The following is a 72089-nucleotide window of genomic DNA, read 5'->3' as shown; positions in this document are numbered from 1 at the left end:
AATAATAATAATAATAATGCAACAGTTATACTTGATCACGGGTTTTGTCATCTTTAAAATATGTCATTTCTTAAATTCTTGTAAATCCACTCTTACACTGCATCAGGACTTAATCGGTGTAAACATTTTAGCATTATTCAGGGTAGGGAGGAAATGTTTATTAAAAGGAGTACACATTTCAGGGAATGTCCCAATAGAAATTCCTAATATGCAAAATTAGCAATAAAGATGATAAATGCCACAAGATACAGAAGTCTGACTGACTTTGTTTTAAATCTGTTGAAAACATCATTTCTAAACAGATGCCACTCATTTTGCCTATTTTAGAACACACTGACAAAATCCAATATGTTAACCTGAATGTTATCTGAAGCAACCTGACAGTTTACCTGAAGTCACAAGAGGAAGCACTGAATAAAGAAAAATGAAATTCCCCTTGACAGCTATTTGCCAGGAAACAGCTGACTATCAATTGGTAAAGATCACAGCGAGTCTCTCCCTATCAAGAATTCCCCATGCAAGTAATGTGGTAGTAAAAGTAATCTGGTGGCTAAAAAGCAATACTTGATTCCTGCCTTTATTATGCCGGACAATATTTCTTTAACCCAGGCTTCCTCAAACTCGGCCCTCCAGATGTTTTTGGCCTGCAACTCCCATGATCCCTAGCTAGCAGGACCAGTGGTCAGGGAGGATGGGAATTGTAGTCTCAAAACATCTGGAGGGCCGAGGTTGAGGAAGCCTGCTTTAACCAGTGAAGAACTATAGTGGGGAGTTCTCCAAATTGGTCCGTCTAATAGGAACAAAGGTGCAGCCAAAGCTGAACTAATAAGCAGGCCTCTCCACTCACCTGATTCTCACATCATGGAAACCTTAGTTGCACAATTTTCAGAAAAGAGGTTTTCAAAAGCTGGTAAGTCTCACTTGTGGGGTTTTTGTGTGTGTGTAAATCAAAGCAATTGAGTAGAGGCGGCTAGATCAGTGGTCCTCAACCTTGGGCCTCCAGATGTTTTTGGCCTACAACTCCCATGATCCCTAGCTAGCAGGACCAGTGGTCAGGGATGATGGGAATTGTAGTCTCAAAACATCTGGAGGCCCAAGGTTGAGGACCACTGGGCTAGATGACCAAGGTTTTTAATCGGCGCTCTCGCAATGCTATCCAAAAAGCATATGCATCCTATACAGTGGTAAACATACACAAATAACCTAGTTACGAACACAATTGTCAATTATATAAACAGGTGTAACCGGCTGATGTAACAAGTCATTCAAGAATTTATAAAGACAATGTGAAATAACATAAATAGCACAACCATGTCCTATACAGTGGTACCTTGGTTTAAGAACAGCTCAGTTTATGAACAACTTGGATTAAGAACGCCGCAAACCCAAAAATAAGTGTTTTGGTTTGGTTTGTGAACTTTGCCTTGGAAGCTGAACATGTTCCGCTTCCTGTTGAGTGTGTTCCATTTGTAAATTGAGTCCCCCGCTGCTATGGGAAAGCACGCCTTGGTTTAAGAACGCTTTGGTTTAAGAATGGACAGTTTAAGTTCGTAAACCAAGGTACCACTGTACTTTGTTGTAAGTTGCCACTGTTCGATCTTCCAACTCTACTTTTCCATGAGTCTCAAACCAGCATTCTGTGCAAGAATATTCAAAAATATTGCTAACTTGGCTTTCTTGGCCAGCTGGTGAGCGACTAGGGATTTAACAAATATAATTTCAGGTGGAATCCTATGCAGACCTGAAGTTTTCTGGAAAAAAGCCCCACCAGACACAGTAGGGCAAACATCCAAAATAAACCTGCATAGGATTGCACTTGGACAATATTTTCATGAGAGCAAGGAATCTCTTCCCAGCCTTTGGAAGGTGAGAGCCTCCAGCAAGACCCATTTTTCACTTTGAATTTAGAGAATGAGAGACAGTTGGGCGCTTTAAAGCTGGAATTTATCCGAACTGGAATGTCTTGCATTGCCACTGATGCTCCAAATAGTTACGTTGAGGTTGGAGGCAAAACCAGCAATTTGCTGTCTTTTAGTTGCCCATTTTCTCCCAATTGGCTACCAATGGACTCTGCAAAAGGCCTTTAAAAATAATATTTATAAATTAGTAAATGTTTGTATTTGCTGTTACAAAGATACCTTTGAGTCTTCAGTGCTCTGACATCCAACATCCAAAGAAAACAAAACTCAAGGAAGCAAGGAGTGTGTCACAATATAATTGAAACCAACTTACATTTTCTTTCCTACATTTTCAGTTCCCCTTTGAAGCAGAGAGTGAAGATAATAAGTTTTCTAGCGTACTAAGCTTAAAGACTGAAGTTGCAAGGTCCAAACATTTTCCTTGGGAAGTTTGCTCTTTTTTGAAAGTAATTAAAGAACAAGTAACTTGCTTCATCGTAAGGCGAAGGAGCAAACTACCTTCCTGGTAAATTGCTGCTTGTATCCTCTCCCGCTTTCCCCTTCCTCTGGACCCCTTGGGAATCTCAACAAACCTGCTGCACCTGGAACTAGGTAGGGAAAGTACAACTGAATAGGACCCAGCTGTGGTCAGCCTGAGGAAGCACCATCCACCTTGGGCCTGGACAGAAAAAGCAAGTCTAGAGTGAGAGACAAGGGTGATGTTCACTGTTCCCAGGAACTCTTCTCATTGTGAAACTTTTGCGGGTGAGCTGAATTTGGACCCTGGGTGAGAGGAAGGGTGTGTCAGAAGGAAAATGAACTGATGTATATATCATACATATCATATCACACACACACACACACACACACACACACACGAGTAACTTTGTATTAATGGTACATTTTTATATGTAATTGTCCAATTTTGTAATCTTTTGTTTGTTGACTTTTGCTGTTTTGGTTTTTTGTACCCTACTTTGAAATATTTTTAATATATTAAGCGGTATAGAAATCAAACCAATCAATTGCTTTGAAGCTCTAAAGTACTGAAGCTAATTTTCTAATTAATGAAGATAGAATGTGGCAGCTAGACTGGTGACTGGGAGTGGCCACTGAGACCATATAACACCGGTCCTGAAAGGCCTACATTGGCTCCCAGTACGTTTCTGAACACAATTCAGTGTTGGTGCTGACCTTGAAAGTCCTAAACAGCCTCGGCCTAGTATACCTGAAGGAGCGACTTCACCCCCATCGTCCAGCCGGACACTGAGGTCCAGCTCCGAGGGCCTTCTGGCGGTTCCCTCACTGCGAGAAGTGAGGTTACAGGGAACCAGGCAGAGGGCCTTCTCGGTAGTGGCATCCGCCCTGTGGAATGCCCTCCCCTCAGATGTCAAGGAAAGAAACAACTATCTGACTTTTAGAAGACATCTGAAGGCAGCCCTGTTTAGGGAAGTTTTTAATGTTTGATGTTTTATCGCTATTATTATTATTACGCTAGGAGTTGCCCAGAGTGGCTGGGGAAACCAAGCCAGATGGGTGGGGTATACATAATAAATTTTTATTATTATTAGTCATCTTGCAGCAATATTCTAATAGATAACTTGTCCCCTATTTACCAGAAATTTATATTAATCTGGTGGATGAGGATGACACACACAATTACATATGGATTTTCCAAGTGGAATGCTGATTCAGTTGTTTTATAGAGAGTATTGTCAAACTAACACACCCAATTTCTGATTCTGTTTGTGCATATAACTAAAGCCAGACATATGCTAAAAATTGTGGGGCTTATTCTCTACATGGACACTCTGGCCCATAATGGAAATAGTCTTAAATAATAATAATAATTTAATAAAAATAAATAAAGCTTGGTCATAATGGCAGCATGTAAACACACTGAGGTGCAATTCTAAGCATGTTTACTTAAGGAGTAAGTCCCACTGCAGACAACAAGCACAGGATTACAGCAGCCAAAATACTACATGTTATATTAAAGCTGATCCACTGCAGGTTCAAGACATATAGGATCATAGTTCTTCAGAGCTCTCTCAAGCTCTACAAGTTCTAAGCAAAAGAATATGTCTTACCAACATATCCAGCATCCTACATCTGCAGAAGCATTGTTTCCAAATATATGCAAAATCAAAAATGGACCTGGTAGAACTAAAACATTCACACTGATAATTAAATTCTTCTGAATACACACAACATTCCAAATCATGTGGCTCCTCCCACCTGCTGAGATTCAATTAGTTACTTTGTGGTTCAGCAAACCAGAGTTTGCCATTGCAGCCCAACTGGCAAACTGTGGTTTGCACAATCAGGACTGGCAACCAAGGTTTGAAGCCACTTGCTTTCAGGGACTGGGCAAACATTCCAGGGAGGAGGAAGAGGAAGTCATATGCTTATGAAAAGTCACATTTTGAGGTTGGTTTTTTTAAAAGGATTTCCATTTATTTCAGAAAATATTTCAGGTTGTATTCATTTCTGCTCACACAGAATTTCACTCATGCAATCTCCTTCCTCTCCTTTTCCTGTGTGCCCTCAGAATACACAGGGCAGAGGAGAAAGTTCTATGTCACAATCCATATTATACATATTATACATATGATATGTAGTAAAATCATCCTTCCGGCTTCACAACTCAACTGCAAGAAATATCATCACACTGAAACCTACCACTTGCAGTGGTTATATGATGTTCAAAAAATATTTCTTTTAATTGATTAGCACAATTACTTAACAGTTATTACAGTTCTATGGGTGGCAGTGAGGCATCAACAAAATTGGCCCATTACTCTTCCGGAGAAACTTACCAAGCATGTATGGCCTTTAAATAGACAACTAGAACGTAATGATTTTATTGATATTTGGTGTGCACTGATCGTTTATGAGAATAAGAATAAGCCTAGTTTACAACCGCTGGCAATCTCTGGCAAAATGTTATGCATTAACCTTTGCATTTTAGATTAGGGAGTGGGATGTTTGTACTGTTCTTAACCTTGGGTTAAGAACTTAATTTGTTCTGGAGGTCCGTTCTTACCCTGAAACTGTTCTTAACCTGAGGTACCACTTTAGCTAATGGGGCCTCCCACTGCTGCCGCGCTGCCGGAGCATGATTTCTGTTCTCATCCTGAAGCAAAGTTCTTAACCTGAAGTACTATTTCTGGGTTAGCGGAGTCTGTAACCTGAAGCGCCTGTAACCTGAAGCATCTGTAACCTGAAGCGTCTGTAATCCGAGGTACCACTGTACAGTCATACCTCGGTTTACGTATGCTTCAGTTTGAGTACTTTCAGTTTAAGTACTCTGTGGACCTGGAAGTGTTTACTTTTGGGTTCCACCGCGCGTGCATGCGCAGAAGCGATCTGCATGCTTTGCGCATGCGCAGAAGCGCTCTATTGGCTCTTCATGCACGTACGTTATCGCCACTCAGATTAAGTACTTTTCGGGGTGCAAATGGCACCCCAGAACCAATTAAGTACTTAACCCGAGGTACCACTGTACAGTACATTGATTATTGCCTTCATTTTATGGATCAATGGTCTCGTTAGACAGTAAAATTCGTGTTAAATTGCTGTTTTAGGGGGTGTTTCTCATCGTCTGGAACGGATTAATCCACTTTCCATTACTTTCAATGGGAAAGTTCGCTTCAGGTTAAGTACACTTCAGGTTAAGTACAGACTTCCGGAACCAATTGGGTACTTAACCTGAAGTACCACTGTACTTTTGTTTTTCAATGATTGGTATTGATTGGCTTGTTTTTTTGTTTGCTTTTTTACAGTCTGATTTCATTGCCTTTTTGCTGCCAAGGACTAATGTTTATTGCTGAGCACGATTCGCCCCTCCCCATCCTATACGGACTCATTTCCCACTGAACATAGTAAGGAAGTGTGGAGGGAACCTAATCAATGGTGCTTTGTTGTACTTTTTGTTTTTAGTGTTCTGAATACAAGATGACAATTATGTAGTTTTTTTCAAAGTTACCGTCAAGTAATACAGAAAGGCCTTTTCTCTAGCCCAGCAAAAGTTCAGCATTCTAACGATCTTCCTCCGCCAACACAGCAGCACAGGCCATCATAACACGGAGAGGAAATGCCAGACCAACCTACTTACTGAAATGTAATTTCTGTAAATATATTGGATATGGAAATTAATGTATTATTTCTAGTAGGATTTGCAAGTAGCCTTGACCACGGAGCTCATACAAAACCCCCCGACATGGTCAACTGTCTTGTCAAATAACAACCATGCATTAAAAATATTTATTTAGTTGAACATAACAAAGGCAGAAATTTACGCTAATTAAAAATCCTCCCAACTGTCATAAAACAATAAAATAATGACCACCTCAGGTCTTTGACAAAACCAGTTGTCAGTCATGCCAACATCAATAAGACTTTGATCTTGGCGAAGAAGAATGCCCAAGGGCAAGATGTTTGGAGGGTGGTTGTATTACAGTTACTAAATTAGGCTGCCATAAAAACCCAGAATACTGTACAGGTTTTTTTTTTGGAGAGCAAGCCTGTGTTCTTTAGTTCCAATAGGAGGTATTTCAGAGGATTTAGGGAAAGCTGAATAAAGGAAAGAGGAAGTTATTCATAATGCGGAAAAGATGGGGAAAAGATGTTACAAGTTTTATGTTCAGATTAAAAAACACAATCAAACTCAGAACATGACTTCCCAAGACACACACACACACACACACACACACACACACACACACACAAACATTTGAATAAAAGTTCTGTATCTAAAGGAAATATTTACTTGTGATGCAAGTTTCATTGTTCAAGACTCAATGATAATAATAAGAATGGTAAATGAATTGTAGGGTACATTTCTCACCAACTTTTATCCTGGATTTTTTTTTTTAAATGTACCGTTTTGTTGTGAGCATAAAACCAAAACAAGCAGTCCTCTTAAATATCTTTTAAATACACCCTTAAAACATTACTTTAAAATTATTTCTGATTCTATGTTTCCCACCAGCCTGGCTATGAGTGGGTGAGGAATTATGAAAAGTAGAGGGCGACTATTAAGGTTGGAAACAAAAAGCTGATTATGTCAGGTGCTTTGGCTGAAGTCAGGGGCAGACTTTGGTAATATGGTGCACTGTCGAGCTAGCAACTTGGAACTTGGCATAAACTACCTGATGAGGTCCACGACTTGTGTCAAATTTCAAGCTGAGCCAAATCCAACTGCAGCAAGTGAAAAAAGTGATGGGAATTGATGCTGACATTTTTTTAACAGGCATAGCATAGATTTCTTTCCAAGTTTGGTGAAAACTACTGATTTCCTTTACTTGGGCTTGTCAAGGAAGGCTATTTATTCTCCAGTGCTCTGCTGACGTTCTGAGCAGTGGTTTCGAAACTTACTGAGGTTTTCCTGCCCTGTGGCAGCAGCTACTGGCATAATAAGGCAGTGTGACTTTTGACTGGTGCTCATTAAGACTGATGGGGCCTGGCAGGAGGTGCTGCCAGAGTCAATGAGAGGCAAAGCCACCCCCTAACTGGTTGTTAAGTACGAAGGCAGACTCAGGTTGGTGGGGCAGTGCGGCATTCTCCCGAACGGAACAGCAGTCACAACTTCAGAAGGGAACGTTTTGCCATTCCTGGTGTGGGGAGGGGGATAGACTGATCCTGAAAGCGTTTGGAGGCCGGTGATCCTGTGAGGGTTGGTGTATATGTGTATGTGAACACACATATGTTTGGGTGTTGCTTCTAGGAGAGGAAGGGTGTATATATGTGGTGCTTCTGCAGAAGAGAAATGGGGGGGATGAGTGTATTGAAACTTAAGTCAACTGGAATTGATTGGGGGAAACTGAATGAGGGGGGGTAAAGTAAAGGACCCCTGGTCGATTAACATAGCTGCCAAGTTATCCCTTTTTTTAAGGGATTTTCTTTTATGCTGAATAGGCTTCCTCGCGAGAAAAGGGAAAACTTGGCAGCTATGTTGATTAAGTCCTGTCAAATTCGACTAGGGGGTACGGCATTCATCTCTGCTTTCAGGCCGAGGGAGCCAGCATTTGTCCAGAGACAGCTTTTCTGGGTCATGTGGCCAGCATGGCTAAACCGCTTCTGGTGCAACAGGGCACTGTGACGAGTGCCAGAGCGAATGGAAACGGTGTTCACCTTCCCGCCGCAGCAGTACCTATTTATCTACTTGCACTGGTATGCTTTCAAACTGCTAAGTTGGCAGGAGCTGGGACAGAGCAACGGGAGTTCACCCCGTCGCAGGGATTCGAACTGCCGACCTTCCGATTGGCAAGCTCAAGAGGCTCAGTCATTTAGACCACAGCACCACCTGCGCTTCCAGGGAAGGTAGGGAACATGGCACATGCCCACAATCCCTGCTTCAAACTGTAGGTGGGTAGGGGCACCAAGCACATGACAATGTGGGCAATGAGCTGTAACGGCTGCATGACTTGAGCTACATTAAAGAATGTCCCTGGTTCTAATCTCAGCACTACCATGAATGCAGTACTTTTCTCAGGGCCTCACTTCACATCTGTAATATGGGATAAATAATCTCAGGAAGAGATAAGTATGTGGAGCACTTTCAGGGGTGGTGTGAACACTTGGCATCTTTGAGCAGCTGTTGATGCTTCATCATCTTGCTAGTGACCACCTGGTGCAAATGTCTGGGAGCTGCGTCACTTTCAGTTGCCCACAACCTAGTATTGTTCTGGGTTATTGCAGGAAATTTGAAAGGCAAGCGGCTCACAGCTGCCACACATATTGCAGAATAAGAATGGCAGCAATCCCTGCAGGGCTGTCTTAAGCATATGCGGCACCAGGGTGCAAAGATCTGCCTGGCATCCCCTTCCTCAAGTTGCCCAGTCCCAGGCGCGCAGGAGGGTGGAGCCCATACCTGCCAAGTCCTGGACAGAAAAATCTGGGCTTGGCAGCCCGCGACACCGGAAGTTGCATAGACGCAACTTCCGGTGGCGCTTTGCCCTTCTATGGGCACCAGAAAATGGCGACGCCAGTGCCGGAAGTCGCTTCTACGCATGACCTGAAATGCGTAAAAGCGGCTTCCGGCGCCAGCGCTGCCATTTTCTGGTGCCCATAGAAGGGCAACGCGGCAGCAGAAAAATGGCCGCTGGCAGAAGCAGATTTAAGGGAGAATAACAAGATAATAACCTATACGGGAGACCGCCGGGAAACGGTAGGAAAAAAGGGGGTTTCCCAGCAAAAGCGGGATACTTGGCAGCTATGGTGGAGCCACCTGGCTCCCTTGGTGTCATGCTGGCTCGGTCGCCCCTGAACTTGCGGCGCAGAGCCGTCCAGAGCAGAAGAGCCCACTGTGGCGCTCCAACCACCAGATGGGCTCTTCCCCAGACTCAACTCTCGGGCCCTGGAAGGCCCTCGAGCCTATGGGTAAGATGGCCCTGAATCCCTGGATTGTCCAGGTAGGAAAGGCAAAGACTCCTGCCTTAAACCCTTGAGAGCCACACTTGAGTGAATATCAGAATATCAGAAGAGGTTTTTACTTGGTCACAAAAGTGTATTAATGATGGTGCCTGCTGGACCTCACTAGGGAGCAGGGCTTGGCCTCCACCAATGGTGCAGGCCTAGGAGGGTGCAAAATTTTCCCCTCTCCGCTCTGGCTTGAAGTGGCTAGGAGCCCGTCCACCTGTCTGTGCACCCCCTAGGCTCCTCCTCCGCTGCTCTGGACGCATGGGCAAGGCTTGCAGGCTCCCTTTGGGTGCCTCAGCAGAGGAATCTGGTTGCAGGCATGGGCAATCACAGCAGTCCTGTGGGGTCACCTCCCCAGTCGGATGGTGGTGCGAGAGTTGCAAGAGGAGAAAGAAGGGGAGGAGGAGGCAGAAGGGGAAGCAGCAATTGGAGGGAAGAAAGCAGGTGGATGGGCGGTAGCAGAAAGGTGGAGCAGAGCAAAGGAAGCAGAATGCAAAGGGCAATGAAAACCAAACTTTTTGAGTTTCTGCTCCATGGGGAGCCACAACTGAAAAGGCCCTCTTCTTTGTCACCACCCTCCAAAACTCCTTTGGGGTGGATGGGTAGGACCAAGCCAAGGGCTGCAGGTGAAGATCTAAAGGTCTAGGTGGATTCCCGATTGCAGCTGCATTCCTAAAGATATGAGGGTTCTTTTTAGATCAAAACCAGCCAATGGAAAGGAACTCAGAGATCCACGGGCATGGGGAGCCAGTGCAGCTGTGTCAAGACATGAAGCAATATTCTGACTTGAGGCATGTTCCTATCACTAAGCAAAGATTGGTATGGGAAGCCAAGGTTATCAGTGTGCTACAGGAAGTGCACTTTCAGTCTCAAAAAACCCCGAAGCATTTCAACTATTTCTTTTCCAGCGACTTTTGTATTATTCATTTCTCAAAAAGCTTGCTTGTTAAGCTATGGAATACAGTATGTTGAACAGGGTGGTGACTTTTTCATTTTCCTCCCTCAAAAATTATTTCCTGTAGCACAAATGGATGAACTTTTGCCTATTAATGACTAAAATGAGGTATATTCTATTGAAATATTTAAAAAGGTCACACACAAACCGTTTTTAATTTTTTAGTATGCCGTTTTACCATTTCATAAAATTGTATTAACAATTCTATATATATTTCGTATCAAATCTGGACACAACACCACATTCCACAATGGGGAGTGTTCTTAGCAACAGAGGGTATACAAATGTCACACCTGCGCAAGGTAAAAGCCCCTTTTGGGGACCTCAAAACTCAGCCAGCAGACCCTGCTGGGCATGCTGGGAAAAGAACCTTCAGGAGAGGTAGCAAAACATAGTCCTCTAGCGGCGTCTATACTGTTAATGCAGCTAAAAAAAGCTTCCTTGTGTGTTTGATGACCCTATATAATGTTGTATATATGTGACTCTAAAGCTTGGGTTCAATTTTATATCTGCTTACAGTGACTTCAAAAATGGTCAAAAAACCTGATAAATAAAATTTTTAAAAATCATTTTGTGCGTGAGAATTTTTTTTAGCAAATCTCTTTGAAAGTAAGATTTTATCTAATCTTTAATGGAAGCTCATCAAATTGTGATACAGGGAAATGAGGTTGTAAAAAAGTCATCACCCTATGACACACACACAGGCAACATTTCCTGGTGTGATGAATATTGGGCAGACACCTGTGCCTGGTGCTTTCAGGTTATATGCACAGTTCTCTACGATATCCCTGGGTACTCCACATCAAATGTAAACCTTAATCTCCCTGAGGTCCTCCTTTCCAACAGGTTGCCTTTCCTTTAATGAAATGCAAATACCTGTCAGCCAGCAAACCTTCCCACTCCCTGTACTTATGAATTGTTCTTTATTTTCTCTTGTACAAAGGCTTTCCCCTCTACTCCTTTTACTGAAGCTTTAGTATTAGAGCTGCTGATGGGGTGAATTGCATAAGGCTTCCATTGTTTTCATGTTTGCAGGAGCACAATGCCCCTTCTTTAGATAAAAAAATCTTGCCTTTCTCCTCATCAAAGCAACATTTATCTCCCCCTCCACCCGGTCACTTCCCCCCTCCTTTCCTTTGCAATCAATATAGCCATCAGTCAGAATATACTATGCACACATGTTTACTTCTGAATATCATGTCTTTTTTATTTTTTGAAAAAGCCTAGGATCTAGTGACAGAGCTACTGTGCTAAGCATGTATGTATTTTCTTTAAAAAAAACAACCACCTTATATTCATGGCTTCTAAGGGTTCTAAAAATAGTTTACATTGCTTATGTGCGTGAATATATTAGGACAGAATAATAGAGCAGGACAGTGGGGGAAAGGCTATGGTTTGAATTAAATTAGACGCGTTTTGAGAGAGTAAATTGCCATGGATTTTGCAGTGTCATGCATTCCTCAGTAAAGGAAATCAGCCCTAAAACATTTAAGCTAGAGATTCTCTTCAAACATTTACATGGCATCTAAGGGTAATGTACAAACGTCGAACATTGACTGAAAAATCTGAATGGGAATGGATTTCATTATAATAGGTAGGCAGGAAGGAAATAGAGTATGTCGGCATATACCAGGCATCCCCAAACTGCGGCCCTCCAGATGTTTTGGCCTACAACTCCCATAATCCCTAGCTAACAGGACCAGTGGTCAGGGAAGATGGGAATTGTAGTCCAAAACATCTGGAGGGCCGAAGTTTGGGGATGCCTGGCATATACCATGCACTCCAGTAGCAATGCTAGAGATTGGGTTTGGCCCAAAAGCAGTGCTTTACTTTTCATCATACAAATGAATGGCAACCGTTCACCTGCTACATCATGACATGCCCAGGGATAGTATTGAGTGGAGAAGAACTTGATCCCTACCAGCTACTGAGTCCAGCCAAAATCAAGGCTGCTCTTATCTACAGCTGAAACTCGGAAAATTAGAATATCATCGAAAAGTGCATTTATTTCAGCAATGCAACTTAAAAGGTGAAACCAATATATGAGATAGATGCATGACATGCAAAGCAAGATATGTCAAGCCTTTATTTGTTGCAATTGTAATTATTTGTCGTTAGGCGGGTCAATTATAAATGGAATGTAATTAATGAAATGTAATAGCGGGTGTTTATTTTTGTATTATTGTAACTATTTGTTTCATTACTGTGGAATTTCCAAAAGAAAGCATTTGTAAAAATTAAAAGAAAAAGAAAAAATAGTAAGTTGCATTACTGAAATAAATGCACTTTTCGATGATATTCTAATTTTCCGAGTTTCACCTGTATGTTTTTGGTTCTGCTGCTGCAATAGAATGTCACAGAGATTATCCCGATATAGTTGGGGCTGGGGCTTAATTGGAGCGTGCACTTCATAAGCACACCAGTGACTAATGGGTTAAGTTAGCAGAAATGAGGGTGAACTATATTAATGTGTCTATAAAGTTTAGTATGACTGACAAGTTTGGTTATCATGTTTCATGCTAGGCATAGGTTTGAGGAGAAGGGGAGCTTTGCCAAAAGTTTATTACAAAGGGGCACATGCTATATTCAATTCTGGGTACCACAATTTAGGAAGGATGTTGACAAGCTGGAACGTGTGTAGAGGAGGGCAACCCAGATGATCAAGGGTCTGGAAACCAAGTCATATGAGGAGCAGTTGAAGGAGCTGGGTGTGCTTAGCCTGAAGAAGAGGAGACTGAGAAGAGATATGATGGCCATCTTCCAATATCTCAAGGGCTGTCCCATGGATGGAACAAGCTTGCTTTCTCCTGCTCTGGAGGGTAGGACTCGAACCAGTGGCTTCAAATCACAAGACAGGAGATTCTGACCCAACACCAGGAATAATTTTCTGACAGCAAGAGGTGTTTGACAGTGGAACGGTCTCCCTCGGGCGGTTGTGGACTCTTCTTCCTTGGACATTTTAAAGCAGAGGTTGGATGGCCATCTGCCATGGATGCTTTAGCTGAGATTCCTGCATTGCAGGGGGTTGGACTAGATGACTCTTGGGGGTCCTTTCCAACTCTACAATTCTATGATTCCATGATATCCCAAAAGCCAATAGAATGTGTGTGAGGGTATTGAATGGTGTTAAAAAAACAGAGGGTGTGCATATGTGTGAAAGAGAGATGGAAGGCCTGTGGGCACATGTGTGTGTGGTCCTCAATTTATTACCCCACCACACACGTCCTCGGAGCAAGAAAAGTTACCCACCCTGCAAACTCACAGATCGATAATCCAAGTAGAGTGAAGAATGCCAGAATGATCAGTAGTGTTGCGCTATGCAGTGGCTCCCTTTAAAGGGAGTTGGCCTGATGAAATTTGCTGGAGGTTGTTGGGGGTCTTGGAAATTACAGAATATTTTTGCCTTGGATCTATAACTGTGTCATGCATCACACAGTCCTTGTTATGCCACCTCAGACCATACACAGGGAAGGGCAAAAATATGAATCCTCCCTCTTCCTTTCTTTTAAAAGAAAAATGTGAACATAGAAAACTAGCAGACCCCTATTTTCTTTGCATTTAAACTTTGGGAAAGGAAAGCTGAAGTGATAATATCTGGCAAGAGCTACAACAATGCTATGTAGCTTCTCTGTGATATTATAACATTTTGTCGTCTTCTTCTTCTTCTTCCTTTAAAAAAGCCAGCTGTTCCATAACTTATGAGGCAAGTCCTGGACAGCAATAAATGGTTGAATATTCTACAGGGGTGACATTCTGTTCACCCTAGCACATCACTGTTAGTATCAAAACAACTATCCCACATCAAGGGGCAAGTTGTTTATTTCTTTTTCTTGGAGAGCTCGTTTTCCTGCAGCAGCTGCACATTTACCGGTATATTTCAACTTCATACCCTCCTCATGCCAAAACATAGTATACGGTATGTTCTGGTCAAATCACTGAAGCTACACAAACCACCATTGTTCTCCATGCTCAGGGAACTGCACATACAGTTCGGTAAAGACAGTGTTTCTTTAACTTTAAAGGGGGGGGGGTTGTGATATTGTGAAGTAGGAAGGTACATGTCAGGTTCACAATGGGAACTAGTACCAGGGTCACAAAATGCTGCACAATTGCTGGCCACTGGGGTACAAATGTATACAAGGAGATCTGCATTTGTGACTTTGGGGTTGAGACCATGACTGATCACAAACCAAAGCTTTAGCAAAGGGGATGCTTTGAGGGGGGAAAACGGCTAAACAAAGATGAGTTTTCAGAGAACTCACTGTCTTTTATATGTTGAAGTCTTTCCGTTTAAAAATTTGCTTAGCTGTGTTTTATTCCAAACGAACACATCCTCCATCCGTCCTCAAGTCTGTTTACTCAGCTGGATGTCCAGAGGGTCCAATTTTCCTTCCAATTGCCCTTGCACGCTAATATAATTGCTGCTCATATGGGTAATTGGTCAGCCTTACAGCAGCGGTAGCGTGCATTTGTTCATCTGTATTACCTGGCAGCTTCTCAAAATGAATTCCCAACCTCCACATACTGTTGGAATACATGAAAAAAAAAAGAGCACACTCACAAACGATGGTCATCGAAGCCATGTAGTAGACAGACAAGTGGGAATAGGGAACATATTCCTAGCAAAGTATACTTTGGATTCCAAAATACCAAAAGGAAATATGTGCACTCTATAGTCCAGCTCTATAGCTTGTTCACATGAAAGAGGTTTCCTAAACAGAATCCCCATAACTTCTGTACATAATCACATATTTCACTTATGCCATGGGAACTGCTGTGTACATTGTCATTGTGATGACAGAGTACATTGGAATAAAAAGGTAAAGGTAAAGGGACCCCTGACCATTAGGTCCAGTCGTGACCGACTCTGGGGTTGCGCACTCATCTCGCATTATTGGCTGAGGGAGCCGGCGTACAGCTTCCAGGTCATGTGGCCAGCATGACAAAGCTGCTTTTGGCGAACCAGAGCAGCACACGGAAACACAGTTTACCTTCCCGCTGTAGTGGTCCCTATTTATCTACTTGCACTTTGACGTGCTTTCGAATTGCTAGGTTGGCAGGAGCTGGGACCAAGCAATGGGAGCTCACCCCGTCGCAGGGATTCGAACCGCCGACCTTCTGATCAGCAAGCCCTAGGCTCAGTGGTTTAACCCACAGCAATATAGGGACATAAAAAGTGCCTTGCTAAAGCGACCTAATCTAGTCTTTAGTCCCCAGCAGTAGCCAGCCCTATGTGCTTTGGAAACAATTTTTAAGTACAACACCCCTCTTTTACTCTGGTTCTGACAAAGAAACACCTGAGTGACAAAAAAAACATACTACATTGTGTTTATTTCACCATTATATTTTGCAAATGAAACCACAAATATGTTATTTTGTGTACATAAGAATTAAACAAAATTATAGCAAATAATTAGCAATGTGTGCATTGTAGATGTGACTCTTCAAGGAATCTGGGATGCTTGCTTAACTGGTATTTCTTCAAGAGATTCATAAATCTGAACATATCAAAGTATTGCAAAATCAGCTCAACAGTGTCGTTTTTCCACAAGCAGCATACCGATTTTAAAACAGAAATTTTAACATACCGTTGTTTAGATTTATTTAAAAAATAAGATTTTCCAAAATACAGTACATAAGACCTCTTAATAAAAGTAAATAATAATAATTGCTAACATAGTCTGTAAGGAAAAACAAGGACGTTGCATGAAGGAAAACAAATACAAAAATGTTGTTTATAAAGAAGACACATATATTACTTTGAGATATCACTATACAGTAATAGCACAATATGATTCTCCAGTAATCTTTTATTAGTCAAATTCAAGTACTAGACATCTCCACAAGGCCAAATGTAAAGAATTTTAGAGCATTGTTTTGTAGCAGTCTTGGTACAACAGATAGAACAACAACCAAGATGACACTCGGATAAGCTCTAAATTCTAAAATGCTGAATTCCTTGTTACAAAACATTATATGCGCCATGATAGAATATACTTTATTATGGCACTTTGGTTGAAAGTTGGTCAGAAGAGATATACCATATGACTTTTAGTATAACAGAGAATGAAAATCTGCTTCAAGTATATTCAGAAAGTACTAAGTTTGTGTTCCCCTTTTACCCCCCCCCCCCCAAAAAAAAACCAAGCAAGCAGCTATCACAATAGGTTATCTGATTTACTATAGCAAAACATCCCATTTTGCATTAGAATTGTAGCATATATTTTTGTATATTATAGAATAAACATATTGTTCCTGGTTTGTACTAAACCATTTGATTAGCTTTGGGGCGTGTTAGGAATTTGCACTGTCAATACCATTATCAATGGGACCATCAAATGCAGTTTGCATTATTTTGGGCATGCCTTTTCCACAATCAAGTCTTCGCCGCCATTTCAACTTATCTTGCCATTAACCTGTTTGCTGAGATACTGTGTGATGATTAAGCAAAAAATGGACACAGCACTCTTATTGGGTAAATTATTTTCCAATCTTTAACTTGTATTGTGCGAGGTAGAGAGGTATATATACCGTATATGAAAAATGAACCACACTTGCTGGGGGCCCAACCCCCAAATGGGCTGGTCTCAGGTTTGTGATAGGCCTGGATCAAAGTGCCCTCTGGTGAGTCTTCTCGCCCATCAGTGGGTCCTAATAGGCTGATCTAGCCATGGGGAGGGTGAAAGAGGAGAGCGCAAAATATGGTCTGAAGCTCAACATCAAAAAAACTAAGATCATGGCCACTGGTCCCATCACCTCCTGGCAAATAGAAGGGGAAGAAATGGAGGCAGTGAGAGATTTTACTTTCCTGGGCTCCTTGATCACTGCAGATGGTGACAGCATTCACGAAATTTAAAGACGCCTGCTTCTTGGGAGAAAAGCAATGACAAACCTAGACAACATCTTAAAAAGCAGAGACATCACCTTGCCAACAAAGTTCCGTATAGTTAAAGCTATGGTTTTCCCAGTAGTGATGTATGGAAGTGAGAGCTGGACCATAAAGAAGGCTGATCGCCGAAGAATTGATGCTTTTGAATTATGGTGCTGGAGGAGACTCTTGAGAGTCCCATGGACTGCAAGAAGATCAAACCTATCCATTCTTAAGGAAATCAGCCCTGAGTGCTCACTGGAAGGACAGATCGTGAAGCTGAGGCTCCAATACTTTGGCCACCTCATGAGAAGAGAAGACTCCCTGGAAAAGACCCTGATGTTGGGAAAGATGGAGGGCACAAGGAGAAGGGGACAACAGAGGACAAGATGGCTGGACAGTGTTCTTGAAGCTACAAACATGAGTCTGACCAAACTGGTGGAGGCAGTGGAAGACAGGAGTGCCTGGCGTGCTATGGTCCATGGGGTCACGAAGAGTCGGACACGACTAAACGACTAAACACAAGCCATGGGGAGTGGCGATGGTAGGAAAGGCATTCTAAGCAGTGCCGAGTGATTGGCTCGAGCGACCCTTTCCATTTTTCACAATGCCCTGAAGCACTGGGATAAAGCCCCCGGGAGATGGTGTCAGGTGTGGGAATTGCTGGGTCCCTTAAACAGTTGCTCAGGGATGGTGTGTGCCAATGCTGACATCAACAGGGTTTACTTCCACCTAAACCTGCATAGCATTAGGCTAAGTGCCCCATAAGTTCTTGACCCATGTTTGGAATGGAATTACCTTTCAAATCCAATGGTCTACAGTAGCTCCCAATAACACCAAGCTCTCGCTGTCTAACAACCCAACCCAACCCAATCCAAGCTGCACAGTATTTTAAAAAGGGGCCGTAGGGAGAAGACTCCTTTTGTCCAAGAAACAGAACGTCCCCCTAGTCTATGGAGTCTACGAGTTCTGGGCTCTGCCTGCCTTTCCTAGTCACTGCATTATGAATCTGCAGTGGGGCTAGTAGGGCCTGAGTGCTTGGATTATCTGAAGAAGGTTTCTGGAAAATAAGCTCTGAAACCTAACTTGCACGTTATAGAATTGTAAATATATTTATCCTCATACACTAGCATGACAAGTCCAGTTCTAAGGCTGTGCTTGCTGCAGTATAAAGCTCCCAAGTTGATGAAAACAAATGGAGGAAGTGCCATTGTGAATTCTTCACTTTACATACCATTCACATCCCTTTAATGAAATGGATGGGGTGGCCAACTCTGAAGAGACTGCGATCTACTCACAGAGTTAAAAACTGGCAGTGATCTACCCCCTTTTGGGGGGTTCAGGTCAAAGATGTTAAGCTTTTTTAGGGAGGAGGAAAGCCCCATTTTTTAGGGGTTCAGGTCAAAGTTGTTGAGATTTTTTAGGGAGGAGGAAGGCCCATTTTTAGGGGTTCAGGTCAAAGTTGTTGAGATTTTTTAGGGAGGAGGAAAGCCCCATTTTTTTAGGGGTTCAGGTCAAAGTTGTTGAGATTTTTAGGGAGGAGGAAAGCCCCATTTTTTAGGGGTTCAGGTCAAAGTTGTTGAGATTTTTTTAGGAAGGAGGAAGGCTCATTTTTAGGGGTTCAGGTCAGAGTTGTTGAGCTTTCCTGAGGCAGGAGGAAATCCCTGTTTTTTGGGGGGGTGGGCGGGTGAAGGGCTAAAATGTTGAGCATTTTTTAGGGGAGCCAAAGTTGTTGAGGTTCTTTGGGGGGGAGCCAGTGATCTACCAGTGATCTACCACAGACATCCAGTGATCTACCGGTAGATCATGATCTACCTGTTGGACGTGCCTGGTATATGGGAACATGGCCATGCAGCTAGACTTACACCAGAGCACCGTTAGCTCTTATAGCATACATCTCTCAGCACTAACATTAAATCTTTTTCAAGACTGGGGTGCTATTTCTAGTTGCAAATATGTCCCATGGCACCGACTATACATATAAGAAATAATAGAAGGGTGGTTTTCATTCTACTGACACAGAAAGTTAAGAAAGCCAGAGCCATTTTTTGTATAAATTTTAAACTGTCCTCCATTTTGCGATTATGGTAATAACACTTTTAATTTTATAGCTTAGATTAGGAGAAGAGGGGGAATATTATCATTCAATCAATGCACATGATAGGGCATTTCCAGATCAGATCTCTTAAAAATTCAGGGAGGCTCCTCTCGTAATTTATCACACTGATACGGTGAGGTAAACACGGAGTACAAGAGGATTGTCCCGCCATGAGAAATGTGTGCAGAAAGCATGTTGTGCAGGGTGCATGTGTACCAAATCACACGTGTAGGAGCCGCTATATGCATCCCTTATTCAACAGGCATGTGCAGTACACATTTGGAACCCTACTCCAAAGCGTTGCCTAACTTGTAGGCTGCCCAGAGGGGGAACAGAGGCTCCTGCAGATCTCTAGGCTTGACTGTGAGCTGTGGCCCAGATGGGAAGACTGCCGTGCCCTGTCTCCATCGACAGGTGAGGTTTGTAGATTTTGTTCTCTTACTTGGTCCTAATGAATACGGTATGCTGATCAGGAAACTCACCAATCATTGCAGTCGAACATTGTCATTACATCCACCCTGTGAGTCTTCCCATCCACCTTTATTCAGCTGACAGTAACTGTGAACCAGCCCCCACCCCCACCCCGAGTCTCCTCACTCATTGATTAAGCTAGGGAATAGCTCACTCAGTAAAGCCTGAGAATCTTACTCTCAGGGTTGTGGGTTCAAGCCCCTTACTGGGCAAAAGATTCCTGCATTGCAGGGGGTTGATCTAGATGACCCTTGTGCCCCCTTCCAACTCTACAATTCTGTGATTCGATGGCATCCTAGGATCACCCTCTGCAAGCAAAAGTGTGCTTCAGTCAGGGAACAAGGAGTTAAAATTACAGGACACATCACCACAAAATCAAGTTGGTAACTACCTTAATGATATTGGAATGGAATGATAAATTAAAGGTGTTAAAATATATTTTTTCTAATCAAATAAATAAATTCCGCCTAAAGTCTGGTTCTTATATTACATACATTTACACGTCCATTAATTATTTTAGGTGCCAGATCGCAGGCATTTCCCACCCCCCACCCCAACTGCCTCGTTTGCAATTACTAATGCTTAGCATCGCATGAACATGATGCCCTTTTCAACTACTTCAATTCAGACATCCAAAAATTAAGAGATTATAAACAAACGGCACAGATGCAAAATAAGAGTAGAAAGCTAAGCAGCTGCCCTTGCCACATTAAAACACATTTATTTCCAACTAATCTCTCAATTTATTATCCTAATGTTATGTTTCAGATCCACCAGGAAAAACATTTTCTAGGATTTAAATCTGGGGTTTAGTGGTTTTGAGGAGACTCCACAGAACTATCTATCATTATGAAATGGGAGGTAATATTACAGAGCAGATATCCAGTCCAGTTCCTTTAAACTGATAATTTCATAGCATTTTACGAGAGAGAGAGAGAGAGAGAGAGAGAGAGAGAGAGAGAGAGAGAGAGAGAGAGAGAGAGCTTACAACATTTCATTGAACTTTTACCATTTCAATGGTCTGTTTGGATTTCATAGCAGTATATACAGAGCTGGCAGGAGTTAACCACCTGAGAATTGACAAAGGCTCAATCCCTAACACGTCAGATGATGTTGCAGGGACAGATATTGACTACTCCAGGCAGGTTTATAACTAGATATGTCAGCGAAAAACTGCAAATATAGTGCCAGAATAAGCTCTTTGTTTTTTCCTTTCATTTTCTGGATACACAGGGACTGTTTTCCCAAGTCAAGTGATAGAAGACATTTATTGCACCATCCTGCATCAGAATCTAAGCATATTTTCTGGCAAAAAATCTCAATACTCAAGTATGAAAAAGTGACACATAAAAATACCCTGAATCTTGTTTTCTGAAGTTAGAACATTATTTTTATTCGAGGGTGGAATACCATTGTCATTACATAATTCAACCAAGAGAGGGCACTTTGAGAACAAGAGAAATAAGGATATCTCAACCTCGAATAGTATGTATGGAAACTTTTAGAATGACTAGGACTGTTTTTCTGATGCATTCAAAATTATCTTAGATTTAGACTTTGCACAAAAGACATGCATTCATAACAGTTGTTCACCCCACCTTAGGCAGTGGAACGCAACAGGCATTTAACAGACGTCATTACTGCTTCTGTCCCAAATCTGATTTTCAAAATAAATAATAGCAATAACATAACTGCATAGAGCAACTGTTCCAATTGATTTTAAAAGGTGCTAAAATGGAGTTACGGAAGCCACTGCACAAACAATATTAGGAAAAAGGAAATTAAGAACTGTGCTCCTTAAAAGGAAAATGTATACCCTGCTTCTGTCAAAAATCTGAATGGCTTTTGTGACTTTTGGAAGACTGGTAGCTCATCTCTTTTCTTAATCAATTTGCATGGAACATTTATATTAAGTTACTTATTTGAACTTTCCTAAAAGCCTAACAGCAGGCTTTCTCGAAATGAAAAGACCTGAGGGGCATTTCAAAACATGAAATAATTGCTGTCATTTTTATGGCGATGCATGCAGAATTACCAGAATATCCCATTCTTAGAAGAGCGTGGAAGCTGGGGGACAGGGGCTGAGGAAAGGACTGGCCATTTCTTCGTTTGCACAATGTAATCAAGTCTATAATAAAGTTACATCTCTGTGAGATACAGTTCAGGATGCCTAGTTCTGTTTTTGTAGGACAGATCCCCTCTCCGACATGGGCACTGTCTCTGTGGGTCACTTTAACCACATGCAGTATTTGCCTGCCCAGTACCACGAAGGCTGAAGATTGCTAGGGTGCAAAATCTGCTTGTACAGGTGAGCACAGGTGAGCACAGGTGACGGCGTGGAGCACAGATCGTGCTCCCATGGGCAAAGCGCTTATGCTGAAATCTGGGCACGCGGCAACTTTGGAAGAACCAGAAGAGGTTTGCTTCCTTTGCCAATGCCACCTGTCTGTTGTGCAATCAGCAGCACAAAGGCTCAAAAGCGGGCTGTGGAGGGAGAGCTGCACACACCAGTTACGACACAACGTTTGAACTGGTTGAAAACAGCACTGGAAAGGAAATAGATACGATAAGGCCAGGTTGGAGGAAAAGCACCAGGACAGCAATGCTTCTTTACCAGCAGTAAAACTGGGGTTAAGCCAGGGTTCTTGCAGCAAACTGTGATGCTATCCTTGATTTAGTGCACTACACAACATTTCTCTGGATCAGCCTTCTGAATAGGAAGCATCCTTTTAAGGGGGAGCTATCTTGCTAATTTTTATTTTTATAATAAAAAAATTCCTTCAGTAGCACCTTAAAGACCAACTAAGTTTTTATTTTGGTATGAGCTTTCGTGTGCATGCACACTTCTTCAGATACAGTGAAATGGAAGTTTCCAGGCACTTATGTAGAGAAGGGGTGGGGAGGGGTGGGGATGGGGAGGGGGGATCACTCAGAAGGGTGGTGGAAATGGGTGATTGACTGACTGATAGCTGTTGATGACCGCAAACGACTGCAAATGGTTTTGCATGAAAAAGCAAGGGTTGAGATGGCTGAAGATCGCTTATCATGTATAATGAGATAAGAACCCGATATCTCTGTTCAAACCAGGTCCCTCCATGGTTTTGAGCTTGGTGATAAGTTGCAATTCAGCAACTTCTCTTTCCAGTCTATTTCTGAAATTCTTTTGTAGTAAGACAGCTACTTTGAGATCTTGTATAGAATGTCCTGGGAGATTGAAGTGTTCTCCTACTGGTTTTTCTGTCTTCTGGTTCCTGATGTCAGATTTATGTCCATTTATCCTTTGGCGTAGGGTTTGGCCTGTTTGTCCAATATAGAGAGCTGAAGGGCACTGTTGGCATTTGATGGCATACACAATGTTAGAGGATGAGCAATTAAATAGTCCTGAGATGGTATGTTGGATGTTGTTGGGGCCAGTAATGGTGTTGTCTGGGTGTATGTGGCAGCAAAGTTGGCATCTGGGTTTATTGCAGGCTCTGGTACCAGTGTCCATGTTAAGTCTGGTGGTTGTATTATTGTGGGTGAGGAGTTGTTTAAGATTGGGTGGCTGTCTGTAGGCAATGAAAGGTCTTCCTCCCAGAGCTTGAGAAAGGGAGCGGTCATTGTCCAGGAGAGGCTGTAGATCTCTGATGATGCGTTGTACTGTTTTAGCTTGGGAGCTGTATGTGATGACTAGTGGTGTTCTGTTATTTTCTTTTTTGGGTCTGTCTTGCAGCAGGTTCTCTCTAGGTATCTGTCTGGCTCTGTTGATCTGTTGTTTAATTTCATCAGGTTTCATCTGTTGTTTAATTTCATTTTATTTTTATTTTAAAGAATTCACCCATACTGCTGATTAGTACTAGACATCAATCTGAGATCAACACCAACATAGATCTTTGACTCGGATTACCGTTTGATCAGGTCTAATATTGCCGTATAGGTATGCCCGCTTCATCTCCTTTTCAATAACCAACTGCAATTTAATAAATTGCTACGATCTCATACGCACTCAACTACTGTTTATCTTTTAACATCCATATTTGCTATATAGAAATACTATTTTAAAAATATCTCCCACATATATTACCCAGCCTATGCACACCTGCGATTTAAATTCTATATATTTCTAGCAGTGACTATACAAAACAAGTATTATTTTAGTGACAACACAGTATTTTATAAGTTTATATTAGCTATATTTTATATACCAATCAGTAAAACCTATAGGGATGATCCAGCCAAAATTAAGCAGTGCAGTCTTTCTGCAAGTCTGCTTAGAAGTAAGTCCCATTGAGTTCAATGGGACTCCCCCCCCCCGGTAAATGTGTTGAGGATTGCAGCCAAAACCACAGAAACACATGTCACAATAAATTCATTAGTCATTAAGGTGCTAAAAGACCTTTGGATATTTTTTTTCTGCAACAGACTAGCACAGCTACTGTCCTGGAAACTGATGGGCAGTTGGCTCACATGCCCTCTCCCATTAGATGCATAACTTTGACTCGATCGTGCCTAATTTTTAAAAATACACATCTACCACAAAGGGCTAATTATTGCATTTACAAAAAACAGGAAAAGAATCTTTTTCTTCCTTTTAGACTTAACAGTGGGCTGAATTCTTCTGTTTTGCTTTTACACAGGAACAATAAACACTTTTTAAATATATAAAACTGAGGACATAAGACACAAAATTGCCCTTGCTTAAAAAAAACCAAAAACCCAGTGTTAAAACGCCACCCTTTTCATCAGAGATGAACTGTTCAACTGATATCATGCATCATAAATAAAAGACAACTTTGTGGATTTTTGCCAGGTAAGCAGGAAAAGGGTCTCGCCACATAATCTAGTACGGTAAGTATTATTGATTTTTAAAAAATAAATGAAAAAATTCAAGGCAGACAAGACACTTTTGAAACCTATTCATCTATGTAAAACATATCATACTGTCCAATATAAAAACAATTTTGGTCATAACTTTGTACATCAGCTGTGGTTGATATTAACCTCAAATATTAAAGCAATTCCTCTAAAAAGCTAATTTGAAAGTAAGTACACTTTAAAAGTAAACAGAGAAATGTGCATTTAATCCCAATACGGAATCAAGATCATTATTATTAAAATAAAGCCTGGGGCACATTGTGACGTCTAAGATTGGTGGGTAGATTTTAATTGGCTTGAGGACTGTCATGGTTCTATTATCACAAAACCTGCAACACACTTCCAGCATGGAGGACCCATCTGTGCCCACCATCCATCTGTTTAGACGTGATTGGCAAAGTGGTGGGGAACTCTCAGTGGTCGCCTTTGCCTGAAAGGAATAAACCACAGGATCTTCCAGCGAGTGCCAAAAACTTCTGAGAAGGTCTGCTGCCATGGCTTTCGCGGTCTTGATCTACAGACGACAGCATTATTAGTGAAAGACAGCATTCCCATGGTGCACTTCAGTCAACGAGAACAATGCAGGTTGGCTGGGGAGCCATTACTTGACTCTGATGAATTGCAACCCAGCCACCACAAGAGCAGCTTTCCTTTCACTGCAGCATGCAGATGAGATTTAACTATGAGAAGCACGCACTGCATTTGTATCAACCAAAGGCAGCCTTAAAGCTACGCCGGCCCTCGTGATCCACGCAGTGTTTGCCAACAAAACAGAAACTTTCTCTAGAGCCTCTGCTTTGAAAAGGGAGTTTTGACAGCTTTAGATAGGAAAGAATAGTCTGAAACTGTTTTCCGCTAAAGGGTCATACGAATCACTCCCAAAACAAGGCATGCAAGGCTTTCATTGGTGCCTTTAGAGTTTCCTAAATAGTCAACCTTTAACTGTATAGCCGCCCCCTAATAATAATAATAATAATAATAATAATAATAATTTATTATTTATACCCCGCCCATCTGGCTGGGTTTCCCCAGCCACTCTGGGCGGCTTCCAACAGAAGAATAAAATAATTGATTAAAGATTAAAAGCCTCCCTAAACAGGGCTGCCTTCAGATGTCTTCTAAAAATCTAAAAATTAAGCCTTTAGAGCATCAAAACAGAGGTACTTACATGTCTTCACAACAGTTTGCCAGTTTTTCTATGCTTGTAGTGTCCTGTTATAGAGAAGACATTCTTAAGTATTCCCTCGCACAATGAAGATTGCAAAAATAATTATTCCTGCAAATGCATATATGAAAGAACATACATACAATGTTCTAATTGCGATAGATATACTTAACACGTCTTATAGAATGAATATGGGTATTATTTATTTCTGTAGCCAAAGCCAGTGCAAAAAAACATGAAATGAATGTCACGTGAGTTCACCTCAGCAATATCTCTCTCAAAATTACAAATACCTAAATACAGACAGGTGTTTACCCTCACTAGATTCAATGTGCAGTTAAAATAATTATTAAAACCAGGCATTCCTTCAGAGAAAAGCTTGCTCCCCTGAAGAATGTAACTTAGCATCCCCCATAGAACAGATATATGAATAGCACCATTTAAAACAAGTGGTAAGACAAGTTTCACATAGCAAAGGTCACAATCTTAAAGTGGTTTTGAATGTCAACCACCCAGTAGAAATCAGCATTTATTGCTTGCCTGCTCATCAGGTGGGTAAAGATTAAACACCTTATAAACATAAGCAAAAACTTCCGCCTGCATTTGTGCTTCCCCGGTCTATTTTTAAGGCTGTCTAGGATTACGGCCCAAGTGAATTTTATCACTTATTTGGTAAAGTGGTGTGAAGAAGTTTAGAAATGTACATGAGAACAGAGGTGTTGCATAAGTTAAATTGAAATCTACCTGTAGATCTCTGGATGATTTGTAGTAAAGCAGCAAGGATTTCTGACTCCCAATTGAGCATTTTTCTTTTTAATCAACAAAAGTAACAAAATAACTTCCCCACCATGGAGCGGATGTTTTTTTGCAGATTGCCAGGTCAGTTCAGCTCTGGTACTGGAAACAAATTCCCAAGCTCAAGAAGTCTTCAAATACACCTTGTTCTCCCATCCTATGTATTGTTTGCACCTGGCTCTCACTGGTAGATCTTGGGGTTTTAGTAAAAAAAAAAAAAGATTATCTCTGACAGGCCCAAAGTCTGCCCACCCCTGCATTAGAGAGCTAACTGGTGTGCAATTGTTCACATGCTCTTTCTATCTGATATTCTACTGTGAAGGTTTTGGTCTTCAATGAGCCCCAAGGAGAGAACAGGGTAGATATCCAAATGGATAAATAAAACAATACATGATAATATAATTTCAATAATATAACTGCAATAATCCTATTGTGTTCCTGCTGTAAATAAATAGGTATGCGTACAAAAGAGAAGAAGAAGAAAAAGCTTGACCACATTGCTAGGGTGGGGAGAATTAAACCAAATTGCAATAAAACATGCTCATATTTTCAAAGCCAAACTGATATGCTGCTCTATTTTGCTAATTCAGAACTTCTTCTATTTTAAAATACCTCCCTATTCCGGTAATATCTTCTTCTTTTGGCGGAATCCGAACTGGACTATCAATAGCCTATTTAATATTCAAAAGGGCTGCTCGGCAACCTCAGCTGAACACTGTGAATAGAGGAATGGAGAAAAGAAACTACTGCCCTTTGAAAGTTAAATATGGAGACAGCTGAACACATGAAAGCAAGTTTGTCTCTCGTCCACCTGCAAAGTTCTCCTACCAAGCAGATGGGTGAAATCTACTTTCAATGCGGAGCGAACTACTTTACTTTATGCGATTCTTTTGGGACTGCAACTGAAAGTCAAGCCAGTAATTTGGAAGTGAAAGGATTGAAATATCATTCCTAAAACAGCCCCCTCCATGTGGAATGCCTCCCCCTTCCCCATTTGTGTCTCATCACAAAGGATGGATAACTTAAAAGGGTGTCCCCTTTTAAAGTTGCTTTTACCCATATGAAGGCCACGGTCATTTGGGACCTTCCTCTACTGAAAGTCCAGGGTCACTGGGGGAAGGAGGCTGCAATGACAATACAGGGGCTGTTTAAAGTTAGATTTGTAAAACAGTCTACAGTAAATCATAGCAAGATATTGTCATTCACACTTTTGTTTATGACCATGTGTAAGTATTCGAGAAAAATTCAGCAGCAACTGCAGAATATGGTATCCGTTTAGTTTTAATTTTTGTAGTCTTTCTTTATATAAAGTGTAAAACTTGTAACTGTGCTAATATTTCTCCTGCCCTATATTTTCATAATGGATACCATTAACAGTAAAGGGGGTTCTCTAGTGCATTCTGTATGCAGTCTTCATCTGTCACACTAAACCATGGTTTAGCACAAGCCACAGCAAACCTTGGCAACATATGCTTCCCCTTCCTCTTCCTCTGCGGATAGAAACAGGACCTTTCGTTTTCTCTTAAAAGTAGCTTGTTCTTTGGTCCAAACTGTAGGTCATAGTTTACTAGCCATAGCTAACCATGGTTAGATTTTAAAAATCAGCTACTGGAAACACCGCTTAACGTCCAACCACAATTCCTTTCAAGGGAAAAAGAAATACCGCGTTTTTCCGTGTATAACACCCTCCTATTTTTTGGGACTTCAAATTAAGAAAATGATGGGAGATTTCCGAGAGTTCTTAAGCTTTTTTGGGGGGGGGGAATGCCCAGACTTGTTGAGCTTTTTTGGGAGGGGGGAGATTGCAGGCAATTGGTCACCCGCCTGAATGCAGCTGCAAATTGCATGCCTCACAGAAGACAATTGTCTGCCTGATCGCTGACAGCAGCCACAAATCACCCAACCAATCGCTTGACCGATTGCCACAACAACAGCCAATACCAAACAGCGCATACACCAATCACCCACCCAGTCACCGCTCTATATCTCCTACTTGCGGCTGCCAACAATCGCCTGCCCCCCATGCACTACCCCTGTGTATAAAGGTAAAGGTAAAGGGGCAAAGGGACCCCTGACCACTAGGTCCAGTTATGACCGACTCTGGGGTTGCAGCGCTCATCTCGCTTTATTGGCCGAGGGAGCCGGCGTACAGCTTCCAGGTCATGTGGCCAGCATGACAAAGCCGCTTCTGGTGAACCAAAGCAGCACACAGAAACGCCTTTACCTTCCCGCTGTAGCGGTACCTATTTATCTACTTGCACTTTGATGTGCTTTCGAACTGCTAGGTTGGCAGGAGCTGGGACCGAGCAACAGGAGCTCACCCCATCGTGAGGATTCGAACCGCTGACCCACAGTGCCACCCGCGTCCCTAACCATGTATAAGACGGCCCCAAATTTTAAACAATATTTTAAAATAAAAAAACCTTGCCTTATACACAGAAAAATACAGTAAGTTTGAATCCTCAGTCATCCTAAGGCGTGGAAATCAGATATTGGAAGATTTAATTTTGTCTGCATATTAGGGGGGGCAGTTGGAATATTTATTTACACACATTGGGGACAAAGTGACTTTTGCAGCTGTTGTTAAAGTTGAAAAACAATGAAGAACGGAGCAATGGAAAAATTTCAGGAACAACAATGGGATATCAACTCTGCCCAAGGCATGGTGGATAACAGCAACAACCATGGGAAAGAAAGCCACAACATCTTACAAGGACAGGAAGAATCACCATGGACAGAATAGTTGCCACACACAGGAAGACAAGGATATAGTTTGAGTTCCTCATTTGTAGCTTTATAAATCGTTTAATGTGTCAACACGAATAGAAGTTATTAATACTGCAGTTGTTGTAGAAGGGATTATTATTACGACTGGAAATTAATAAGATTTTGGAACACATAAATAAAGCAAATAATCAAGTCATCAAATCTAGCACGCGGGAAGCCACTTTACCTAAACTATATAATTTGGTATTTGAACAATTGATGTTAATAATTGTATTATAAATTGGTTTTGTTATAATGAGGTTATTATTGGTTTGTGATTGAAAACTAATAAAAATATTATTTAAAAAAACTTATGTATGTGGGAAAAAAGGAAATATATGTATGTGAAAAAGTAAATATATATTTACACACAGACTGAGTCTAAGGGAATATATAGGTTAAAATGTCCAGTATTTTAAAAAACAACAACCCAAAATATCTAAGGCTGGGATCCTAACAGTTGCATATAGAATGCCGGATTCCACCCAGTTTTTACCCTTTAGCTCCTCACTCTTCCTTCCACAAGCTGTTCTTGATGACTGAGAGACATTCAAGAGGAAACATTTAATAAATAACAACAAGTTATTTATTAAATAACTTTAATAAATAACAACAGCAACAAGTATAGGATTAGGAGAAACAATGGCCACTAACACATGCACATAAATGGCTTCTGCTAATGCCCAAGATGTTTAGATCCCTGCCAAAAGAAAATTTTTCTTCCAGCATTTGCCATTTAACATTTTAGAAGCAATATGACAGGAAGTGAAGTTAATTCGGACAACGTGGGAAAAATAAATGGGAAATGTAGGTAAGAATTCAACAATGATTCAGAACAAGAGGAAAGTTTGATGTCTAGATGCTTAGCTCTACTTGTAAGAAGGTACAGATGGGCAAAGGCTATGCTACATTTATATCTTCCATCCCAGCTATACAGCAGCCCTTAACAATATTGATTGGTTCAATACCAGCTCAGAAGGTATGTTTCACTTTCTGAATTGCCAATATTTCCCGTGGCGTTTTAGCTTTCTCCTGCAGTCTTGTATCTAAATAGTGACCCAGAATGACCCTGCTTAGCTCAGTGCATCTCAGGAGATCACAGCTCATGGGAATCCTTGTTGTTTCACTTAATAAGGGCACTTCCTGGTAGACGAGTTGCTTTTCATCTTAATGTCAGTAGTTAAATACTTAAACATTCTTGATTAATCCTAGATCTTCAAGGCTTGTTAAATGAACCTCTTATACAAATGAAACTGGAATATTTGAAAGTAGGAATCGTTAAGACTAAAACATGACCACCTGATTTTCCCAGATGAAGCATCTGATAGAGTAGCATGCAATTATCAAAAAGTGCTTTGAAAAAAAAGTTCAAGTGATTGACTCATCAGCTTGCTTGAGAATTCCGAACCAGAAGAGATTTCATGGGATGGATCCAAGTTGGTTCAATAGCTCCAGATGGCAACGAATGAACTGTCAGAGAGGAAGGAACCAGCCACCAGGTTTCCTCAAGGACCAGTGCTGGGCCCAATGCTGTTTAATGTATTCTATAAATGAGTCAAGAAGAAACTCAGATCTACCACTGACGAAAATGGAAAATGGACAGCCCAGATAACAGGGTACTAGAATACTTTGCAAACAAAATACACTATTTTTTTAAGAACTCATAAATGCATAAGTGAAAGATGAGGAATAACTGGGTGCCAGCAAGAAGGATGTAAAGGCCATGCTGGATAATGAGCAGAGACTGGTGCTCTAAAGTTCCATGTACTTTATAGAGTTATATGGATAAATATTCAATAGATCAAATATGTTTTGTTAACAACTCTGCTTTCAGTACTCTAGACTGAGTACAGTCGAAGCTTGGAAGTCAAATGGAATCCGTTCCGGAAGTCCGTTCAACTTCCAAAATGTTCGGGAACCAATGTGCAGCTTCCGATTGGCTGCAGGAAGCTCCTGCAGACAATAGGAAGCTGTGGAAGCTGCGATGGATGTTCGGGTTCCAAAGAACGTTCACGGACTAGAGCACTCACTTCTGGGTTTGTGGCATTCAGGAGCCAAAATGTCCAACTTGCAAGGTGCTCACCTTCCGAGCTACAACTGTACTGCTAGACTGAGGCCACCAAGCAGATCTGGGTCTGATCAGTGCCTGCATGAATTACTACCCAAGAAACCCCATGGACATGACTTGGGTTCCAGGATGAATATTCCTATAAGAAAAAAAACCACTGAATAAATAAAAGCCTAGCACTTTTAAGCCCCATCCAGCATATTTCTGGGCAACAGAAAAATATTCACAAGGTGGGGGGTGGGTTGGAGAAGAGCTACCGTAGAACCTAAAATAGCTTTGCAGGCACATTCTAGGAGGAATAAACTTTGATATAAGCTCATGCAAGTAACTGCATTGGATTTTAGCTTTATATTCCAGCCTTATATTACAACTCCCATCAACCACACTAAGCACGGCCAATGGCCATGCTGCAAATCTGGAGGGCCAAAGGTAGAAGTACAATGTTAGCTTTGCTTCATACACTGCTATAATTATTCAGGAGCAAAGAGCAACAACATTGTAGCTTTGTTTAGCAGTGCACATTTTAAAGTTCAAAATATGTCCAAGTCAATAGAGGTGTTTCACGTTCTGTTTTTTTTTTTACTTTCTGAACTTTTGAAAAATAATATGCACATTGAACAAAATGTATTCCTAGAATAAATTTCTAGAATTTCTAGCCCAGTTTACAAGTCACAATTACCACTGCATGGCAAGGAGAGTAAGGACGAGTCCTATGTCTCCTCCCTCCATCGCAACGTCAGTTTAAGGGGGGGAGGAAGGGAGCCCAAACCCCAATATGTATCTGAATCTGTAGGTTTTTTTGTATTGAAAAGCTAAAACAAAACAAAAACCTGCCACCCCATAAGATTCATTCCAACAAAGAGCTGTGAAGAGGATCACCTCTCTCCATATGAATCTAAGCAGATCCAGAGATCAGCCTTTCTTCAGGTGCCTCCTCCTAGAGAGGTCTGGAGGGTGGCAACACGAAAGCGGGGCCTTCTCTGCAGTGGCTCCCCATCTGTGAAATGCTCTCCCCAGGGTGGTTCACCTGGCACCTTCGTTATACAGTGGACCCTCTGGATATGAACATAATTCGTTCTGGGGGTCCTTACGTACCCTGAAAAGTCTGCAACATGAGCTGCTGCTTCTGCGCACGTGCGCAGCGAAACCCAAACTTCTGGGTTTGCCGTGTTAACAACCCGAAAGTTACATTACCCAAAAGTAACGTAACCCGAGGGTCCACTGTACACCTTTAGGTGCCAGGCAAAAATGTTCCTCTTTAACCAGGCCTTTGGTTGATCCGATTTACATCCTATGCCCTTTTAAATGTGCTGTGGAAGGGGGGATTGTTGAGTTGTCTTTGTTTTTATTATATATTTTGTGTTTTCTTTATATTGTGATTTTATGTTGCGAACCGCCCTGAGATCTGCATGTTCGGATGGTATACAAATTTAATAAATAATAACAACAGGAGCCAAAGTTCTTCTTCTTCTTCTTCTTCTTCTTCTTCTTCTTCTTCTTCTTCTTCTTCTTCTTCTTCTTCTTCTTCTTCTTCTTCTTCTTCTTCTTCTTCTTCTTCTTCTTCTTCTTCTTTTAAAGAGCTACAGCTTCTTCAGCGCTATAGCCATTTACCTAGGTGTAGGTCCCACTGAACTGTTTAATCTCTATCAAGAATGGCAGTATTGCGTCTGAAAATTGTTTGCTTTGCACACCGATAGATGCAAATGCATGTTCCCCATTGAAGCTTGGGCCCTTCTCATGAGAAAAGCTGCAGCTAACATTAAAAGCAACAGTGAATCCCTCATTCATAAGAGTTCCACAACACTGTAACACAGACTGGACAGACAACATAGGGCATCGAGATTTTAGTAATAAATGTACAGTATGTACATTTTCAGAACTGCCTTTCATGAGGTCTGAAATCACTGTAAGATTTCTTAGATATTCAGCTATTTGAAGCCAAGCGTTATTTTCATGCAAAGCAAAAACCTAGCAGGTTTACATTAGTTTCCCACTTTGGAACAAATATGCCTCAATTCTATTTCAAGGCTACCGTGTGATTCCAGTTGACATATATATATGCCTGTAAATAAATAATCAACTAATTCAAAAGAGCCAAACAAGAGTAGGCTCAGAAAGCTATTAGGGTAAAAAAAAAAAAGAGGCCTTATAATTCCACGATGAAGAAAAATATAGGGCAAATCTGACACAAACCATACATGACTTAATTATTTTATATTTCAGTATATGCAGGCGTAGACCATTATTGTCTTAGAAGAATGCTGAGATCCTACCCTGATCCTGATTGTTGCTCTACTAAAACTTAATTATAAGGATTAATACTGCATTTGATTACTTTTTTAGCATGTTTGAAAAAACAAGTAAAGCCCTAATTATTAAACTAATCAAAACAGTATTTAATAGATTATCAGATTGAACATATGATTAAAATATTTTGCTTAATTATAATAAGATGCTTTTCATCTCCATAAATAAGTATTTTACAATATGGCTGTTCCAGGCTCTGGTCTGATGTTGTTATATGAAAATGTTTGGTATCTACTACAGACCAAGAAATCCACAATGTATTTTACAGGGATCAGAATATTATTTCCAGTTACAGATAAATCACTTGTTTTATGTTAAACAGTTGTTCTTCATAATCTTTCCTTTAAAGAAATTTTGCTGAGCCAAACATGATACAATTTTTTAATATTCTAAGGGTAATTTTTGTATTCATAATTTATATTTTGCCTGGTGCCTTTGTTTCATATCTTCAGGTGCTGGGCAAAAACATTCCTCTTTTCCCAGGTCTTTGACTAATTAAACAAACAGTGGGAGAGTTATTGCTTTTGTTTGTAACTGCGGTACGTATTTTTGAGTTTTTATATTGCAGACGGCCCTGTGATTTAATAAACAATGATGATAATAATCAATTAGGCATCTAGCAAGAGAGACTTTTAGGATAAGGCTACTTTAGCAGAAGTTTTGAAACCACACCTTCCAGTAACACTATATGTGTAACTTGTTTTATGATTGTAGCTGGAGTAGAATTTCCCAGTTGCCCTAAAAGTAAACACTACAATCCACACCAAGCTCCTCTGTGCGGAGGTAGTCCCACCGATTACAATGAAAGCACCAAGTCATCGTTCACCGCCATCATTCACTGAAATGGGAGTGGGCAATGAGAGAAATACTGCAAAGAACAAAAATGTAAATGGTTCGCCATTTGGTACACAGGACAGAATCCTTTTCAAATTTGAAGGGAATGCAACTTGTGTGACAGCAGCTTAGTAAATGTTCCATGTGTATTAGTATATTGTACATTCATATACGGTGTGTGTGTGTGTGTGTGTGTGTGTATATACATACATACAGTATAGACACAGGTGACACTGTGGCTTAAACCACAGAGCCTAGGGCTTGCCGATCAGAAGGTCGGCGGTTCGAATCTCCACGACGGGGTGAGCTCCCGTTGCTCGGTCCCTGCTCCTGCCAACCTAGCAGTTCGAAAGCACGTCAAAGTGCAAGTAGATAAATAGGTACTGCTCCGGTGGGAAGGTAAAAAGTGTTGCCATGCGCTGCTCTGGTTCGCCAAAAGCAGCTTTGTCATGCTGGCCACATGACCCGGAAGCTGTACGCTGGCTCCCTCGGCCAGTAAAGCGAGATGAGTGCCGCAACCCCAGAGTCATCCACAATTGGACCCAATGCTCAGGGGTCCCTTTACCTATACTTACACACACACACATACACACACACACACATACACACAGTGGTACCTTGCTTCTCAAATGCCTTTGTTCTCAAACAACTTGGGACCCAAACACTGCAAACCCGGAAATAAGTGCTCCATTGTGAGTGTTATGCTTCTGATTTGAGCGCCACACTTCTGTTTTGAGCGCCACACTTCTGTTTGGAGTGTCACATTTCTATTTGGAGTGTTAGGCTGAGGTCTGTCTGTTTTTGCTTTTTATTTTGCGTTTTTGTGGCTCGTGTGTGTGTGTGTGTGTGTGTGTGTGTGTGTGTGTGTGTGTCTGTGTCTGTGTGGAACCCAGTTCAGCTACTGATTGATTGTGTGACTGCAGTACATTGTTTATTCCTTTCATTTTATGGATCAATTGTCTCATTAGATAGTAAAAATCATGTTAAATTGCTGTTTGGGGGATTTGCTGTTAAATTTGCTGTTTTCTGCTCAAAGGCAACTTTTAGTTTTTCTGTTAGCCTTTCGCTATCTGTCATACCCTTTGGTATCACTGATCTACATTCATTCCTTGATCTCTCTCCCCCGCCCCATTGCACACTATCACAGACCTTGCAGTTGCGGTTAGTGGACTCAGTGTCTCTTTTTTATTCAAGTCTGAATCAAGTCGTGTGTTTGTATGTGCATGCACGTTAGTTGTGGAGAGGGGGTGATCTACTGACCTGTAACAAATATGCATCCCAGTCTATTACCACCCCTGCCAACATGCAGGAGATACTCCATGACACATTAGGGACATTCTCCTTGGGGCAAGATCAGAGGTGTAGGAAGGGGGTTGCCGGTGTGTGTGTGTTGCAGATTACCCAAGGTTTCATCACTGAGGGGGGTGACATTCGGTGTGCCACCCACCCGCAACTCCCAAGCCTACCCTGAGCCGTCGAGGGAAGGGGGGGAGCTGCGCCGCTTTGCCTTCATTTTGACAGCTTGGGGGAGGCTTGGGAGTCGCGCCACCCATGCCCGGGGGGGGGGGGTTGACATCCAGTGTGCCGCCCGCCCACGACTCCCAAGCCTACCCCGAGTCATCAATGTGTGTGTGACAACAAATTTTCTGCACCGGGTACCACCTGACCTTGCTACGCCTCTGGGAAAGATTCCAATTGTGTATCAGATTTACAGGCTGTTCTTTCACTTTATCAGATATATTTTTACAAGTGTGGTTGTACCACACCCAGTTCCGTTTATTTCAAGTGTAATATCCCATTCCTTTCTTCATATATCTCTTGCAAAATCTTCAGGGCCTGTCACTGATTTCTAGACCTAGCTATAAATGCTGAAAACCAGACCCCTAGTTATCCCAGCGTAATCCAGGATTTCTTTTTCAACCTGTGTTAATTGTCTGGTAGCAGCCTACTATTTATTGCTGGCTTTGATATAAATTAACCCACTTGAGCCCAGAACAACAAAGTAGTAAAAGAAGCTACGTCCTATATTCTTTTCAATGCATCAAGAGTCAGCAATCTACTACGCTCGCAGAAATCCCAAAGTCTATAAAGACCTTTGGAGCACCAAGCTGAAGCCTATAAATATATTTGGAGCACAGGAGTAAACTCTCCAGATTTAGCAGAGTGATATGCTATAGAAATTAAAGGTGACAGAGTGAACGTAGGTATTCCAGTTCATATTTTCCAACCTTTGAAAATGGCCACTAATCTATGTTTTGCTATCCAATCCAAGGACTTGAATCTGTGTTTCCAAAAGGGACACACATATGACCTGCATTGGTAGCTAAGTTGGTTATGGGTTTGAGCCCCATTGCAGGGGTTGGACTAGAAGACCCTTGTTGTCCCTTCCTGCTTTGCAATTCTATGATTCTATATGTGGAGCCTCCTTAGAAAGATAGACTCCAGTTGAACCCAAAACCTAGAGTCACCCTTCTCCATGAAAGTGACAATGTGTTTCATTTCATTAACCATATGGTAGCTTTCCAAACAATGTTCTTCACATACCCCTTCAGAGGAAGGAATACATAACAAAGAATGTCAAATTCTGGAGGGGTTGGTACAACGTATAAATGTTTATTTTCTTTTGCTAATGTTGCAGTTGCTGTTTGGGCACCCAAATTGCATCACATGGTTTTGATGGTTACTAACCTATCTAATATATAGTGGCTTTGCTTCTTCCACACAGCCACATCCCAACTTATGGTTTTCCAAAAATTTAAATAAGTTATATACAGTATATTATTTAAATGTATGGCAGTCTGTATCTGTAGGTAACAGCACTGGAGCCACAAATTGGAATATGCAACGTGCGGGAGAGTTACGTTCACTTCGGATAATGTATTGTGTTTTATTTTGAGCCTGAGCATTTGATAAAGAACCCTACAACTTTTTTTGCTTTAAGGCAAGTGTAAATTAACAATGCAAAATTTTAAAAAGGAGATCATATATAGCACTGTGTCAAATGCAAGCAAGAATGTACTAAAGTAACCATTGCACAATATAAACACGAGCCCTCTACATCCACTAACTGTTTTTATTTTCCTTCTCAAGCCATTATAAACAAAGTGAACTTTTCTATCTTCCCACCCAACTGTTCGGTATTTATGTTCCAACAGTGCCATCATATTCTCATATACAGTTAAAACAATTAATTAACAAGGAGCCCCGGTAGCATTAATCAAATTACTAGTGTCAGTGCACAATCAGTGGAGGGTATAGCAAAATACCTATTAAACAAAACTATGAGAATGTATTCTATTATTATTATTTTTAGCAGATGGAGAAATGCAAATTACTTTGTAAACAGTACAAAAAACAAAATATGTCACCTGCACAATGACATATTTATGTTTGTGTCTTTCACTGAATAGTATGTCGGGGTATGAGCTAAATTTATTTATAAAAATCCTTTAACTCTATTAATCATTTGCAAGAGCATATGGAAAAATGAAACTGCATCCTGTTTAGAATTTTAAACAAAAAACAATCAAAGGTAATCCTTAAAATTAGGCTTCAGATTAGTCTCTTCAAAGGATGCAGTTCAACTGAAACATCTGGTCGTGTTATGTTGAGAGACAGACCTTTTTTAACTTTGGAAATGAGATTAGTAGATCAGTTATTTGTAAGTGTCCAAGTAATTTCTAATTATTTTATCTGGGTCACAGATAATCCGCTTTTACTGGCCTCCCACAATGACATCAGAGGATCACTGCTTAAGTGATTATCCTGTTACCTTCCAGCAGCCACTGGGAAGCTGGATTTTTCCATTTGTACACACGGAGAAATGGCAAAATGCTCCAGACAAGTGGTGTGTCCAAATCAAGACCCAGAGTTTGGTAAGAAAACATTCCGTTCAAAGAATTTCAGTTTGCAAACCACTGGCAAATCAAACAGTAAGGGCATTACCCTAAATTCCAGCCACCTGAAAGAAAAAGGTTATCTTGCGCAGCTCACATTCTGTGATTACATAATATAGTACATGTTTATCATTCTAAATTATCACTCACTTCATTCAAGTTGCTAGAAGGTGTGTCAGTAATTAATGGCATGTCGGACACATTTACATATTCATACGAAACAATAATTCAACACGGATGAATGATGGGAACATTTACTGATGAGCTCAGAACAAGAAATGAAAGTTAGCATACTAGGAAATTATTTCACCAGCCGTAAATGCCTAAAATCAGAAGCAAATGCACTCCATTTTAAAGTTTCTCACTGACTCACCTGCATGAGGTTTGCCACAGACAGATCAAGGGATCTAGCCAAACCAACAAAACAAGCATGAAAAAATAAAAGGAAGGGAAAGATAAGGCAGTCTTGGGAATGCACCAAAATTCCCATATAGCAACCCATGCACTTTAGTTGATACTAGTTTCCAAAATCTTTTCAGGACATGGATAATAGGAGTATGGATTTGGAGTTTTCATAAGACATTTTCCTATTATGTTTAAATATCATTTTTTTAAATATGTTAAATCAAGTATTTCATTTTTTCAACGAAATACTGAGTCTTAGTGTCACCTTCGACACCTATGTGTAATTCTTTCAGCACCATTCTATTCCAAAATCTCTGTGTGTGAAATCTAAGATAAATAAGTCTATTTCCTGTTGTCCTGCCAGGGCACTGGTCCAGCTCCTCAAAATAGGAGGCTTGTCAAGCTAAGCCAGGGGTCCCCAGACTTTCTGCGCGGCGGGCCAGTGCCCGCCGCGCCGACCGCGCGGTGGGCCGGAGGGCAGGGGAGTGCGCGCGCAGCGGGCCGGAGGGCGGGGGAGTGCGCGCCCGTGCGCATGCGCACACGCACACGGGCGGGAAAAAATCGCCAAAAATCGCTTGTGCGCATGCGTATGGGCCTCCCCCGACCCGGAAGTGCACCAGAAATGACCTCTTCCGGGTCGGGAGAGGCCCATACGCATGCGCACAAAGGATTTTCGGCGATTTTTTGCCGATTTTTTAGATCGTCGCTGCGCCGCGCGCCGTGAGAGCGGGCGGCGGCAGCGGGCGGCGGGAGTCGTCGCGGGCCGGATTGGAAGGCCGATTGGGCTGCATCCGGCCCGGGGGCCGTAGTTTGGGGACCCCTGAGCTAAGCCAAACCATGGTTTCGTGCAAAACAAACAAGTCTGCTAGTCGTTCTAAGGCAAACCATGGCTTACTGCAAAGCCTACTTGGAAGGAGATTGCAGTCACTTTTGCTCCTCCCAAATCTTTCTGCTGCTGCACCGTGCTAAGCTGTGGCTTTACTTGGCACGTTGTCCAAACACAAGCTTGTGCTTTATCTCTCTATCCAGGCTTACCACAAGATGTATGCAAGTTTGTCCTCTGGTTTACACAGCTCATGCCAAGTCTCAAGAGAGCCAAAACCATGAGCCTGTTGTTCAGAAGACACACTAAGCCAGGCACAGGCAAACTCGGCCCTCCAGATGTTTTGAGACTACAACTCCCACCATCCCTAGCTAACAGGACCAGTGGTCAGGGATGATGGGACTTGTAGTCCCAAAACATCTGGAGGGCCAAGTTTGCCTATGCCTGCACTAAGCTAAGTCGCTGGCTGAGCTTAGCAGCAGAAAGACCAGGATGGAGGAAAGTGGTTAAGATCTCCTCTCCTGGAACACATGTTGGCTTAGTGTGACATGTGGATCAGGCCATTTCCCCACTTGGATAATTGCAATATATATTACTACTTTCCCCAGCTTTAATTTTTGTTTGAAACGTAACGTTGGTTTAAATCCTGTGTCGCAACAGTTATGACATCTCCTCACAATAAGGTTTTCCAGTACGTTTCCGAGCACAATTCAAAGTGTTGGTGTTGACCTTTAAAGCCCTAAATGACCTCAGTCAAGTATACCTGAAAGAGCGTCTCCACCCCCATCATTCAGCCCGTACACTGAGGTCCAGCTCCGAGGGCCTTCTGGCTGTTCCCTCATTGCGAGAAGCCAAGTTGCAGGGAAACAGACAGAGGGCCTTTTCGGTGGTGGCACCCGCCCTGTGGAACGCCCTTTCCACAGATGTCAAGGAAATAAGCAGCTATCCTACTTTTAAAAGACATCTGAAGGCAGCCCTGTTTAGGGACGTTTTTAATATTTAATGCTGTATTGTTTTAATATTCGATTGGGAGCCGCCCAGAGTGGTTGAGGAGACTCAGCCAGATGGGCGGGGTACAAATATATTATTATTATTATTATTATTATTATTATTATTATTATTATTATTATTTCTGCCACTGATTCTATGGTCCATGGGGTCACGAAGAGTCGGACACGACTAAACGACTAAACAACAACAACTCTTTATCTCCATGTTCTCACCTTAAACTATTCCTTGCAGTAATGCTCCTTTCTAGTTCCATTCCTCGATACTTTCCATCAGTCTTCCGTTTCCCAGGATGTTCTCCCACCTACCCCACTGTTCTCTGCAGTGGCTCCCTGTCTGCAGAATGCTCTCCCCAGGGATGTTTGCCTGGCACCTTCATTATACACCTTTAGGCGCCGGGCAAAAGCGTTCCTTTTAAACCAGACCTTTGGTTGGTCTGATTTACATCCTATGCCCTTTCAAAAAAAAATGGGGGGGGGCTATTGGGTTGTTGTTTTTATTTTTATTATGTCTTTTGTGGTTTTATATCTTGATTTTATTCCGTAAACTGCCCTGAAACCCCCGGGTATAAAGCGGTATATAAATTTGATAAATAATAATATTTTAAAAATCTGGCCCCAGTTATTTTTTCTTCTACATTTTTTTTAAATAGCAGCTTTCCCATTTCTTTTACAAACATAAAAAATCACACAATTACCATTTTTATTTTACTTTCACGACTATTTGAGTGAGAACTGAAAGGACAATTAAATGAGATGAAGGGAGATCCCGGCTTAAATTTACTGAGTTCCATTTTAGCGGCAGGTGCACATGCATCTGTTTACTATTGGATTCTAATGCATTATTGCATATCGCTTTATTTGGTATCAGTTGTTTATTTTAAAGTTATTGTGACTTTTTATATAGGATCTGATTGTTACTATTAATGTTTGATGTTTAATTATTATTTGTGTGTGTGTTGGAAGCCGCTCAGAGTGGCTGGGGCAACCCAGCCAGATGGGCAGGGTAATAATAATAATAATAATAATAATAATAATAATAATAATAATAATGCCAATTTTATATACCAGGCTTTGGTCAAACTCGCTTGCTCGAAAAAACTCAGGGGCTTGAAAGAAGGCGGAAGGATTTTAATAGACTATTCGATAAGATCTGGACTTGATTGATTAGAAAGCACTGAATATAAGAGAACTAGGCTTTCTGAGTCTGAAGTATGGGAAGTCAAATTTAAATTTGTATAATTCAGCAGAAGATTTGGATTAATTGTTTCATTGATATTTGTGAAAAATCTGTATGATTTGAAAATGGATTAGATCAGGCATCCCCAAACTGCGGCCCTCCAGATGTTTTGGCCTACAACTCCCATGATCCCTAGCTAACAGGACCAGTGGTCAGGGATGATGGGAATTGTAGTCCAAAACATCTGGAGGGCCAAAGTTTGGGGATGCCTGGATTAGATGTTTAAATTGGAAAATCTAATAAAAATGTTTATTAAAAAACTTTATTTTATATACAGTGGTACCTTGGTTTACAAACACAATTGGTTCCGGAAGTCTATACTTAACCTGAAGCGTACTTAACCTGAAGCGAACTTTCCCATTGAAAGTAATGGAGAGTGGATTAATCCGTTCCAGACGGGTCTGTGGAGTACTTAAACTGAAAATACTCAAACTGAGGTGTACTTAAACCGAGGTATGACTGTACCAGGCTTGTGTCACTGCAGAAGGGCATAAGCCATTTCTCTTCATACCACTTTCCTAGCTGAAACTGCCCTCTTCCCACACTATAATTACCCTCAACTCCCCATTGCTAAAATTCTGATCCAAATCATCACCACTATCCCACTCTATGGCTCCATTTGCCATATGTAAAAAAAGAAAAAGAAAACGAGAAACCCAGTTGCAAATCTCTGATGATCTTGTCCGGTTGTGTTTTGAGTGTACCCCAAGTTCTCATATTTGTTGGTATTTTGCATTATAGATTGTGCCCGGTAAAGAATTGCGTGTTTTTATTCAATATACAGCTTAGCACACTTTTAAGCACTTACACAACAACATGCACAGGGAAGAAAATGTTATTCTGAAGGAAAGAGTAAAATACTTACATTGAATATACCAGTCAACTGAGTATAAAAGAGTCCAGTAATTCCAATCAGCATTATTAACCCCATGAAGGTAGATATTCTTATCAGGGCAAGTTCATGTCTAAATACAAATATATCCTGTAAATAAAGAAAAATAGAAACATTTTTAAGCTGTCTTTGCATATAAGAAAGGCTCTCCAAAACATGAAAAGGAAAGGAAAAAGACAATTAGATCTAGGAAATACAATTAAAGTGAAATTTACTTTTTTTTGTTGGGTACTGTTTCGCTCAGCATCAAACTTTCTAAATATATACAAACCGATGAAGGATAACAATGTTTGGCCTCTTAATGCAAGAGTAAGTCTTTGAATTGGCACCCAATCTCAAATCTGAAACAACAGATCTCATATGCGTTCCACAAAATTTACAGCATATCAAACAATTAGCAAGTTAGAAATGGATGGGTTAAAAAAATGGGTTCTGTCCTCTTCGGGTTCAAATTGTTCTTCTATTTCAATTTTCTCCTTCCAACACAGCCCTTATAGAGCCACATTTGCCAGCCAGGTACTACTGGTGTGGAAAGGAAATGGTAGCTTTGCAAAGCCCAGTATACACAGCTGTGCAAGCAAAGGTCATGTCAATATGTGGGCATGATCACCTAGCATGAGCTAGGTGTACTAAACTATATGTACTAAACATGCACTTTTGAAAGAGTCCATGCAGACAGACTCATTTTTTTTTACTTATGGAATAATGGAGGGCTGTGCTTATAAGAATGCAGAGAACAGACTGCCCCTCACATCAATAGCATAAATCTCCACTAGCTTGTGGACTGGTGATGGAAAACAAATTTCCTAAGAAAACTACCACAGCTAAAAGCTGCAGTTAAAATCAGGCACCGGAAGAGGCACTTATAGAATCATAGGCTTGTAGAGTTGGAAGGTAAAGGTAAAGGTAAAGGCAATTATGGGGTTGCAGCACTCATCTCGCTTTGAGGCTGAGGGAGCCGGTGCTTGTCCACAGACAGCTTTCCGAGTCATGTGGCCAGCATGACTAAACCACTTCAATGAAACACCGTGACGGAAGCCAGAATGCACAGAAATGCCATTTACCTCCCCCCACCACATTGGTACCTATTTATCTACTTTCACTGGCATGCTTTCAAACTGCTTGGTTGGCAGGAGCTGGGACAGAGCAACGGGAGCTCACCCCATTGCAGGGATTTGAACTGCCAACAAGCCCAAGAGGCTCAGTGGTTTAGACCACAGTCACCCCAAGGTCCAACCCCCTGCAATGCAAGAATCTCAGCTGCAGCATCCATGGCAGATGGCCATCCAAATTCTGCTTACAAACCTCCAAGTAGTCCACTACCTCCCAAGGGAGACCGTTCCACTGTCAAACAGCTCTTCTCGAGCTACGGAATGCCAGTTAAGTACAACCTGCTCTACACTTCCAGATTCTATATTCCCAATTCATTCTCAGTGAAAGACTCAGCCCCCTGACGCCTACAGAGAATGAGCAAAACTTTATGCACACCATAAAGGTAAAGGTAAAGGGACCCCTGACCATTAGGTCCAGTCATGACCGACTCTGGGGTTGCACGCTCATCTCGCATTATTGGCCGAGGGAGCCGGCGTATAGCTTCCAGGTCATGTGGCCAGCATGACAAAGCCGCTTCTGGCGAACCAGAGCAGCACATGGAAACGCCGTTTACCTTCCCGCTGTAGCGGTTCCTATTTATCTACTTGCATTTTTGACGTGCTTTCGAACTGCTAGGTTGGCAGGAGCTGGGACCAAGCAACGGGAGCTCACCCCGTCACAGGGATTCGAACCGCCGACCTTCTGATCAGCAAGCCCTAGGCTCAGTGGTTTAACCACAGCGCCAGCTGTGTGTTTAAAGGGAAACTAGGTAGGAAATAGCAGAAGAAAAGTTTTGGATAAACAGTATTCCACAAAGAGAAATTGGAGCAAGCCAAAAGTGGCATATCACTGAGAGCTTAAGGGCAAGATCAGTCATATGTACCAGCCCACCCTGACTGCTCTTCATCTGCCACAGACAAGTACAAGTCAATGAGAATACAGTTGCCCAGACTGAATACAGGGGGTGACCGTTTTACGCTGGTCCGACTGACAAGTGATCGCATGCATGCTTGGCACTGCCAACTCAGAAGTGGTCCAAAAATGAGGCCGGATGGAATGGGGCAGAGTTATGCATGTTCCACCGATGCAACATGGGGGTCAGGAATGGAACCCCTGCCCCAAATGATTGCTGTCTATACTGCAAATCTAAGACAAGAGTCTTAACACCCTGTCACATTGACACACTGTTAGAAGTACTAATGAAGGCACACCTCTTGGCCTTTGACATCTGAGGTGTGTGTTTTCAGGACTCAGCCTATTCCTGTGACTTTACTATTTCCGAATTTTAAATTGTTGCAACTAAACCTGGGACCTACTGGTGAAGGTAGGCTGGTAATGCTGCTGCTGCTGCTGCTACTGCTGCTACTATTCTGTGAACCGCCCTGAGACCCCCAGGTATAGGGCAGTGTATGAATTCAATAAATAATAAATACCACCACCACTACTATTAAGAGTAAGAATAATGCACTCCTACTCAACCACTTGCAAATTTCAGCAGTGCCGTTTCCAAGGCCAAAATTCTGTACTCCCCTGCCTCTTGCTTTCTGCTCAATCTACTACATCATAGTTGTGACATCATAGAACTGGTGGCCCTGCCCTAAATCTACCTCTGCTCCTGCTCTCTTGCAAACCAAGATTCATAAACCGCCAAGCCACATCTTAGCTCCCATGCATTGTCAAAACAGGAGGCACACTCTTCATCCTGTTTAGATTTTTAAGCATTGGCTATATCACATTTTCTTATTGCTTTTATAAATCATTGCACTTGCATTTCTATTAGTGCTATATAGCTCCATGATGATGCCACGCATCCCAGTCTGAGTACTATTAAGCAGACAAGTGGATTATAAATACCGGTAAATATTATCCAGATTCCTCAGTATTGGAATGTGAACCATTAATTCATTAGATCTTTAACAAGAAGAAACATGCCCCAGTTCCTAGATACAATCACAAGGGAGTGTAAGCACTCATGTATCTTTCCTAAAATATGGCTGTACATATTCCAATATATGTTTGCTCATGTGAACATGCGAAAAAGGGTGGTGGTGGAAACAACTACATTCAACCCGAGGAATACGGTAATTCAAAAACATGAAACATGTCTTTAAAATACAGTACAAGGAGCTGATCATAGTCATGGGCTCTCAAATGTTCCCACTTGACTTTCCAGAATGGACACTTCCCTTTGACAACACTCATGTGTACACCCATGATGTTTTCACATGATCTAGTTGATTGGTCTAAATGGATTTGGAAAAGGAGTAGACCTGGTGTGGACTATGGCTTCCACCAGCCCTGACAAGTAGCATATGGGGGTCCATGAAATGTTCTGGAGTTAAGAAGGGGTCCTCATATTTGTGAAGGTTAGGAAGCACTGGATTAGAGCTTTCTTTCCTCAAACCAAATCAACGTATTTTCCTCCCATATAGTCAGAAATGGCAGAAAGGTAGGAGGAATTAAAAAACCTTGTAATGAGGGTGAAAGAGGAGAGCCCAAAATATGGTCTGAAGCTCAACATAAAAAAACCAAGATCATGGCCACTGGTCCCATCACCTCCTGGCAAATAGAAGGGGAAGAAATGGAGGCAGTGAGAGATTTTACTTTCTTGGGCTCCTTGATCACTGCAGATGGTGACAGCAGTCACGAAATTAAAAGACACCTGCTTCTTGGGAGAAAAGCAATGACAAACCTAGACAGCATCTTAAAAAGCAGAGACATCACCTTGCCAACGAAGGTCCGTATAGTTAAAGTTATGGTTTTCCCAGTAGTGATGTATGGAAGTGAGAGCTGGACCATAAAGAAGGCTGATCGCCGAAGAATTGATGCTTTTGAATTATGGTGCTGGAGGAGACTCTTGAGAGTCCCATGGACTGCTAGAAGATCAAACCTATCCATTCTGAAGGAAATCAGCCCTGAGTGCTCACTGGAAGGACAGATCCTGAAGCTGAGGCTCCAATACTTTGGCCAATACTCTTCATGAGAAGAGAAGACTTGCTGGAAAGGACCCTGATGTTGGGAAAGATTGAGGGCACTAGGAGAAGGGGACGACAGAGGATGAGATGGTTGGACAGTGTTCTCGAAGCTACGAACATGAGTTTGACCAAACTGCAGGAGGCAGTGGAAGACAGGAGTGCCTGGCGTGCTATGGTCCATGGGATCACGAAGAGTCGGACACGACTAAACGACTAAACAACAAAACAACATAGTCAGGATGACCACACTGCTTGTCTTAACCTAAAAACCAGGTGCTGTGGTTTACAACCAGCTCTGGTCAGTTTCTCAGCAAGTCAGATTGAAACCCGGGGTCATGAAGCTGCCTTGTTTGACTAACCAGTGTTAGCATGGATCCCTGATCTGCACTAAACTCTCCTGAAGCACTCCTCCTGGCTGCGTGAGCCAAAGGGTTTCAGAGGTTCTTTCCTGCTCATCCATGCAGTGCTGTTGTTGCCAAGTCAAAGCCGTCTCCCGCCAAACTGATGGACCTACGCCAAAAAATATTTGGGAAAGAGCGCAGGCACAACTTGCTTTTTTGCACAGTTTAAAGTTGCTTCAACTGGCCAGCGTCAGGGCACAACCCAAGTTACAATGTAGAGGATCCAAAGTAGCAGGGTCCTGCTTTGCACAAGACCTTGGAAATCTTCTGCCAGAGCTAAATGCACTTGGCATATGATCATTCCAGCAGATTTAACAAGACACAAAATATAGAGAGACGGAGACCCATGCTAGCCACTCTTGCTGTAAGCTGGTCAAGCACATCATACAGATGTTGTTTTCATACTTTCTGGAAAGCACAGCACTCCCTGGGAAAAGTTATACCTGTCAGATATGAAATAAGCAATCCTTTCTGACAGTGGCCAGGATACAAAAACCAACAGTCCCTTAATAGCTTTATACAGTTTCTTTTTAGCTCTTGTAGTAATACTGCTCCTCCTACTGGAGAAAAAGGACATTATCCGCAGCCTACCAAACGAATGAGAAAATACATATTATACTTTTAAGAAGTTCAATTTTTAAATACTTACGTTTTTATCCGGAAAAAGAAAAGAAAAGAAAAAAAGGTTCCTGTGGATCATACAAATAACAATCTCTTTCCTTAAATTAAATCTTATTCAGTAGCTAAAAAAAATAACAAAAGTCTACGGAACTGAAATGCCCTATGAGTATCAGTCAGAAAACATGGGGTGGATAAAAATAAATGCTTAATCTTAGATTTAATTTAACTGTGGTTTTACAAATTGCATTACAGGTAAATTCTAGTTTCATTCAGGTTGTTTAAAACGAGCAGAAGGCAGATAAGTCATTAACAGTGTGATCCTACAACCTGCAGTAAGTATGTGGATCTGTGACAACCTTTGTACATGTACGTCGACACAACAACAACAAAAATCCTTCCAGTAGCACCTTAAAGGTAAAGGTAAAGGGACCCCTGACCATTAGGTCCAGTCGCGGACGACTCTGGGGTTGCGGCACTCATCTCACTCTATAGGTTGAGGGACAGCTTCCAGGTCATGTGAATAAGCCGCTTCTGACGAACCACAGCACCACATGGAAACGCCGTTTACCTTCCCATCGGAGCAGTAGCTATTTATCTACTTGCACTTTGACGTGCTTTCGAACTCCTAGGTTGGCAGGAGCTGGGACCGAGCAACAGGAGTTCACCCCATCGCGGGGATTTGAACCGCCGACCTTCTGATCGGCAAGCCCTAGGCTCTGTGGTTTAACCCACAGCGAATTTGTCAATGGCATGAGCTTTCGTGTGCATGCACACTTCTTCAGATACACTGAAACAGAAGTCACCAGACCCTTATGTATAGTCAGAGGGTGGTGGGAATGGGTGGTTGGCTGATAGGTGTGGTAAACCTGTTGATGACTGTTAACGACTGCAATTGGTCTTACAGGAAAAAGCAAGGGGTGAGATGGCCAAAAATAGCTTTATCATGTATAATGAGATAAGAATCCAATGTCTCTATTCAGACCAGGTCTCTCCATGGTTTTAAGTTTGGTAATAAGTTGCAATTCAGCAACTTCTCTTTCCAGTCTATTTCTGAAATTCTTTTGTTATAAGACAGCTACTTTGAGATCTTGTACAGAGTTCGTCTTCCTTTGTACATCTTCCTTTGTACATCTTGTTTTTTTGTTCATCTTTGTACGTGTTCATCTTCCTGTCATCATTAGCATTACAGAGAAGCTAAACATTCACAAGAAGCATTTGTGCCAATGAAGTTGCTTTGGATCAAATAGAAAACATACAAGACACAAAAAACATCTATTCAATGCAGTGGACAAATTCTGCTGCAAAACATTGACTGTACTAAGCTACTGTCTTAAACTGTATGTAATTTTTATAGGGCAATTAAATGGATATTGCTTGCTGTTTGTGTCCCTTAGCATCAAAACAGCAGAATGAGCGATTGGGTGGCAAGACATTTATGGGGGATATCAACTCCTCAGCTACACAGTCAGAAATGAGCCAAATAGTACACTGGTGTCATTTCTGAAGCTGCGGATCTGGCTGAATTCCCATACATTTTTCAATCAGCTACCAATTCTGCAGAATTTTTTTTTTAATTGCGGCTATCAAATCATCTGAACCAAATCATTTGCCATATGCAAACAATACTGAATGCCAAAGGCGTGATTTTTTTTAAAAAAAAGCAAGAGGCTCTCAAAACATCAAAATCTATAATTTGGGCCCTATAATCAGTTTAATAAAAGTTGAGATATAAACAAGAGTTTTGCCCACACATGCAGCCCCTCTTCTGTTTCTTCCTTGGTGCGATCAATGATTAAACCAATAAGTATCTAATAAACCATAGTTTCCCAACATTCCGAACTGCAAAAGTTTGCCCGCCAGCTTTAAAAACAGTCAGGATCTGAAACCATGATTTTACGTTGGTTACAACTGATAGCTATGATAATACACCACATTAATCACCTGAGGCCCTTATCTGTGTTCCCATCTGTAAAAGATGACATTTCTCCCTTGACCATTTCCCTTATATATAAAAAATTGTTTTCAAAAGCTGATATATTCCATTCTTTAATGTTGCATCTCTCTTTCCATTTTGTACGCAATGCCTGCACTGTGCTCCATATCTGTGAGGTCCTTTATGATAGAGGCCAAGGTCCTGTAAAAATACATGTCTGCAGGGCCGGATTTAGGTTTGATGAGGCCCTAAGCTACTGAAGGCAATGGGGGCCTTTATATGTCCAGCTGTCCTTTGTCAACAACAAATTGTCACTGTTTTTTGTGTTGAACATATGCTATATGGCAATTTATGGACCTAATAGGTATCTAAAGCCATTTGTATAATAAAATATGTATTTTATCAAAGTAATTGTTGAACTGAAATACAATTGAGAAGAAGGATATTAAAACACTGTTGCTATATGTAGGTTTTATTTTATTTGTTTTTTTTCTTTTCTTTTTATCTTATATTTTGGAAATGTACATCCAGTTTTTTCCCCCTTTAATTTTTTTTGTGACCTACAAGAGAGCGGGCCCTAAGCTATAGCTTGTTTAGCTTATACGTAAAGCTTATACGCTAAGCAGACTGCGTGTCTGGCTTCTAGACCACTTTTTATCTGGGGAATATGACAACCCCAAAGATTGTACATTCCTGGGAGAATATACGTTCATGGCTCTTCGTCATTTGGCTCTTAATACCTACTTGATATGCCTCAGAGCAAGTACCCATCCATGTCTCCTGAAGAGGTCCTAATTCAGTAAGACACTATGAACTTTGCACATGTGAAGGAAAGTGTTAACACTCAGATTCTGCCAACTCCCACCAGCAAACAGACTTGCTTACATCTGTGTAAAACACCCAGGTTGTCACAACTGGAAAGATTGGCCACTGGTATGCCCTGATGTTTAAAGGTGCCCTAGGCATTTAAAGGTGCTCACATATGTCCCAAAGCTGGTATTAAAAAGAATAATGTGTAACATTGGTGTGCATGGAACCATTGTATTTCCTGCATAACATGTGTTAGTTGAAACAAAAAAATAAATAAAAAATCCTTCCAGTAGCACCTTAGAGACCAACTAAGTTTGTCATAGGTATGACCCTACCTGACCGCGGACTGTCTCGCCAGAGTGGTGCATGCTCTAGTTATCTCTTGCTTGGATTACTGCAATGCGCTCTATGTGGGGCTACCTTTGAAGGTGACTTGGAAACTACAACTAATCCAGAATACAGCAGCTAGACTGGTGACTGGGAGCGGCCGCCAGGACCAAATAACACCCGTCCTGAGAGATCTACATTGGCTCCCAGTATGTTTCCGAGCACAATTCAAAGTGTTGGTGCTGACCTCTAAAGCCCTAAATGGCCTTTGGTCCTGTATACCTGAAGGAGCGTCTCCACCCCCATCGCTCAACCCGGACACTGAGATCCAGCACCGAGGGCCTTCTGGCGGTTCCCTCACTGCGAGAAGCAAAGCTACAGGGAACCAGGCAGAGGGCCTTCTCGGTAGTGGCACCCACCCTGTGGAATGCCCTCCCATCAGAGGTCAGAGAGATAAACTACCTGACATTTAGAAAATACCTAAAGGCAGCCCTGTTTAGGGAAGTTTTTAATCTGTGATATTTTAATGTATTTTAATGTGTGTTAGAAGCCGCCCAGAGTGGCGGGGGAGACCCGGCCAGATGGGCGGGGTATTAATATTATTATTATTATTAATTATTATTATTATTATTATTATTATTATTATTATTATTATTACCTTTCATTTTGCAGCAATTTTGCAGCTATTGCCGGGTGTTTGGCCCCCTCATTATTTCCCTATTTGCTAGATGGATGGAAACAAATTCATACATTCACATATGTTAAACCAAATTCACATCTCTAATGTACCTGTAAGAACAGGTAAAATACACACACACACACACCTTAAAATAATTCACCATGCAGTTAACTATGCATAATAAACTGTGATGATGTTAACATTTATCCACGTCATGCAAGCATAATTTTTTTCTTACCCAATTAACTTTTTTAAGTGGCTCAAAGTAATAACAGTGGCAGAAATCAAGTAGCAGTGTATAAGAACTGAGAAGTTCTGTGTAGAAGCACAGCTGCAAAAACAGCCAGTGATTATCTTCACCAACGCAATTATTAATCCTGCAGAAAACAAGTGTAAACACACACAATGGAGCATTAGTGGCTTTCTAAATTTTAACAATGAAATAAGCCTTTCAAGCCAAACCAATGACCTACAAGTAGGGACAGGGCAGAAGGGGAAATGTCCACCACTTATCTCTTTGTACTTTCATTCCTCATCTGCCTCATCTGTCCACAGTCTTCAGCTGTATGATTTGACTAGTAATCATGGCTTTTTACACACGAAGGCAATGTGGCTTTTGGTACACAGGGGAATTTGAGGGAGACACATTCTTCCACTCTTGATCTAGCATTCCTAGTATAAAAGTAGGGGGTGAAGATTCTGTACTAAATTCTGCTTCCCTTTTGTAACTAGAATCACCACATAGGACAGGCTGAATGAATGAATGAATCTTTATTTGCGCCAGTCATCGGCCATAGCAATAAAACAACAATACAATATACAAAGAATAGAAATAAAAAGTCATTTACATAAAATACATTTTAGGGTTTTGATTCAATAGTCAAGTAGAATCATAGAATCATAGAATCATAGAGTTGGAAGAGACCACAAGGGCCATCCAGTCCAACCCCCTGCCAAGCAGGAAACACCATCAAAGCATTCCTGACAGATGGCTGTCAAGCCTCTGCTTAAAGACCTCCAAAGAAGGAGAAGTAGTGGGTCTTATTCTGATTGCCCCAGCTAAAAACCTTGCAACCTTTGCTGTCACCTGCCAAGAGAAAGGGCACTGTGGCAGTGGTTGGGCGACCCGGAATGGACAATAAAAGAGGGGTGATAATCTCATTCCTCAAGTCTTTATAAAGAGTGCAAGCCAGAAGGGCATCTGACATTGATTCGGTACTGCCACCTCCACAGGGACATAAGCGGTTTTTTTGTGTGGAATCTGTTGGAACCGTCCCTCAAGTACAGCCGAGGGCAATACATTCAATCTTGGGAGAGTAAAATAGTGTCTATATTTTAGAATTGCTAGGTTAAGTAGATAGGGTGCCAGAGAGTTGAAATAGGAAGGTGGAAAATAGTCATACCATGGTCTTAGATGGGTTTAGATCAGGCATCCCCAAACTTCAGCCCTCCAGATGTTTTAGACTACTGTTCCCATCATCCCTTACCACTGGTCCTGTTAGCTAGGGATCATGGGAGTTGTAGGCCAAAACATCTGGAGGGCCGCAGTTTGGGGATGCCTGGTTTAGATGATCATATATTGATTCAGAAAGATATGAACAAGTCCTTTGGCTGCTCATGCAGCCTCTTCTCTCCTCCTTTTCATAGCATGCAGTGATTAAACACAGAAGTCTCCAATTAACCACAGTTACCCTACCAGTAATCGTGGCATCTTAACTCAACCTCAAACCATGTTTCAAAATCCTGGCTCGTAAGCATAGTTTTCCTGTTTAGATTATAGCTCGGTCAGTAGAGCATCTCAGGGTTGTGGGTTCAAGCACCACGTTGGGCGAAAAGATTCCTGCATTGCAGGGGGTTGGACTAGATGACCCTTGTGGTTCTTTCCAACTCTACAATTCTTTTTTATATATAATAATTTTTATTGGTTTTTACAAATATTTTCCATCATAACATCTCATGGACATCAAATCAAATCTTTGGCTATCACAGCCGAAGACTTCCTTCAACCCCGTCTAATGGTTTTCTAAAATCATTTCTAATTCTGCATTTTATTACTATAATTATTGCTATAGATCCAAATCCTAAATAAACTCATACTTAATCCCTTTGCAGTAATTTATATCATTCTCCTCACAAAACTTCTTGTAATCCTATAAGCGATGTCAATTCCAACTCTACAATTCTATGACTCTATGAAATGGGAAGCCATGGTTAACTGGAAACATCTGGGTTTCATTGCCGGTTAAAAATAAAGGAAGAGAAAAGGTTGAGCGGATGAGCGAATGCTTATATGGATCTCGGCATGGTATTTTAAAACAAAGTTATATTCTAGTACTAATAACCCATTTCCAAAACTTAATTGTGAAAACCAACATTTACATCTTGAATCCTAAAGTCACGTTTGGGGGGGGGGAACCTGATGTTTATGGTGATATCATTATAGTGGTATCTTGGTTTAAGTACACAATTGGTTCCGGAAGTCTGTACTTAACCTGAAGCGGACTTAACCTGAAGCGAATTTTCGCATTGAAAGAAACGGAAAGTGGATTAATCCATTCCAGACGGTCCTCAGGGTAATTGTACTTAAACTGAAAGTTCTCAATCCGAAGCGTACTTAAACTGAGGTATGACTGTACTATGAAATACACAACTATTGGGAAACAATGTCAAACAATGATTAAATTAGCCACCAGTGTGCCTAATTAGGATGTGGTGAGGCAATAAACTTACCACGGGCAATGATGATCCATTTTCCTAACACAGTGTCCACATCGACTGCAGTGGTGGGAACGCTTTGGTCTCATCATATTACATTTATTACATAATTCCCAAAAGTCTCTTTCTAAGAAAGAAAGAAAATGCAGAGTAGGTTATTACAAACTCTCCACTCCTCCAGAATTGCCATGATGTTTTTGCTTCTTTAAGACCCATAAATTGGGTGTTTTTATTGATGATTTTACAGGGAAAGAACGGAACGTACAAAAATGTCCCATGTTTGCATCCTGATAAGCCAAAATGCACCAGGTGTTTTAGAAGGCCACTGTGATGGCTACAAAAGAGAAAAAGTAAATCTTCCCCCTTTAATTTAATCAAAGTGTAACCTATACAAGCTTTCAGTTTCACAGAACTCTTCATCATGCAAAATGAAATGCTCCCAGAATTTCAGGTAATGCGGTCTATAGATTTTACAAACATCAGAAGATGTCTTATACTGAGTCAGACTAATGGTCCATCAAGCAATCTATTGTGTCCAATACAATATGTTGTGGTGGGTGCTTGTTTGAGAGGTGCCTATGACAGTTTCTCTGGTTTGTGAAAAGGTTCGTGACACCTGCCATGATCAAACTACCTGCCTTCATCAAACTAATGCAGTGACTACAATGAAAATAACCTCTAGACCAGGCACCCCCAAACTTTGGCCCTCCAGATGTTTTGGGCTACAATTCCCATCTTCCCTGACCACTGGTCCTGTTAGCTAGGGATCATGGGAGTTGTAGGCCAAAACATCTGGAGGGCCGCAGTTTGGGGGTGCCTGCTCTAGACAGTAGTCTTAGTGTACATTAGGTCAATAGGACATAACAGAATTGCAAACTGTAAGTCCCATTTACAGTATTTCAAATTAACTTAGGTGCACCTAACACTCTCTGAATAGCACCTTTATGTACAGCTATTTTAAAATTAATTTGGTTTCTGATAATGCATTTGGTTTTGGAAAGGTGCATTTGTGGTGAAAGGGATTTGCATCCAAAGGCTTCCCCCTCTGGCAGGATACAATCCACAAGCTTGATTATTTGCTTTAAGTGAAGTGGAGACATAATTAGATTTTCATATTTGAGGATGGCAAAAGGAAAGCTGACCTGCCCTGAAACGGAAATGGAATCAGGCAAGGTGACATTTGCATGGTCATATCCTTCTCACTAATACACAAGTCATATACAGAATTGTTTTATAGGGTCTTTCAACCATTTCTTATTGAATTTGCTTATATAGACTCATTTATATATATATTTATGTAGGCTCAATTTTAAGTAGGAGAGCTGCCATGTTTCTCATCTTGCTGAAAAATGACATCATTTGCACATTGGCAGTATGGAAACCCAATATTCAAGATCATTAAACTAGTAATAATGCCAGATGGGAAACTGATTTTCAATCTGTTCCCATAAAGCCAATGTCACAAAGGTGTTACTCCTTAATAAGAGAGTAACCATTAACAGAAGGCAAGTTTTCCAATGTGATTTAAAACAGGCAACAAATGAATCTGACCATACCAGTTTGTGCAATAATACAGAAGCAAAGATAAAATTATCTCTGAAATGGTACAAAACCGTCTAAATTAACAGATACAAAATAACATCCATAATCAAAGCTCCTTTAGATTTATTTTGCAACAAAGTTTGTGGAGTTAGCTGGGTTTTGTTGGAGGGGTTTGTTGCTCTTGCTGTTTGTTTGTTTTTGTATCTTTATTATAGATCCCATGATTTATGTAACAATTGTTCAGTTTGGTTGTGCATTTTTAACGTCTTATATACTGTTTATGACCACTTTTGTTAGGTTGTAGTTATGCTTCCCCCCCCCCCCAAGTTGTAAGCCGCCTTGAGCATGGTTCGAACTGTGAAAAGGTAGCAAACAAGTAAAATGATGTACCGGTATTATGTATATATGTATGTACCTAAAGCTTTTAATTCAACAAAATCTAAAGGAATGTGCATACCAGAAAGCAGAAGTCATGAAGTACATTATGTTTTATCACAAATCAAATCTGATAGATCTAAATATGTTGGTGCAAAGTTTCTTGGAACCATTTCTAGTGGTACTGGTGCAAGACCGGTGACTTCAAAAACATTTCTTTGCTTCTGCTAAACCCCTAAAAGAAATATATAGTAGCTTACTGACTAATACACTTTGCTCCTGCAAAGTGGTTGCTCCTGCAAAGTGCTCCTGCAGAGTGGTTCCCCCAGCCACTCTGGGCGGCTTCCAACAAAATATTGAAATACAGAAATCCATCAAACATTAAAAGCTTCCCTAAAAGAATTGTTTCCATGTGGCTGCTCTGGTTCGCCAAAAGCAGCTTAGTCATGCTGGCCATATGATCCGGAAGTTGTCTGTGGACAAACGCCGGCTCCCTCGGCCTATAGAGCGAGATGAGCGCTGCAACCCCAAAGTTGTTTGCGACTGGACCTAACGGTCAGGGGTACCTTTACCTTTATCCCAATTTTAAAATCTGTTTCCTTCAGATAGGGCCTACACTGAACACCCACGTATCTCGCCTTTTCTGTCTGTCTAGCACAGGGGTCCCCAAACTAAGGCCCGGGGGCCGGATGCGGCCCAATCACCTTCTAAATCCAGCCCACGGACAGTCCGGGAATCAGCATGTTTTTATATGAGTAGACTGTGTCCTTTTATTTAAAATGCATCTCTGGGTTATTTGTGGGGCCTGCCTGGTGTTTTTACATGAGTAGAATATGTCCTTTTATTTAAAATGCATCTCTGGGTTATTTGTGGGGCATAGGAATTTGTTCATTTTTTTCCCTTCAAAATATAGTCCGGCCCCCCACAAGGTCTGAGGGACCTGCCGAAAACGTTTGCTGACCCCTGGTCTAGCATTATTGTTGCTTTCAGCCTGTGACTCTTCCCCCACTCCAGCCTTTGCCCTTCCTATCCTCCCCCCCCCAATGAACAGACACACAATTTGCTGCTTAATTAGTCACCTTTCCATCAGCTCAAGCCACCCATTTTAACTCTAAACATGGGCAATGCATGGCCCCTACTGCTAGGTAGGAACAGGGCTTTTTTCAGCTGGAACAATGGGTGCCATCGCCATTCTAAGAGACTAAGAGAAGTGTTCATGGTGAGTTATGCACCTCTTTTCCTAGAAAGATAGCACAGGGTAGGAGTACAATATGACTACAATATGACTACAATAACACTTCCTGGTGTTGTCGCTGTAATTGAGTAGTTTAAAAACACACAGGACAATTCTATTTTTGAATGTTCATTAAATTAAGACCAACCCCCCCAAAATGACAGTTCTAATACCCTTAATTCCATTAAATATCTTATCAAAGCACATGCTTCTATCTGCCTGATAAAGATCCAGGACACTGGTTGTTTAGTGTGCTGCAATTTTTAAAATTTATCTTTTGATGTATGAACCCCTTTTTTGCTCCAAGTAGTTTAAGTAGCATATAAGATACAAAAACTATGACCAATATTTCAGTTAAAAACTAGCAGGGCACAAAGTATTTTATATTATTGCAGCTAAATAAATGTCACCATCACACCTGATACAGACAGAAAGGAGCAATAGAACTTGATGCCATTAGCGTGATGATAGCGCTGTGACCGAAATTCCTTGACAAACCACATCAAGTGGTTTCATGTAGATAGTAAAGACAGACTCAAACCACCACGGGTGTAAGTTCTACTCAAAGTAGACCCACTGAAAATAACATGATTAACTTAGGGCCATTAATTTCAACGGGTCTGCTATGAGTATAACTTGGTTGCATACAAGCTCACACCCGCTGGGTAACATTTAATCAGGGCAGTCTCAAGCACGTCGCGCGCCCTGGCGCTAAGGGGCGGAGATCGCTCCAGCGCCCCCGCCCTCGCAGGGTGCAGCATGGCTTCCGCGCGGCTTTGCCCTGCCTACCGGCCCGGCGCCCTAGCACCCCGCGCCACCGGGACTCTACCTAGAGCCGGCCCTGCATTTAATTCTCCTTTCACCGCATTCTGGAACTTCACTGTAAGATCTCAGTCCATGAAGGCAGCTTGAAAACTGGATGGGTATTGTGGTGAACACATTGAAAGCTGCTGAGAAATCCACGAGAGTCAACCAAAGCACATGCCTTGCGAAGGGTAACCAAGGCAATATCTACCACAAACCCTGGCGAAAACTCAGATTGAAATCACAGAATCATAGAACTGGAAGGGATCCCAAGGGTCATTCTAGTCCAGCCTCCTGCAACGAGGAATCTCAGCCAAAGCATCCATGACAGATGGCCATCCAACCTCTGTTTAAAAACCTCCAAGGAAAGGGAGCCCACAACCTCCCAAGGGAGACCATTCTGACAGCTCTTACTGTCAGAAAGTTTTTCTCTGATGTTTAGGCAGAATCGCCTTTAGTCGGAATACATTTGAAATTGCACCTTTAAAAACAAAACAGCAGCATAAAGAAAGGCGATCCAAAACTGTACCTGTAACTGGTATCTTTGGGCTTTCAGGTAGTCTTCCTGGATCAGCTACTGAGGCTCTCAGTAATGAGACAACACAGAAAAATGCAACTAGGTAGTAACCTGTAAAATATAATGGCAGTCTTCTTAATGAAAATTTTACCAGGCTTTTCTCAAATTACTGAAGAAAATGAATTATATGCACATATCTGAAGGTTCAAATGCAGACTGCTCCACTTTTTGGAAGCAAAAGAAAATATGGGGAGAATAGAGAATATGTCTTGGTGCAACACACACAGCAATGATATAACCTACAGGTGGACTGACTTGCCACACAAATGGCAGAAGCAGTGAGGATTTGTGGCACTTTTGGTTACAAATAAGTAGACTGATGGGCATGGCAGATGGCAGAGAGTCTAGTCTATGCTACCAACTTCCTCTCTTATACCCCCATATTGCTCCCCAGCTCAGTGGACTAAGGGTATAACCACTCCAAGATATTAAAGGGTTGCAGGTGTACTGCAGCCCATAATAAGAGTGGTAGTACCTCAACCTCTGGACTTTTACTTGTGAAATATTTGTTAAAATATAATCTTACAGATACAAATGGGATTGACGGGAAATGGCAAATCGATTACTCAGACAGTCCGTCAGTATTTCCTGAAGGTATCATGCTAGGATCCGTAATCTCAAAACACCCCAGTCAAGCCTAATCTTCCTTCCAGTAGCACCTTAGAGACCAACTAAGTTTGTTATTGGTATGAGCTTTCATGTGCATGCACACAAAAGCTCATACCGATAACAAACTTAGTTGGTCTCTAAGGTGCTACTGGAAGGAATTTTTTTTATCTTGTTTGTGAAATCATACATCCCTGGTACCTCTCGGTACATCTTTAGAGGGTTAATACCAACACATATTTTTAAAAGTTACTTCTTCTGGGAGGAAAGCAGAAAGGATAAACACTGCCCACGTGTGGATGGAACAAGAGGGAGCCACACACTAAAAAAAACAAAAACACTATGTTGCTGTGAAGAGGCAAGGGGAAATGTGCAAAAGAGTACAATGTATAAGTTTTGGACAACCTTTTGATATTCTTGAAAGCACTCCTGAACTTGTTTGCAGGCAGAATTACCAGGACAGCACTCTCAATCACCCCTTTCCTTTAGTTAGGGTTGACATACGTCTGGAAATTCCCGGACATATCCGGAATACTGCAGTCGGGCAGAAATATGCAAAATGTCTGTCAATCTAGATGTATGAAAAAAGCTCAACAACTTTTCTGTCCAGATTTATTGCAACTTTAGCTTCTGATCTTTACTTTTAAAGCTATTTATCTCTCCATCCAGATTATTCTTCTCTTTTGTCTCTTGGCTCCATCTGTTCTGCACAAGCTCACCTGCCAGCTCCCTTCTCACTCTCTTCTCCCATTTGTATCGCCATACAATCTGTTAAACCGGTTTTTATGCCTCCTGTCTTGAGAATATAGTCAGTGCACAAAGCCGATGCAGAACATATTGGGGAAAAGCTATGCAAATATCAAATTAGCTTACCTGAACAGAGTTACAATAACTGTGGATTTGCTTACGAAAGCCAATGAAAATATTGCAATGCTCACCATTCCCCCCTCTGCAGTTATTGGGAACTCTTTTTTTTATTCCTTTATACATGATATTAAAAGAAATTGACTCTTTCCTTCAGAAGCCTCAAAAAAAGCAAAAAAAGCTGCATATGATATATTTAACTGCTGTAATATGTCCGTTTGATTGGCTTTTAACTAATTACCCAATTAGTCAAACAGATAATAATTAAAAGTTTTTAACTGCCTGCAGTCGCACACTCAGTCCGAGTGGAATAAAAGAAATGGTGAGAAACGTTACTTACACAGTATCGTAACCAGTGATATATGCTCCTCTTCATAGTGTGGAAAGAGGATAATTTTTGGAATGAAGAACGTGTTGAAAAGCCAAACAAAGATAATCAGGCCCATACAGAACCAGCCCTGAGGATCAACAACAAAGTGAATCCGTAGACCCATTGTACATAATCTGAAGGCAGCTTGCTCCACGCAGAAAGGGGGGGGACTAAGCCTAAGGAGGAAAATAACATTAATTAGTTTAGCAATTTTATGAAAGTTCCCAAGCTGCGTCAGTAACGCACAAATGAATGACACCACGCATAAAGGAAGCAACCTTCAGCTGTAGGTTAGAGACCACCTTAGAGACCAACTAAGTTTGTCATAGGAATGAGCTTTCTTCAGAAGTGTGCATGCACATGAAAGCTCATACCTATGACAAACTTAGTTGGTCTCTAAGGTGCTACTAGAAGGAACCCTCCCAAAACCCAGGATACAATACAGACTGCTAACAGAAGCAAGAGAAAGAGGAGGATGGGGGATTCCCGACCTAAGGTTATATTATGTGGCGGCCAGCTTCTGCTGGATAAAAGATTGGCTGATTTTAAAAGACCAAGAACTCCTTGAACTGGAGGGATTCAGAAATATTAAAGGGTGGCACGCCTATCTGTTGTTGGAGAAGAAAGGCAGCCAAAGAGAATTTTCAGATCACATATTTAAAAAATCATTATACCAAACATGGATGGAATTTAAAGATTGGGTGGAACCACAAAGTGCTTGGTGGGCGTCCCCAGTGGAAATGATGGCTACAGGCACTTGTGGAGGAAGGGGGAGGTGGCCAACCTATCAAGAATTATTAATAAAAGAAAATGATCAATGGCACTTGAAAACATATGATAAGATCAAAGAGTATTGCCAAAGCTGGTTACACTATGGACAGGTTCAAAGCATTTTTAAATTACATAAGGAAAATGGTTTCCCGGAGAGAGAGTCCAAGCTCCAAGAATTAATAATCAAAGACGGGGAAAAACCATTGGGGAAGATGTATAAATTTCTATTAGAAGAGGAATTAAAAGATGAATTGACCAAGAGTGTCATGATAAAATGGGCCATTGATGTTGGGAAAACGATTTCTGTAAACCAATGGGAGAAATTATGGAGAGTGGACTCTAAATTCACAGCATGTATGTCTATTAGGGAAAATATATTAAAAATGTTCCACAGGTGGTATGCCACACCGGAAAAAATTGCCAAATTTTATAAAGTAGGGGATGGCAAATGTTGGAAATGTAAAAAGAAAATTGGAACTTTTTACCATTGCTGGTGGACCTGCCCAGAGGTGGCCAACTATTGGAACAAAATCTATGAAAAGATTAAAAAAATGCTAAAATGTACCTTTGAAAAGACCCCGGAATTATTTTTGTTAAGTCTCATTCCCTCCACCATACCCAAAGATAGAGTGAACATTCTTTTATATGCATGTGCCGCAGCTAGGATTCAATTGGCAATGAAATGGAAAGGAGATGCAATACCTACAACTCAGGAATGGCAGGAAAAATTACTCGAATATTTGAAGATGGCTAAATTGACAGCTATAATTAGAGACGTACCCAGACAGAGAATCATGAACGAATGGAGATATGTACAGGAGTATATGGAGAAAGAGAATCTAGAATGTAATTTAATGATGTGCTTAGAGTAAAGAAATTGCAAGAGAAGAATTCAGGTTAATATGAAATTATTAGTTATGAATTGTGTTTAGATGTAATTTAGAATTCAGCAATGTATAAACAATATATCTAGAGACGCGTGTTACAAATAATAGGAAGCAACTTTTATTTATTTATCTTTATTTTTCTATTTTTATTTTTTATTTTTCTTTCTTGTTCTTTTTTCTTCTCTCCCCCTTTCCGTGCTTTAGAGCCTAGGCATTTTTATGTATAGGTTAGTGATATTTTTTCTTTTTCTTTTCTTTTTTACTTTTGAACTTTTAATGTACTTTGGCTTGTACTTGATTTGCATATGCGTTTTGTATTTTGGAAATTTCCTGAATAAAGTTTTTTTAAAAAAATTTTTTTTAAAAAAAGACAAAAAAAATATAGAAGGAACCCTCCCCCGCCCCCCAACTACGTCAGACCAACACGGCTACCTACCTGTAACTAGTACTTTTGAACAAACATTGCTTATCATTATTTTTACTTACAGTATTTATTTTTAGGGGCTTTACATTCAACACATAGTTCCTAGAGTGGTTTACAAAACAGATGACAATAAAACACACTAGGAAAAGCATTGTCATTAAAATAAATGATAAAACAGTATCTTAAAAAAAAGAGAGGGCAACAACCAAAAGCTTCAAAAGTTGGGGGAAAATAATAATAATAATAAGAAGAAGAAGAGGAAGAAGGAGGTTTTGTGTTTTTTTTTTTTTTTTTTGCTTGGTGCTGATAAGAGAGGAGCATAGGTGCCAGGCAATTCTACCTGGGAAGAGTAGCTACATTACGTACCTACAAAACCTTAGCCTTATCAGGATTAAGCTTCAGTTTGTTGGCTCTCATGAAGCCCATTACTGATTCCAGTCGTTGACTCAGCACTTCTGCAACTTCACCTGAAATCAGACATAAAAAAGAAACAGAGTTGGGTGATTTATTATCCTGTTTCTACTGCAAACTAGCAATGGGGGCTTTGTGACAAAGTATTTTCTACAAATATTTCCCTAATAAAAATAAGGGAGAAACATTCCTATAGAACAGATCTTTTTTTCTTTTTCTTTTAAAGGTGAAAGTTGCACAGCCACCATCTTCTTGAGCACCTTGCCTAAGAACAAGATATTTGCAACTGACCAGGGCTTGTGAAATATTTGTTAGAATAATATGCGGGTGGCACTGTGGTCTAAACCACAGAGCCTAGGGCTTGCTGATCAGAAGGTTGGCGGTTTGAATCTCCACGACAGGGTGAGCTCCTGTTGCTCCTGCCAACCTAGCAGTTCGAAAGCACGTCAAAGTGCAAGTAGATAAATAGGTACCGTTCCAGCGGGAAGGTAAACGGCGTTTCCGTGTGCTGCTCTGGTTCACCAGAAGTGGCTTAGTCATGCTGGCCGCATGACCTGGAAGCAGTACGCGGGCTCCTTCAGCCAGTAAAGCGAGATGAGCACCGCAACCCCAGAGTCGTTCATGACTGGACCTAATGGTCAGGGGTGCCTTTACCTTTACCTTAGGACTTGTGATAGCCATGGGGGGGTCTGGTATAGGTTTCCTTAGGAACCATATCACAAACAGCTTTTCCAAGCTGGCCAGAATCACCCCATTTGCAAAAGGGCATTAACCACATCCTGGACTCAGATGGTATCAGCCATGCCAGGAAAGGGCCTGGAGGATATGTTATTGCTGCACCTCTCTAAGCAACTCATCCACATCCTCTGGTCATAGAATCATAGAACTGTAGAGTTGGAAAGAACCACAAGGGTCATCTAGTCCAATGCAGGAATCTTTTTTTGCTCAACATGGGGCTCAAACCCATGACACTAAGATTAAGAGTCTCATCATAGCTGCCAAGTTTTCCCTTTTCTCGCGAGGAAGCCTATTCAGCATAAGGGGAAATCCCTTAAAAAAAGGGATAACTTGGCAGCTATGAGTCTCATGTTCTACCGTACTAAACTAGACTAACCAGTGTTCTCAACATCTCCCTTGACTGAGCTATAGAAACGGAGGCATTTAAGTCAAGGAAAACATGAACGTTCCTGGACTAGGTTTTCAACAGAAGTACCCGTATATTCCGGCGTATAAGACGACTGGGCCTATAAGACGACCCTCAACTTTTCCAGTTAAAACATAGCGTTTGGGATATACTCGCCGTATAAGAAATACAACCTGGCGTATAAGACGATCTCTGACTTTTGAGAAGATTTTCCTGGGTTAAAAAGTAGTCTTATACGCAGGAATATACAGTACTTGCTCTGCCAAACAGAGAACTTGGCAAGGAAACTTAAAAAAAAAGTCCCTCAGATTCCATCCGCCAAACATACTCATAGATCCATCATCCCTGTAGAGATTACCGCCAGTGTAAACTTCATTGGGAAATGATTTGATCGTGACATAGAATCAAACTCCCACAGGTTCAAATCAACTTGTTTAGGAGCAGGCTGTACATGATCATAAACTTTAAACAAATCAGACATGTCTCTAAGTGGCGGCTTTACTCTACTCCCAATTTCACACTTTGCCTCCAAACCATAAGTATAGATCAACCAAACGTGTTTCAAATCTCTCTCGAGCAACCCCCAAACTTCTCCTATATAAATTCTGCACCTGCATCCAATTAAGAATTCAAGTAGTCATATTTAAAGTCCTACACCAGCTGGGCGGGGTAATAAATTATTATTATTACTATTATTATTACTACTACAAGTCAAACTGCATTTCTTCTTCTACACCTACACACACTGCCACTGAACTCCACCTAAATTCCTCTCTTACTTGAATATCACAGATTGCATGAACAGCCTTTCTAATCTTCTCACCACGTCACAACTAACTTTAAATAGCCGTTGCAACTCCTTTTACTTCTGTGAGCTCCATCAAGCACAGGAAACCAAACACAGAGCAGGTTGCCCGGCACATTTTCCTGTATTGTGCCATAAGTGCTGAGAATTTCATCAACATGTGCAACTTTAGGTGCTGTCTTAGCATATTGTGTTGTTGTTCAGATTAACAGATTTTGCATCTCTTATGATATCTGCCATATCAGGAAATTGGCACGGGCATTTTCTTTTTGCTGTAGTTAAAAAAAGTTTTCTTTACAAAGGTGCTACACATGCTACACATGCAGTTGCTTACATTTGGGTAAGATGGCAATGATGTTGCTAGGGGGTCTGTGGGAAAGGCCAGCATCACTGCTTCATCGGTTCTCATTTTTACAACCACAGAATCACAGAACTGTAGAGTTGGAAGGGACCCTGAGGGTCGTCTAGTCCAACCCCCCATGTTGCAGGAATCCTGCCCATAGCTGTCCTTGGGTGCATTATTGCAGTTTTGCCATTAATCATTGGAAGGCACAGCATAACAGCTAGGCATACCAGGGATGGGAAACCTGCAGCTGTCCAAATATTGCTGGACTCTAAACTCCCATCGACCCCAACCAGCCTGGCCAATGGCCAAGGATGATGGGAGTTGTAGTACAACAGAATCTGGACACCCACAGGTGTTCCACCCCAAGGCAGACTCCTGTATGGCTGTGACAATCCTAAACAGGAAAGTAAATACCACTGAATTCAAAGTAAGCATGGTTGGGAACACGCTACAAGTTGTCTATCAGCAGAACTCTGCCAATTAGCCTCCTAGTGACAGCAAGAGTGATTAAACCGACAAATAATTATCGTAAAAAAAAAAAAAGAGGGCGAGTTGTGAAACCAAGCGCTACAGAATCAAGAAAAATGCAAGCATAACAGAGGAAAGACTGCTACTGCTATTAAACTTTGCATAGCTGTCAAAGTGTTATACAGGAGGAAAACTTGGTTATCTGTAGTTTCTGGCAACAGTTGGAGACATTTTTGTTTCAACAAGCTTCTCCAGCTGCTTTAAGTGTTAATTTAGTAGTGTTTTTAAACCTGTCTTTAGTTATTTGCTTTTAGCATTTATTTAGTTTTTTTTTTTAAAAAAACTGTTTTTGAAATTATTCTTAGCCATTTTTGTGGTACATCTGTAAAATGCCTTTGAGACACACGTAAAAGGCAATTAACACATTAATTTAAAATTACTGTAAATGAATTCAACAAGTTTATGTGCAATCAAACCAAGGGACCTCCAGGGTGCTGGTAAACTTTTTCTTTGGTGTATGCATGTTTCCAAAGTGACACTGTTGTAAACCAGCCCTCTTAGAACACGCACCCATTAAGCAAATAATCTATTTCAAAAAGCTAATCCCAGTGTGCCACAAAAACGTTTAGCAGGCATTTCACACCTTCAGTTGTACTACCTATATCATATATTGCTAATCTCAGCCAACTGCAAAACTAAAGAGCATGCTTTCACACAGCCAATAACAATTATTCCCAACAGACCTACTACATAAGTTGGTACATGCTTACACACAGAGCACAACTGTGGTTAAGGTAGAAATAACTATTAAAACTATCTTTTCTAATAATTTTCTGCCAGGTAATATAACAATCACTTAACATTTATATTGGCATCCAGGCACTTCACAGCCACAAACCAGTAATTCATAGCCATTAGTTCAATGGGTAGCTTGAACTTTATGATCTAATTATGGGCAAAATATATGAGCTGAAACAGGTCTGTGTGTGGTGACTTCATGGAGATCATTAACCCACTGCTAAGAGCGGGAAATGGCTCTTTGACTCAAACTGAGGATATTTTCTTACTGTTATCTGAAGGAAAGGAGTTTAGTAAACCAGGTGTGGCACAGGTTTATCTCCAAATGGAAGAGGAGGAGGGGGGGAGGAGGAGGAGGAGGAGGAGGAGGAGGAGGAGGAAGAAGAAGAAGAAGAAGAAGAAGAAGAGGCGTCAAGTTTCTGACCACCATCAACAATGAAAAGGGTTTGTTCCAGTGTAATAAATTGGTATTTGGAGCGGCACCTTCACTCGCAATTTGGTATACAGATACTATGACCAGTTACAGATACAATCTGGATGACATCATCTAGTGATGAGGATCAAATGAAGAACCTGGAACGTGTTCTCAAGAGGCTGAAGGAATGTGGATTATGAATCAACTGTGATAAATGTGAGCTCTTCAAGGAATGAGTTACGTACATGGGACAGACCGCAGGCACCAAATGACTACACAATTCACATGAAGAACTTGAACTTGGAGGCACTTTTGTTTCAGCAAGCTTTCCCAGGCACGTAATTTTAGCATGCAATTTTCAACCTGCGATTTTGGTAAAGATCTTTATTTTTTAAAATAACTTATTACAACACACTATATATAACCTGTGTTTTCTTTTTCAGTATCTTAAATTAATATTTCAAATCAAGTCACTTAAGAGTTATAGAGGTGTAGAGTTGGAAGGGATCCCAAGGGTCATCGAGTCCAATGTAGGAATCCTGCCCACAGCTGTCCCTGGGTGGGCTCGAACCACCAACCTTCCAGATGCATTGACCCACTGTGCCACAAGAGGGCCAGAAGCCTTTCGTTTGAGTAATCGGTATATAAATTTGGTTACTTAAAATAATCATCATCTAACAATTAAATAATTGCTGCCTTTGAACTGCCCCAGGTGATTGCTTCATTCCCTCAGCATTGCAACCTCTGACCCTGCCAGGCACTGGGGCTGCCAATCACTGGGATGTCTGCCCTGGCAATGGTGCTGCCAGTTATTCCCTCCCCATGAACATGCTTACTAGGCATTGGCAGCGCCTTTGTAGTCAAGTCGGGCAGCCACCACCATTCATCTCTCAAACTGTAATGCCCAACACAGGCAATGCATTTTTGGAAGTATGAGATGCATGGGCGTAGCCAGGATTTTTGTTAGGGGGGAGCAGCCAAAGGGGGAGGCAGAACCTCAGGTAATTGAGCACTTGCAAAGCTTTTCAATAATATGTGTGGATCTAGGCCCCACCCCTTTGGCTACGCCCATTATGAGATGACAGCTTCGTAGCACCAGCCCTACACATCACAGAAGCAATAGAAAGGTATTGGCCAAACTGGTTGGCCAACCACAACCTTTTTCTGCTCCAAAGCAATATAGAGAGCCAGGAAGTCTCAGGCCTGCCTCCCAGGAGAGCAAACATTGGGCTTTCTTAAACATGTGATATCGAGAAGCCAGGAACACAACAGCATTATTACTATTACTATTATTAATTTAATTTGTATACCGCCCCTTCAGGGTAGTTTAGAACATAGAAACACAAAAATATATCACATAGCAACAAACAAAAATAATAAAAAACCTCCCACCAGTTTAAATGGACACAGATTGTTTAATTAGCCAAACGCCTGGGAGAAGAGGAAGTTTTTGCTTGGCACCAACCGAACCTACCTGGGGAGACCATTTCACAAGCAGGGAGCTACCCAAAAAAGGCCTGTTCTCGTGTAGGCACCCTCTGGACCTTTCGCAGAGGAGGCACACAAAGAAGGGCCTCAGGTCGTGATCGCAAGGTCCAGGTTGGCTCATATGGGGAGAGGCGGTCCCCCCGAGATATTGCAGTCCTGAGCCATCTAAGGCTTTATAGGTCAAAACCAGCCCTTTGAATTGGCCCTGGAAACTAGCTGGTAGCCAGTGCAGTCGAGCCAAGATTGGCGTTATATGCTCAAACCATCCTGCCCCAGTGAGCAACCACAAATTCTGCACCAGCTTAAGTTTCCGAGCCGTCTTCACAAACAGCCCCACAAATAATGTGTTGCAGTGATCCAACCTGGTGGTTAGGCTGACTCGATAGGAGTGCAGCTGAACCACCAGCCGAAGCTGATGGAAGGCACTCTGCGCCACTACCGAGGCCACCTGAGCGTCAAGGGACAGCGATGACCCAGAAGCATCCTCAAGTTACATGTCCACACCTTCAGAGGCAGCATAATCCCTTCAGGCGGGCTTTATTGGTCCTTGCCTAGCCGAGACACCTGGATCTCCTCAACTGCAAGCCAACAAGCTCCATGGAAGTGTCAAAAAGATGTGTGTGTGTGTTCCTCAACCCCTTCCCAGCTCCAAGCTTGGGCAGAAGGGTTCATGTTTGATGGTTCTTTGGACCATGAGGTGGTGGTGAGGGACACTGGGCTTGCAGATGGCCCTGGTGGTGGAGGAAAGCGAGGCTTCTCCTTGCCCAGATGTGAAGGTGAGAGGAAGGAGGAGAGGGAGAGAGAGAGAGGGAGAGAAGAAGAAGAAGAAGAAGAGGGAGAGGGAGAAGGAGAGGATGAGGGAGAAGGAGAGGATGGGGGAGAAGGAGAGGATGAGGGAGAGAGAGAGGGAGAGGGAAACCCCGTCCCCACACCACCCTCCCCTCCCCTTCCCCACTTCCCTCCCTCCCCCCCCACCCCGTTCTCCCTCCCCTTGCCCACAAGTGCAGGAGGGCCAGGAGCATCCCGGCCCACAGCGCCCCCTCGCGGCACTCCCCTTCCATCCACTCACCGGTGGGAGGCTCCGCCGACCCTCATGTGCCCCATGCACTCGGCCGTACTCCGGCTTCCGGCTGCTGTTCTGCGCACGCGCACCGAGGGGGAAGCAAAAAAAAAAAAGGCTCTCTCAATCGGAGGAAGGACGCTGCGCGCTTCCCGCCCTTCGCCTCCTTTGCTGTCAAAACGACTTCCTGGCGCTTTTGCAGGCATCCTAGCAACGGGAGCACGCGGGCGGAGGGGTCGCTTCTCCCTGGCCCAGAGAGCTGGAAGTCTTTGAGCAAGCGTGGAGCTACAGAAGTGGGGGAATTGCTGTGTCCCCGGCGGGCAGAGCAGAAGAAGCTACATGTATCCTCATAATAATAACCCAGCGCAAACTTTCTTGGGAGCATTAAGCCCCCGGTGGGACTTGCTTGTGAGCAAACATGAGAGGCGGCGCCTGCAAACAGCCTCGGCGCGCCTCAGGGAAGGCGACGGCGCGCTTCGGTTGCGGATCCAAACTGCTCCAAAATAGTTGGGTGTTTTTTAAGTGCCATGCCTGGGAACATTTGCTTAAAGCGCCTTATTCGTCGTTGCATGCCTCTTACTGCTTCGTGGTGTTACATTTGCAGGCTGAATGTTACTGTTACCATGAATCCGGAGTTACAATGGTGGGATGGCTCCATACTTGCAGCCACCAGTGTGGGTTGCTGGGTGCAATCCTAAACGCGCTTTTTAGGAAATAAGCAGTGCTTTTTTCTGGGGTGACACAGGCGTTACGTATACCCCTAAACATTTTGTGAATCTTTGTACTTTTGTCCAGTGCTGGATTTACGTATAAGTTAAACAAGCTATAGCTTGGGGCAGACATCCCCAAACTTCAGCCCTCCAAATGTTTTGGACTACAATTCCCGTCATCCCTGACCACTGGTCCTGTTAGCTAGGGATCATGGGAGTTGCAGGCCAAAACATCTCGCACTTTGGGGATGCCTCCATTAGGGCCCCACTCTCTTGCCCCCCCCCAATCTACTTCTTAATTGTATTTCAGTTCAACATTTGATAAAATACATACAGTGTTTTGTTATGCGCAAATGGCTTTAGATACCTATTAGGTCCATAAATTACCATATCGCATATATTCAACACAAAAAACAGCGACGATATGTTGTTGACAAAGGACAGCTGGGACATATAAAGGGCCCCATTACCTTCAGTAGCTTAGGGCCTCGTCAAACCTAAATCCGGCCCTGATTTTCTCTATTTACTGTGTTTATTTGTCCCAATTTGAACTATAAAATGGCAATTTTCTTGAGTGAAAATGAGAGTACCCCTAAACATTTTTTAAAAGAAAAAAAAGCACTGGAAATAAGTACCGCTGAACTCTGTGGGACATAGGTGCCGGTTGCCTGGGTGCCTGAGCACCCACAAAATTCCTCATGAAGGGGCCAGGCACCCACAAATTTTGGCACCAGTTTCATGCACACTGCATGGCACCCACTACTCGGGCTCCCATGGTCGTAGGGCCAAGCTGGCACTCCTGCAGCGGGACCTCTGAGTAAATATGTTTAGGAGGAATAAATATGTATTTTGAGAAGGAGGGAAATATTTGGACCACACTAATCAGGAGTGCAACAGGGTGGATACTGGAAGATCATGCTTGTTGTAGGTCATATTACTCTGGAGTAAATGTTCTCCCTAGTGGAAATTACAGCCCCACTTCTTTCATATAAATGGACACTGGAAGAATGGCAGGGGTGCGGAGTACAGAATGTTATTTTAAGGGGCAATTCACTTGTAATTGCTGGAAGTAATCCGGAATATGCCTCCCACTAGAGACTCAGAAATGATAAGAATACCCCATTGGAATCAAAGTTCCTGAGAGCTGTGAATGCCAAATGCATATGGCTGAAATAAAAGAATAACCTACGAACAAAACAAAGAATATTTAGAAGGGATGGAGTGGGCCACAGGAATGGAACATATCATTAACCACATTGATAATGAGCAATTATTGGTACTAGCAAGGACAGACCCTGAGGAACTGGAGTGGGATGAGGACCACCCTAGATCCAGGGACCATCATTCCAATTCTAGAGGGTGTATTGATGTGTTCGTTCCAAGAATCCATCCCTTGCTTAATTTGTAGCTTTAATTTATTTCATTGAAACCCAGTTGTGCCAATTAGAATTTGCAGCTCCCATTATTTCCTACGAGCATCCAGCTGGCTCTCGTTATTTCCAGCGGGCATCCTTGCCATCCATTTTGCAGATCACAAAATATTTGGGGGAGCCCTAACAGAAATAAGCAAATAAGTTGGGTATCCCATGTTTCACATCTGCAAAGTTATTTTCTGACAAAAAAGATAAGGTCAACCACAATTTACCAACACATTATTCAAGTCCAGCAAATTC

General features: G+C 41.7%; 1 protein-coding gene across 1 annotated transcript; it reads right to left on the bottom strand.

Annotated features, from left to right (window-relative positions):
- Window positions 1-24435: 24435 nt before the first annotated feature.
- Window positions 24436-69804, bottom strand: ZDHHC21 (zDHHC palmitoyltransferase 21). The gene is made up of 9 exons (XM_035141168.3): window positions 69716-69804; window positions 63138-63238; window positions 60660-60865; window positions 58802-58900; window positions 54333-54444; window positions 51841-51979; window positions 42738-42854; window positions 25735-25778; window positions 24436-25080 (listed from the first exon to the last, which is right to left on the bottom strand). Exons 3-9 carry the CDS (start codon window positions 60811-60813, stop codon window positions 24948-24950), a joined length of 798 nt encoding a protein of 265 aa, XP_034997059.3. The 5' UTR covers window positions 60814-60865; window positions 63138-63238; window positions 69716-69804; the 3' UTR covers window positions 24436-24947.
- Between the last annotated feature and the right edge of the window lie 2285 nt (window positions 69805-72089).

This window comes from Zootoca vivipara, chromosome 15 (assembly GCF_965207765.1).
Source record: "Zootoca vivipara chromosome 15, rZooViv2.hap1.1, whole genome shotgun sequence".
NCBI classification, from domain to species: domain Eukaryota; kingdom Metazoa; phylum Chordata; class Lepidosauria; order Squamata; family Lacertidae; genus Zootoca; species Zootoca vivipara.
Note: the sequence above shows the minus strand (reverse complement) of the source record. Positions and strands in the feature narration are given on the sequence as shown.

Bases quoted from the DNA above. Each gene is read 5' to 3' on its own strand.
- ZDHHC21 (XM_035141168.3), bottom strand. From the start codon at position 60,813: ATGGGTCTACGGATTCACTTTGTTGTTGATCCTCAGGGCTGGTTCTGT. The intron at 42,855-51,840 runs GTAAGAAAAAAA...CTTTATTTACAG, and splicing joins CACTTAAAAAAGTTAATTGG to GATATATTTGTATTTAGACA. The intron at 25,779-42,737 runs GTAAGTATTTTA...TCTCTATAACAG, and splicing joins AGTTGACTGGTATATTCAAT to GACACTACAAGCATAGAAAA.